This window comes from Panthera uncia, chromosome C2, assembly GCF_023721935.1.
Source record: "Panthera uncia isolate 11264 chromosome C2, Puncia_PCG_1.0, whole genome shotgun sequence".
In the NCBI taxonomy this organism is placed as follows: domain Eukaryota; kingdom Metazoa; phylum Chordata; class Mammalia; order Carnivora; family Felidae; genus Panthera; species Panthera uncia.
The window spans coordinates 145,245,559-145,317,192 of record NC_064810.1 but is presented as its reverse complement, the minus strand read 5'-3'; the positions used below and the strand labels follow the sequence as shown (position 1 = coordinate 145,317,192).

At 47.0% G+C, this 71,634-nt stretch overlaps 1 protein-coding gene and 1 long non-coding RNA gene across 2 annotated transcripts; both read right to left on the bottom strand.

The window, feature by feature from the left end:
- Window positions 1-12,793: 12,793 nt before the first annotated feature.
- Window positions 12,794-38,358, bottom strand: POMGNT2 (protein O-linked mannose N-acetylglucosaminyltransferase 2 (beta 1,4-)). Its single transcript, XM_049629900.1, has 2 exons — window positions 37,925-38,358; window positions 12,794-15,123 (listed from the first exon to the last, which is right to left on the bottom strand). Exon 2 carries the CDS (start codon window positions 15,016-15,018, stop codon window positions 13,276-13,278), a length of 1,743 nt encoding a protein of 580 aa, XP_049485857.1. The 5' UTR covers window positions 15,019-15,123; window positions 37,925-38,358; the 3' UTR covers window positions 12,794-13,275.
- Window positions 38,359-48,348: 9,990 nt separating this feature from the next.
- Window positions 48,349-64,188, bottom strand: LOC125922048 (uncharacterized). The gene is made up of 3 exons (XR_007457561.1): window positions 63,707-64,188; window positions 60,527-60,683; window positions 48,349-48,557 (listed from the first exon to the last, which is right to left on the bottom strand). It is a non-coding gene; the product is annotated as an uncharacterized LOC125922048 (long non-coding RNA).
- Between the last annotated feature and the right edge of the window lie 7,446 nt (window positions 64,189-71,634).

Genomic DNA, 71,634 nt, shown 5'->3' with positions numbered 1-71,634 from the left:
GGGTCGTTGGGTACTTCTATTTTTAGTTTTTTGAGGAACCTCCATACTGTTTTCCAGAGTGGCCGCACCAGCTTGCATTGCCACCAACAATGCAAAAGAGATCCTCTTTCTCCACATCCTCGCCTACATCTGTTGTTGCCTGAGTTGTTCATGTTAGCCATTCTGACAGGTGTGAGGTGGTATCTCATTGTGGTTTTCATTTGTATTTCCCTGATGATGAGTGATGTTGAGCATCTTTTCATGTGTCGGTTGGCCATCTGGATGTCTTCTTTGGAGAAGTTCTATTCATGTCTTTTGCCCATTTCTTCACTGGATTGTTTTTTGGGTGTTGAGTTTGATAAGTTCTTTGTAAATTTTGGATACTAACGCTTTATCTTATATGTCATTTGCAAATATCTTCTCCCATTCCATCGGTTGCCTTTTAGTTTTGCTGTTTCCTTTGCTGTGCAAAAGCTTTTTAGTTTGATGAGGTCCCAGTAGTTCATTTTTGCTTTTGTTTCCCTTGCCTCCGGAGATGTGTTGAGTAAGAAGTTGCTGCGGCCAAGGTCAAAGAGGTTTTTGCCTGCTTTCTCCTTGAGGATTTTGATGGCTTCCTGTCTTACATAGAGGTCTTTCATCCATTTTGAGTTTATTTTTGTGTATGGTGTAAGAAAGTGGTCCAGGTTCATTCCTCTGCGTGTCGCTGTCCAGTTTTCCCAGCACCCCTTGCTGAAGAGACTGTCTTTATTCCATTGGGTATTCTTTCCTGCTTTGTCAAAGATTAGTTGGCCATACGTTTGTGGGTCCATTTCTGGGTTCTCTATTCCATTCCATTGATCTGAGTGTCTGTTCTTGTGCCAGTGCCGTACTGTCTTGATGATTACAGCTTTGTAGTATAGCTTGAAGTCTGGGATTGTGATGCCTCCTGCTTTGGTTTTCTTTTTCAAGATCACTTTGGCTATTCGGGGTCTTTTCTGGTTCCATAAAAATTTTAGGATTATTTGTTCTAGCTCTGTGAAGAATGCTGGCATTATTTTGATAGGGATTGCATTGAATATGTAGATTGCTTTGGGTAGTATCGACATTTTTAACAATATTTGTTCTTCCTATGCAGGAGCATGGAATCTTTTTCCATTTTTTTGTATCTTCTTCAATTTCTTTCATAAGCTTTCTATAGTCTTCAGTGTATAGATTTTCACCTCTTTGGTTAGATTTATTCCTAGGTATTTTATGGCTTTTTGTGCAACTGTAAATAGGATCTATTCCTTGATTTCTCTTTCTGTCGCTTCATTGTTGGTGTATAGGAATGCAACCGATTTCTGTATGTTGATTTTATATCCTGCAACTTTGCTGAATTCATGAATCAATTCTAGCAGTTTTTTGGTGGAATCTTTTGGGTTTTCCATATAGAGTATTATGTCATCTGCGAAGAGTAAAAGTTTGACCTCCTCCTGGCCTTTTATTTCTTTGTGTTGTCTGATTGCAGAGGCTAAGACTTCAATACTATGTTGAATAACAGTGGCGAGAGTGGACATCCCTGTCTTGCTCCTGACCTCAGGGGGAAAGCTCTCAGTTTTTCCCAATTGAGGAATGATATCAGAGTTGGGTCATTCATATATGGCTTTTATGATCTCGAGGTATGCTCCTTCTATCCCTACTTTCTTGAGGGTTTTTATCAAGAAAGGATGCTGTATTTTGTCAAATGCTTTCTCTGCATCTATTGAGAGGATCATATGGTTCTTGTCCTTTCTTTTATTGATATGATGAATCATGTTAATTGTTTTGCAGATATTGAACCAGCCCTGCATCCCAGGTATAAATCCCACTTGGTCGTGATGAATAATTTTTTTAATGTATTGTTGGATCCGGTTGGCTAATAACTTGTTGAGGATTTTTGCATCCATGTTCATCAGGGAAATTGGTCTATAGTTCTCCTTTTTAGTGGGGTCTCTGGTTTTGGAATCAAGGTAATGCTGGCTTCATAGAAAGAGTTTGGAAGTGTTCCTTCCATTTCTATTTTTTGGAACACCTTCAAGAGAATAGGTGTTAACACTTCCTTAAATGTTTGGTAGAATTCCCATGGAAAGCCATCTGGCCCTGGACTCTTGTTTTTGGGCAGATTTTTGATTACTAATTTGATTTCCTTACTGGTTATGGGTCTGTTCAAATTTTCTATTTCTTCCTGTTTCAGTTTGGGTAGTGTATATGTTTCTAGGAATTTGTCCATTTCTTCCAGATTGCCCATTTTATTGGCATATAATTGCTCATAATATTCTCTTATTATTGTTTTTATTTCTGCTGTGTTGGTTGTGATCTCTCCTCTTTCATTCTTGATTTTATTTATTTGGGTCCTTTCCTTTTTCTTTTTTATCAAACTGGCCAGTGGTTTATCAATTTTGTTAATTCTTTCAAAGAACCAGCTTCTGGTTTCATCGATCTGTTCTACTGTTTTGTTTTGTTTTTTGGTTTCAATAGCATTAATTTCTGCTCTAATCTTTGTTATTTCCTGTCTTCTGCTGGCTTTGGGTTTTGTTTGCTGTTCTTTTTCCAGCTCCTTAAGGCATAAGGTTAGGTTGTGTATCTGAGATCTTTCTTCCTTCTTTAGGAAGGCCTGGATTGCTATATAGTTTCCTCTTATGACTGCCTTTGCTGCGTCCCAGAGGTTTTGGGTTGTGGTGTTATCACTTTCATTGACTTCCATATACTTTTTAATTTCCTCTTTAACTTCTTGGTTAGCCCATTCATTCTTTAGTAGGATGTTCTTCAGTCTCCAAGTATTTGTTACTTTTCCAAATTTTTTCTTGCGGTTGATTTTGAGTTTCATAGCATTGTGGTCTGAAAATATGTATGGTATGATCTCGTTTTTGTACTTACTTAGGGTTGATTTGTGTCCCAGTATATGGTCTATTTTGGAGAACGTTCCATGTACACTGGAGATTTATTCTGCTGCTTTAGGATGAAATGTTCTGAATATATCTGTTAAGTCCATCTGGTCCAGTGTGTCATTCAAAGCCATTGTTTCCTTGTTGATTTTTTGATTAGACGAGCTGTCCATTGCTGTGAGTGGGGTGTTGATGTCTCCTACTATTATGGTATTACTATCGATGAGTTTCTTTATGTTTGTGATTAACTGATTTATATATATATATATGGGTGCTTCCACATTTGGCACATAAATGTGTACAATTGTTGGGTCTTCTTGGTGGATAGACCCCTTGATTATGAAATAATGCCCTTCTGCATCTCTTGATACAGTCTTTATTTTAAAGTCTAGATTGTCTGATAGAAGTATGGCTACTCCGGCTTTCTTTTTTGACCATTAGCATGATAGATGGTTCTCCATCCCCTTATTTTCAATCTGAAGGTGTCTTTAGGTCTAAAGTGGGTCTCTTGTAAACAGCATATAGATGGATCTTATTTTCTTATCCATTCTGTTACCCTATGTCCTTTGATTGGAGCATTGAGTTCATTGAAGTTTAGAGTGACTACTGAAAGATATGAATTTATTGCCATTATGATGTTTGCAGAGTTGGAGTTTCTGGTGATGTTCTCTGGTCCTTTCTAATCTTTGTTGCTTTTGGTATTTATTTATTTATTTATTTCTCTCTATATATACATATTTTTTCATCTTTTCTTCTCTCAGAAAGTCCCCCTTAAAATTTCTTGCAGGGCTGGTTTAGTGGTCACAAACTCCTTTAATTTTTGTTTGTCTGGGAAACTTTTTATCTCTCCTTCTATTTTGAATGACAGCCTTTCTGGATAAGGCTGCATATTTTTCTGATCCAGCACACTGATTATATCTTGCCACTCCTTTCTGGCCTGCCAATTTCTGTGGATAGGTCTGCTGCAAACCTGATCTGTCTTCCCTTGTAGGTTAGGGACTTTTTTTTTTCCCCTTGCTGCTTTCATGATTCTCTCCTTGCCTGAGTATTTTGTGAATTTGACTATGATATGCCTTGTTGATGGTCGGTTTTTGTTGCATCTAATGGGAGTCCTCCATGCTTCCTGGATCTTGATGTCTGTGTCTTTCCCCAGGTTAGGAAAGTTTTCTGCTATGATTTGCTCATGTAACCCTTCTACCCCTGTATCTCTCTCTTCCTTTTCTGGGACCCCTATGATTCTGATGTTGTTCCTTTTTAATGAGCCACTGATTTCTCTAATTCTTAAATCGTGCTCTTTTGCCTTAATCTCTCTCTTTTTTTCTGGTTCATTATTCTCTATAAGTTTGTCCTCCACATCACTGCTTCTCTGTTCTGCCTCATCCATCCTTGCCACCGCAGCATCCTTCTGTGATTGCAGCTCAGTTATAGCATTTTTAATTTCATTCTAATTTTTACTTCTTTTATCTCTGCAGAAAGGGATTCTAATCTATTTTCGACTCCAGCTAGTATTGTTGTTATTGTGATTCTAAATTCTGGTTCAGGCATCTTGCTTGTATCTGTGTTGTTAAATCCCTGTCTGTCGTTTCTTCATGCTCTTTCTTTTGGGGTGAATTCCTTCATTTTGTCATTTTGAAGGGAGAAAAGGAATTAATGAGGTAGAAAAATTAAAATTAAAAAATATTAAAATTTTAAAAATGTTAAAATTAAAAAATTAAAAACACACACACACAAAAACCAAATAAATGATGCTATATTCTAGGTGTGTTTTGTCTGGGTGTTGAAAGTGGTTTGACAGATTAGAGGGAAAAAAAAGGGGGGGAGAAAAAGAAAAAAAGAAATCGTTTGAGAATTTGAAAAAATGAATACACTTAAGTAGACTACAATGAGATGATGGGAGTAAAATAGAATTTGAAAAAATATACACAAAAATAAAGAATGAAGTAGAAAAAGTTAAAGAAAAGTAATAAAAATTAAAAATAAATATGAATCTTTTCTTTTTCTGTATTCAAGAAAAAGAAACAAGAAAGAGAAAAAAAGATTAAAAAAGAAAGAAATAGAAAAGGAAATCGTTTGAAAATCTGAAAAAGTGAATACACTGTAGACTAAAATAAAATGATGGAAGTAAATAGAATTTGAAAAAAGTTACATAAAAGCAAAAAATATAGTAAAAAAATTAAAGCAAAATACTTTTAATAGAAATTGAAAGTAAAAATGAATTTTTTCTCTCTCATTCAAGAAAAAGAAAAGAAATGAAAAAGGGAAAAAAAGAAAAAGAAAGAAAGAAAAAGAAAGGAAATCATTTGAAAATTTGAAAAGGTGAATACACTTAAGTAGACTAAAATAAAGTGATGGAAGTAAAATAGAATTTGAAAAAATTTACAAAAAAGTAAAAAATATAGTAATAAAAATTAAAGAAAAATATTTTTAATGAAAATTGAAAATAAAAATGAGTTTTTCTCTTTCTGTATTCAAGATAAAGAAATGTAAAAGAAAAAGAAAGAAAGAAAACTGAATAGATGGACCTGCTAACAGATTGAAGTAGGACTGAAGTTGCTTCGTTTTCCCCTAGAAGTCAGTCTATGTAGCGCTTTAGAGGCCATAAATTAAGCAGGCGGTGAGACTTGTGTTCTTGAAGAGCGAGGTTGGCGCAGTTGGGCGGGGCTCAGTGTAACGGCTCCGCTCTCCACTAGATGGCGCTGCTGGCCTACTGGGGCGGAGCGCGGTGCTCGTAGGTGCGCATGTGCATCCACTGGAGCGGTTAAAATGGCGTCACCCAGCCACCCAGGCTGTTCTCCTGGGTCAGCAATCACGTACCTGTCCTCTGTCTTCAGCTTTCGTCCACTCCCCGCTCTTTCACTCTCCGTGACCAGGTCCCAGGCAGCACCTCTCCCCCGTTTTGTCTCAGATGCATCTCTTTTCCCTGGCCCCTTACTTCTGAAGGACTGCGGCTTCGACCCGTTCCGCCCCTCTGCGGGAGGGTCTCACCGAGCAGTGGCCGAACGAGTAAGGGCCGAATGTCGGCCGCAGCCAGGAACGCTTGCTGGGCCCTGCTGCTGCCGGTGCCCTGAGACTACGACCAGGTGCCGCCCGCCCCAGAAAAAGTTCACGAGACGGTGTAGCAGCAGCGTTTCAGGGATTATGGAAAATCACAACATGCATCCGGCACCAGGCTTCACCCTTAAGGACCTTGTTCCAGCACCAGCGAATGTGGCCGCCTTCCGGGGTCTGCCGGGACCAGGTGGCTTCAACGGTCTCTACCAAATGTCCTTCCAGCAGTGGAGCCGCTTTTCCCTGTGTGGCCCAAGAACCTCCCGGACCCCACTCTGCTCCTGGGGCTTCGCCCTTCCCACCAGAGCACCGCCAGGTAGGGAGCCGCGGAGTTGCAGTCTTTGCGCTCCCCTTGTTTACAGTCTTAATGGAATTAAACCCTCTGCTTTCTCCTTTCTCCCTTTTTAGTTTAGTCCCTGCGGCTGTTTCCAATTTTCCACTTTCTCTCCAGCTGCTTTTGGGGAGGGGTGCTTTTCCCGTATTCTCTCCCCCACCCCCCCGCCCCAGTCTCCGTCCTCTCTTGGCTCACAAAAGCACCTCCCTTCCTGCACCTTCTCACTCCCCAAGTTCACTTCTCCGTGCCACGTACCTGAATTCTGTGGTTCAGGTTGTGCAGATTGTTGTGTTAATCCCCCAATCAGTTTTCTAGGTGTGTAGGATGGTTTGGTGTTGGTCTGGCTGTATTTCATGGACGTGAGACACACAAAAAACTTCCATGCTGTTCCGCCATCTTGGCTCCTCCCCAAGAATATGATTTTTAAAGTTTCTTGTGTGTGTCTCCCCAGCATCATTTTCTAGAGGATCATTTATACCACAGACCCCGCATAACACCAAGGAACAAAGGCCTCACCTCCACATGTCCACGAGACCGACACAGGGCGTAACCAGGGAGGCTAGTGCATAAAGGCAAATCCAATGGTGATGCTTCTTGCACATTGGATCGCCTTATTCTAGTGAACATTTAAAACACACACACTCACACCAGGCATCTTGCTGACTTTTCTGGTGGGAAGGAATACATTCTTTCTTTTCCCTGCACACATTGAAGCTCTGTCCCCACACAAAGACACATCTAGCCCTGGGGGGTGACAGTGGTGGATGTGTAATGTGGATCAGGTCGTCCAACCCACCCTCCTAGGAAGGCTTCCTGTGCTGCCCAGGCTGCATATGCTATTACCCAGACTCCCTTGCAGCCCAGCAGGTCTCGGGATGCAGATTAGATGCCACTATTTGGACGCACTCATGGGACGGTTGGAGAGTGAGGTGGAGGATGTCTTCTTGCTCCTCTCGGCTATTTTCGGTCACCGGCTCTGTGGTGACTGAGGTGGCTGTGACAGTGGCAGCAGCTGCGACAGTGACCGTGGCATCCTGAGCCTCGGACCGGAGCTCAGCTTCTGGCTCCTGAACTCACAGCTCCAGTAGCAGCCTCCAAGGCTGTGCAGTTCCCTGAACTCTTCCTCCAGGCCCAGCCTGGATCCTGCTCCTCGTCTCCTCCCAAGGATTTGGGTTTTAACTTTTGACATAATTACAAATTCATAGTGGTTGCAAAGATAGTACGGGGAGGTCCTGTGTATCCTTCATCCAGTTTCCCCTAGTGGTTACATCTTCCGTAAGTATCGTACAATACCAAAACCACGAACTGAACACTGCCATACTGTATGTGCGTGGTTCCATGTCACTTTGTCACGTGTAGGTCCCTTAAGTCCCACGGCAATCGACATACGAAACTGTTCCAGCACTACAAACGTCTCCCTCCTGCTACCCCTAGGTAGTCACACGCACCCCTTTTATTCTCACCCACCCTAACCCCCGGCAACCACAAACCTGTTCCCCATCTCTACCATTTTCGTCATTTTGAGAATGGTATCGAAATGGAATCACACAGTATGCAAACTGTTGAGACTGGCTTTTTTCACTCAGCCCAACGCCCCTGAGATCCATGCAGATTGTTGCTCTTATCAATAGTCTGTTCCCTTTTTTTATTACTGTTCCTTTTTATTATGTAGTATCCCGTGGTGCAGAGGGACCACGGTTTGTTTACAGCTCACCCACTGAAGGACAGCTGGGTCATTTCTAGTTTGGGGCTAATACAATTAAAGCTACTCTAACATTCTCATACAGAATTTTTTCCCTGGGGTAAATGCCCACGAGTGCAGTTTCATGGTGATATGCTTAATTTCCTAAGAAACTGCCAAGCTGTTCCCAGACTACATTTTACATTCCTATCAGCAATGCACACGAGACAACCAGTTTCCCTGCATCTTTTCAGGCATTTGGCTTCGTCCCTACTTCTTACTGGAGCCGAGGCATGTGTGAGGCTTCCCTCCCACCAGTGCCTCTGGTTTCCACTCGGACAACAGGAGCAAGGGGCACAGGGATTATTAACCTTCCCCGCCTCACACTTTCCATCAGTTGGAAGAAGGTAGTGTTGCCAAATATTTGTTCCACGAAATTCAAGTTGGAGTATTTTGTATTTTGTTTGCTACACCTTAGCCATCCTAGAAAAAGGCTGACCAAACTGAACCTATGAAGTCTGATAGCACGACATCCCGGCACAGGTTCTTTATTTCCATAGGACGTAAGCTCCCAGAAGGCAACTGCACCTTTTCGTGCTTTTTATTCCCCAAGTCAGACAGAATTATCTCAAATTCTAAATTAGCTGTGTGCCTTCATGAGGTTTCCTTTGGGAGGAGAAATGAAAACTCCTTTATTTATTTCTCTTTTTTTTAATATAATTTATTGTCAAATTGGCTTCCATACAACACCCAGTGCTCATCCCAACAGGTGCCCTCCTCAGTGCCCATCACCCACTTTCCCTCCCCCCACCCCCCATCCACCCTCAGTTTGTTCTCAGAATTTAAGAGTCTCTTGTGGTTTGCCTCCTTCCCTCTCTGTACCCGCCCCCCCAGCTTCTCCTCCCCCCTGGTCTTCTGTTGAGTTTCTCAGGATCCACATATGTGTGAAAACATACGGTATCTGTCTTTCTCTGCCTGACTTATTTCACTTAACATAATACCCTCCAGTTCCATCCATGTTGCTACAAATGGCCGGATTTCGTTCTTACACCATATACAAAAGTAAACTCAAAATGGATGAAGGACCTGAACGTGAGACAGGAAAACTTTTTTTAAGGGCCCTGGAGTCCCACAGCCAGTATGGCTCCTGAAGGGAGACGTCACAGGGCCTTTCCGCATGTGGGTGCGGCCTTGGTCTCTGCCCGTGGTGCTGACCAGGAGGGCCTGGTCAGACTGTCACCATCTTCAACCCGGGGACAGGGAGAGCAGGGCCGCACCCCCCGCGGGAGGAACAGCAGCGTGTCATTGCCTCCCTTCCACCCTCTCCCACATCTGAAGAGGACTATGCGGGCCTGATGCTACCCCCCTGTCCTGGGAGGGGGAGGCCCTCACGAAGACACCCTCCATGGGGCCATAGGCGCTGTTGGGCGACGCCTGGGGCAGAGGCAGGTAAACATAGACTGCCTGACCGCACAGGGGTGGCCGAGAGGGGCGGCCAGAGACTAGACAGTCAGGGGCTGAGGAGCACCCCTCCGGTGTCTGCTTTGCATCAGGTGTCCAGGTGTGCTCCCCTCCCAGCCTCGCACTGGCCTGCTGCCACCCCCCCCCCCACAGCCAGCAAGGTGACCTCAGAGCTGGCTCACGGGGTGCAGAGGGAGCCGCTGGTCATTGTGAAGGGCTTGTCGGAGCGGCTTCCTGAGCACCCCAGATCCCAGCTCTCACGCTGCCCTTCCCTTCCCCTGATCCTTTGATAGGCCGTGTTAAGACACAAATTTAAAACAAACAGTAATGACAAAATGTTAATACCCTTAATGTTAAATGCGCTCTTATGACTCCCATATACTAACAAGCAATTCTTGCCTACTAAATCTCCAATGTTTAAAAAAACCACAAATATGGGGCACCTGGGTGGCTCAGTCGGTTAAGCATCTGACTTCGGCTCAGGTCATGATCTTGCGGTTTGTGAGTCTGGGCCCCACGTCGGGCTCTGTGCTGACAGTTTGGAGCCTGGATGGAGGCTGCTTCAGATTCTGTGTCCTCCTCTCTGCCCCTCTGCCGCTTGCACAGGTTCTCTCAATCTCTCTCTCTCTCTCTCTCTCTCTCTCTCTCTCAAAAATAAACCTTAAAAAAATTTTTTTAACTGCCAATATGGGGATGATGGAAATAATCTACATCTTGCAAGGGCGTGGGGGTACAAAGAAATATGTATGAGTGAAACTCACGGAACTCTACACTGAAGATTTTTGCACTTCAACTACGTGGCAATGGGAAAGAATGAAATCTGGCCCTTTGTAGCAACGTGGATGGAACTGGAGAGTGCGATGCTAAATGAAATAAGCCATACAGAGAAAGACAGATACCATATGGTTTCACTCTTATGTGGATCCTGAGAAACTTAACAGAAACCCATGGGGGAGGGGAAGGAAAAAAAAAAAAAAAGAGGTTAGGGTGGGAGAGAGCCAAAGCATAAGAGACTCTTAAAAACTGAGAACAAACTGAGGGCTGATGGGGGGTGGGAGGGAGGGGAGGGTGGGTGATGGGCATTGAAGAGGGCATCTTTTGGAATGAGCACTGGGTGTTGTATGGAAACCAATTTGACAATAAATTTCATATATTAAAAAAAAATCTATGCACTTCACTGTAAATCAACTAAACATCAATGAAAGAAATATGTTAAAAAGAAGAAGCAAAAGAAAACACAGTGAGTGCTGTCGAAGGGCCTGGGCTGGGCTGTTGGGCACATAGGTCCAGGTTCGTGCCAGGTAACAGATGCTGTGATCTGGGGAAAGGAGATCCATTTTTTTGTGAGTCCATCCAATGGAATGGTCTACAGCCAACCAGAATCTTGTTTTCAGAGAGTAACTTTCAGTGACATGGCGAAGTGTTCATGTTACAATGTTAAGAGAAAAGAAACCAGAGTCATAAATTTGTGAAAAGCCATTTGGACACAGGCAGAAATCCATCATTTCACTGAAACAATGAACCATTCATGGCGCCTCTTCTACATCATGATCCACGCACATAAACACCCACACAGAGCCGCTAGCCTGTGGGCAACCCCGTGCAGGAGCAGAGTTTCAGGCCACGACGGGGGCACGGCTGGGGTTTGGGGGATGCGGCAGGCCCTAATTACCAAGGAGCTGGAGGAGACACACACTGAATTTTCCAGGAGAGTTGCCCCTTGAGCCAAGGTTTTGTTTCTTTTTAATTAAGGTATAATGTACGTAAAGTATATAAAGTGCACGAATCTCAAGTACAAGCTGATGACTGCTTCCACGGATAATCGCTGCGTGACCACCACCCAGCTCGACATTCCCAACCTCCCCAGTTCCCTTGTGTCCATCTGTCTTTACCCTTCCCAGTAGCGATTCTGACTTCTACTGCCATAGATTTGTTTTCCTCTTCTGGCGCTTCATGGAAATGGAATTGTACATTTATTCTTTCACTCAACATTGTATCTGTAAGATTTACACTGCTGCGTATACCCAGATTTCTTTCCTTTTTTTTTTTTTTTTTTTTTTTTTAAATTACTGTGTCCTTGGCATGAATCTACCTGTTGATAAAACTTTGGGTTTAATTTCTGGCCGTGTAGAGCCGTGAAGATTTTATACATGTCTTTTTGATGACATAAGTACTCGTTTCTCTTGGGTATACTTAGCAGTGGAGTTGCCAAGATACAGGGTAACGATGTGTTCAGCTTTAGTGAAAACCCACTAATTGCGTCATTTTACCTCCACACTGGCGGTGTCTGAAACTTCCAAATGAACTGAATCTTTCTGTGTGGATGAACGTGGCAGTTGGAGAAGGTGGCAGATGGAGGCTACAGTTAGGGACAAAGATACTCTGGGTGAGAGGAATGTCAGGGAGGCACAGGTGGCCCTGAGAATGTGCCACTTTAGATCTCTTGCTCTGAACCCACCACCAACCGGCACCGAGGCCATGCTTCCCACAGCAGCCCTCAGCCAGTGACCAGGCTACTCATCTAATTCACAACTTTGGCTCCAGAACTGCTGATGGGCTTGGTGCGACAATCTGAGAACTGAGATACAGCCTGGGACTCTGCCTCCTGGACCCCCTTTCTGTCCCTCCCAGGAGTCAGGCTTGCAACAGGTTCTCTTCTCTCAGGACACAGTTGATCTTAGCTGTTTCCACGGAAGCCAGACAAAGGTGGAATGTCAGGTGTGCTATTTGGCAAAACTGCTCACAGTAAAACTGACGTCTGACAGATCAGCTACATCTGCACTGGAAGGGCTATGAATGAACTAAAATATCTGGTGGGACGCCAGAGCTGGGGGCTCCCCTGAGTGCAGTGGCTTTAGAATCCGGGATGTTCCTTGAGGGCCCTGGGAACTAAGACCGTTGTTTGAAAGAGAATGGCTCCTATGGGGCTTCTAAGCCAGTGGCCCCAACTACTGACATGGGTCTTGCCCCGTCACCCTCGAGCAGGGACTTGCGGAACAGGGCGAGGATGGCCCCGGGGCTGGTGTGAGGGCTCCTCCTGCAGAAGAAAAGTGCTCTACGCTCTCCTGCTGAACGTCCTGTCCTATGCCCGTCTAAGGGGACCCGATGCCAAGTGTGGTCTGTTGTGGTCTTGTGAGTCCTCTTCAGCCTAAGAAAACCCCCTGGTGGACACGGCTCTTGCTCACCACGGCCCTGTCCCTCCCGCTTCCGGCCTCGTTGCCCCACTTAGCCGGAAATGCGATATCCGTCCAGCGATCAAGAGGAAATCCAACCAGCCTGTCTCACGTCACAGTCCTCGGCGCTTTCCCATCACCACGTCGCCTTGGGTGACAGCTGGGGTTAAAGAGCATGTGGGTAACGACTAACAGCCCGCTTCCTGCTGTCCAAAAAAAAAAGACTGGACCAAGATGTTTATAATCATTTAATGAATGTTCCACACGCACCTTCACTGTGCTACAGGCGAATTTCATGATGACGGAAGCTGATGAACCACCCACCCAAGCAACCACGTGATCTACTACTACTCACAGTTTCCAAACACCTGGAGATCAACCAGAAAGATTCAGTAGGGAACGGCACGATTACTCGGCCAGAGGCTCCTTAGGGTTCTTACTTTCCTTCTTCCTTCTCCTCCTCCCGCTAAGGACCTTCTCCACGGTCTGGATGCTCAGGATGGGAGAAGGGGGCTGGGAGGGTCCCATCGTACCAGGGCAAAGAGGACTGTGGACCCCACACTCCAGATGCAGTAAGATGACATGGGGGCACAAGCCTGGGGCAGGCCTGCTCAATAAATAAACAATTCCCAGAAGCCGCCACACGGGGCTAGTGGGCCCAGGGCCACTGAGCTGGAGGAGCCACACCCCCACCCAGGCCTGGCCACGGCACGCTCGCTACGTGTTGCACACCAGCACATCTGCAAAGGGTCCCAGGAGGATCTTGTTGAAGATGCAGCGGACCCACACCAAGTAGGTAGTGAAAGGCTTGATGTTCTCGGTGAAGGTGTGGTTCTGCAGGGCCAGGATGTAAGGCACATAGGTGTTCTCGCCCTGCTCCTGGAGCCACACCTCGTACTTCACCTCCCTCACCTTCAGGTACTTGAGGTTCCACGGGATCTGCCAGGACACGGTGAGGCGCGCCTCGGAGGCGCCCTGCACTGACGCCTGGCACCGCGCATCCCGGACCTTGCCTGGGTAGAGGCCGACAGTCCACTTCTGCTTCCGCGGCCCCGGCCGGCCCTTTACCACGCGCCGTATGGTCTGGATGAGGGATGGGACGTCCACCTTGGTGTCCTGGTAGATTCGGAAGAGCCACTCAGGGTTCCGGCAACAGAGATGCCGCGGGACCTCGCGGCTCTGCAGGATACGGGCCTGCTCCGCCCGGTCTAGGTGAGCGATGCCCCCCTGGTCCCAGGGCCGTTCAGGGTGCGTGACTGTGTTCTCTGGCATCATGTTCCGCCAGGCTACGTACTGGAGGTCCATGCCAGGCAGCGTGGCCAGCGTCTTATAGGGCGTATAGTGGTCGGGATTGACAGCATACGGGAAAAGCTCGACCACAGTGGCCCCACGGGGCAGGAAGAGGGCAGTGACCAGCTGGGCCCCGTGCATGCTGACCAGCATGGAGGCGTTGCCGACCAGCCGCACGACATCTGCAAAGGCGTGGTCCTCCAGGGACACCGTCACCGTCTTCATCTGGAACTCCTGGGCCAGTGCCAGCAGCAGCTCTGCCTCGTTCAGGATGAGTCTGTTCTGGGTACGGCTGAAGACCAGAATGTAGTCTTCGCCTAGGGGAGCCCCTGCCCGGCTCACGTTCAGCTTTTCCATCATGAACCGTGCGAACCGCCGGATCTCGTTGCCCGAGACCAGGACGTTAGCCTTCGGGCCCTGGGGCTGGACGAAGCCATACTGGTACCACGTGGTGACCTTGGAGAGACCCACGAAGGCATGGGAGAAGCACAGCAGCCGGCCCAGCGTCTTGAGCTGTGCCCGCAGGAGTGGCTGCTTCGGGCTGAGGAGCTTGTAGAGCTCAAAGTGTGCGCCCTCGCTCCAGCCCTCCATGAAGAAGAGCCGGGCCTCGTGGGCCAGGCCGGGGAACTGCCTCAGGGTGTAGAAGAGAGGCAGCAGGTCGTCGTGGAAGACGTGCATGAGGTTGTCGGGGTTGAACCGGTTGGCGAGGAGCGCCACGTCGGGCACGAACACGGGCTTCGGCATGAAGCGCAGGGCGGCGGCCGGCAGCTCCACGAAGTTGAAGTACTGGGTGTTGTGGTCCTCCACGGTGGACAGGTCGAGCAGGGCCGGCTGGAAGCGCCGGGAGCCCAGGTTGGGCAGCATGACGGACGCGTTGCCGTGGAAGAAGATGAACTCCTCGGCCTCGCTGGAGTAACACAGCCACTCGAAGCGGCAGAGGCGGTCAGTGTGCGTGCGGCCCGTGCACACCATGTGTGTGCCGCCCTCCATCAGGGTCTGCAGCGCCCTGGGGTAGTCGATCCTCAGCGCGGGGCCCGGCTCTGGGGCCTGGCGGCCGAGGGCCAGCTCCTCCTCCAGAGCGGCCGCATGCTCACGCAGCCGCACGTGCTTCCACAGGACCGCTGCCAGCACGGACACCAGGAGGGCGTTGAACACCGCCGACAGGTGCATCCTAATGCCACCACGGGGCCCTAGTGACAGGACAGCCCCCGGGCAGTGCCACGGGCCTGGCGGGCTCGACCCATCTCTGCGGGCACGCGGACGATCGGCAAAAGCCTGCGGGAGACAAGGAAAAGGGAAAGGTGTCGGCACGGTCTGTCTGCGGTCACCTTAGGCTCCTGCGGCGTGTCGGGCACTGTGCCTGCCACAACGCTGGATTCTCTTTTTGTTTTGAGAGCGAGCGTGTATGCGGGCGCCGATCAGGGGAAGGGCAGAGGGGGAGAGAGAGAGTCTTAAGCAGACTCCAAGTTCAGCGTGGAGCCCCACCCGGGGCTGGATCTCACGACCCTGAGGTCATGACCCGAGCCAAAGTCAAGAGGCGGGCGCTTCACCGAACGAGCCACCCGGGCGCCCCGGCACTGGATTCTTGAACCATCTTGCGCGTTCGAAGGTGTGGTAGACTAGACGGCTGTTCCAAATATTCACTGCCTCCCTTCCCCTCTGCCTCCACAGGGGGAGTATACATCCCCGCATCTTGACTTTGGGCTTGACCACATAACTTGCTTTGGCCAATGAAGTGTTAGCAGAGAAAGCATAATCGGAGCCTTGAAAAGAGCGTGTGTGGCTGGCCTCGCCCTCTTTATACCTATGACATTGCCGTGAGGAGAACGTGTTCAGCCTAACCTCCGGTCCCGGGAGTGACACGCGTGTGGAGCAGCGCTGCTCCGGCCAAGCCCAGTGTAGCTCACCTGACCCCCAGGTTTGTGAGTGAACCCAGCCAAGACCATCAGAACCACCGGTCAACGCAGGGACGTCTGAGCTGGGTAAGTGCTTACTGTTGTCCATCACGGAATCCTGCGGCTGTTTATTATGAAGCACCACTGTGGCCACAGCTAACCAGAGGACCTGTGATGAGACGCCACAGGGAAAATCCCGGGTAGGGGCCTGGCATTGCTGGACTTTTCCTTACGTGGGACTGAAGGCCTGTGAGTGTCGCTACCAGGCTGTACCCCAGGACCCCAGTATGCCCCTTCTTAGGACACACAGCAGGTGCGCCTGCGGGATACGGGGGACCCTCTGCTCTTGTTTAAAGCTCCCGTTTGGAAATCATGCCTTTCAGAGTCCCATGAAAGGACGGGTAGGTTTGTGCCCCCTCCGTGGTCCAGTAATAGAACTGTGTCTGCACGTCACCACCGACACCCCGACAGAGAGGCCTGGCTGGGCTACACCACCTGCCCCGTTTTTCTGCGCTCCAGGGAAGGGTGACACTTGCTGTGAAGCCCAGGACGGCTCAGACTGACGGATCTCACGCTCAGGCCTCACAGGGGGAGCACGCATAACACCTGATGCCTACACGGCACTGCGCTGGGGAGGGACGGAGCTGCCCCTTGATTCCCTTGGGGCTAGCTTTGGACTCTTGAGTGTCCTGCAACTTCCCTCTCCCTGCGATCACAAAGATCAACGTGCAGTCCTGCTCAGAAAGAGACAGTGGCTTAGGCTGGGTTCCCTCAGAACTGCAATCAGAGATAAGGGTTGGAGTCAAAATAGTTTGAGAAATTATCCCAAGAAACCTGTGTAGGAGAGTAGGGAATTAAGAGGGACAAGGAGTGAAGCCAACAGAGGGCACATCAATGAGCCCGTCGCTACTCTGCGAAAGCCGGGCTACTCGTCTACCAACTCCTACCCAGCATCAGTTGACGGTCATTCCTGGGGACACTGTCTCTTCCAGCCTACCCTCACCTAAGGGTTGAGCACGCACACATTCGTACGTATGCACATTATATTCCCCACCAAAACATTTCACAAAGAATTACTCTGACTAGCATAATGTACTCCAGTGTTTCCTTTTCCAGCCCGATATTCTATTCTGTTTCAAAAGGTGGGGAAGGGGGGGGGTGTGGGTGTTCACCTTAATTGATTTTACAACCTAACAGGGTCGGCAATTTGCTGTTTAAAAAATACTGGTCTAGACCACAAATTCTCAAAGCTGGCTGGTTGTCGACATCCCCAGAGGCACTCACTAAAACTGTATATTCCCAGGCACAGATCCTGGAGGTTCTGATTCAGTAACAGGTCTGGAGTATGGCTCAGGCATCTTTTCTTTTTCCTGTCTTCTTGCAGATTATTTGAATTACATTTTTATCTATCTATACTGTTTTTGAGTGTATTTCTTGGTACAGATTCTCTAGTGGTTGTTTTAGGCATCATACTATTGACATGCAACTTCGCACAGTCTACTAGTATTGACATTTTACATCTCGACTAAGTAAAGAGACCTTATCTCTGTTGGGCTCTTTTACCCTTCGCCCTTGCAATCATCTTCCAACATTTCCTCTACAGACATTAAAATCCACATCAGACAGTATTACAAATTTGGTTTCAACTGTCAAATGTCATTTTCTCGAGAGGGAAAGGAAAGCCTATTACATTTACACATATTTTTATTCTTTCCATTCTTTCTTTGTCCCAGGTTTTCTTTGGTTATCATTTCTTTTCTTTGGAGAACCTCCCTTCATTACCATTGTAGGGAAGTTTGCTGGGAACAAATTCTTAGTTTTCCCTCAAGTGACAAAGCCTTGATTTCACCTTCATTCCTAAAGAATATTTTCACTGGGACAGAACTCTGGGGTGACAGTTCTCTCTGCACTCTGGCCTCCACATTTCTGATGAGAAATCCACTGCACCTAAACTGCCATTCCCCTGGACATAATGCATCCTTCCTCTCATGTGGCTCTGAAGAGTCTGGTTTTCAGAAGCCTGATGATTATCAGGTGTCCTGGTGTGGGTTTCTTTGGGTTTACCCTGTTAGGGCTTCATTCACTCTTGAATCTGTAGGTTTGTATCTCTCACCAAATTTGGGAAATTTTCAGCCATTGTTTCTCTGATACTTTTTCAGCCTCCAGGTACATGAATGTTAAATATTATATATATAATTGTAAATATTTATTATATATATAAATATTGTGTGTGTGTGTGTGTGTGTGTGTGTGTGTGTGTCTTTTTAGGTCTCTAAGGCTCTCTCCAATTTTTTTCCAGTCTATTTTCTCTCTGTTGTTTAAATTGGATAATTTCGTGTTCACTGATTTTTTTTCTTCTGTCACATCCATTCTCCTATTGAGCCATTCCAGTGATTTTTTACATTTTGGTTACTACTCTCTTCGGTTCTCAAATCTCCATTTTGTTCTTTATATGTTTCCTTTCTTTGCTGAGACTTAGCCTGGGCATTTGGGGTATAATGTTATGATACTCTGGAGCTTATATTAAACCTTCTATTTTAGCGGGTTTTTGCAAGAACCATGCTAGTGGGGGAAGGAAAAGCACGGAGTCTCTACCGTTGGATGAGAGGAAATCCACGCTCCCCGTGTGGCCTCCACCAACAGCACCCTGGCAGGGAGAGTGAGAGACACAGCAGCATGGAGTAGGAAATCTCAGCTCCTCAGCTGGCCTCTACTGACACCCAGGGGGTACCTCATCATCGCTGGGTGGGGGTCGAAGTCTAGGCTCCAGTGACACCTCAAGGGGACTGTTGTGGTGGGGGGGACATCTTGTCACCTCTGGGTGGTGGTAAAGGTCCAGGTTCTCATCCAGACCCATCGGGGGAGGGTAGGTTGGGGTGCTGAAGGTGGGGGTGGGTACCTGGTTGGTTACCACAAAGCAAGGATGGATGTCTAAGCTGTCCATTCAGCCTTTACTAGAACCAGGAGGGAGGGGAGAAGCAATTTTCCTTGGTGTTTTGCAGGAATAGGGTGTTACTCTCAAAAAGGTTTGTTTTGTTAGGCTGTTCCTTTTCCAGTCCTTTGATGAGAGAGTGAGCGAGCTTTCCTTGGGGCTTTTTCTGGTCGATGCTCACCGGCATTTCTGGGTTGTGGGCTTCTTTGGCACCCAGTCTGGGATACATAGGAGGCAAATAGAAAATCCAAGGAACTCAGTACTGTGTTCTTCTCTCTACCTTTCAGTCTTCTGATGTTTTATACACAATGTCCTGTATTTTTAGCTGTATTAGTGGATGGGTAGGGATAAATGTGTCTACTCTGTTTTGACCAGCACCCAAAGTCTCATTGGTATCTGCTTTTTTACTAAGCTCCCAGGTGATTCTGGGGGGTACAACCACATTTGAGAAACACCAAGTGGCTCTTAACCAAAGAACTAGGCCATGAATCCTAAGAGCCCCCAAAGTCTTAACGTATTCCAGCATCAGTTCAAAACTGTAAGTCCAAAGTCTCATCACCATGGGATATGGTGAACTAGGGCTTCCTGGAGCCTTGAGTACCTAGTGGTTTGCAGACCCTCATCCTTGGGGGCCGAGGGTGGTCGTAGGCAACGAGGACATGAGGCCAGGGTCGTGGGCCCCCACTTACCTCCACACAAAAACCAAGCACCTTTAATTTCATATATTTAGAGGTACTCTAGTGGGCTGAATAATGTCTAAATTCAGGTCTACCCAGAACCTCAGAATGTGATGTTATTTGGAAAACGGGTCTTTACACACACAATTATTTAAGCATCTTGAGATGAGATCATAATGGATTAGGTTGGGCCCTAAATCTAATGAAAGTGTCCCTAGTGACAGAAAACACAGAGGAATGGAGCAGGCAGCCACGTAAAAACAAAGACAAGAGACTGGAATCATGTAGCTATAAATCAAAGACCACCCAGGACTACCAGGAGCCACCAGAAGCCAAAAAGGGGAAGGGTTCTCTCCTTGCGCTTTTTTTTTTTTTTTTTTAATTTTTTTTTTCAACGTTTTTTATTTATTTTTGGGACAGAGAGAGACAGAGCATGAACGGGGGAGGGGCAGAGAGAGAGGGAGACACAGAATCGGAAACAGGCTCCAGGCTCCGAGCCATCAGCCCAGAGCCTGACGCGGGGCTCGAACTCACAGACCGCGAGATCGTGACCTGGCTGAAGTCGGACGCTTAACCGACTGCGCCACCCAGGTGCCCCTGCGCTTTTTTTTTTTAATGTTTATTTATTTTTGAGAAAGAGAGAGACAGAGTGCAAGCAGGGGAGGAGCAGAGAGAGAAGGAGACACAGAATCTGAAGCAGGGCCCAGGCTCTGAGCGCTTAGCACGGAGCCCCACACAGGGCTCGAACCCACAAACTGGGAGACCATGACCTGAGCCATAGCTAGACAATCGACTGAGTCACCCAAGTGCCCCTACCTCCTCGAGCTTTCAGAGGGAACACGGTCCTGTCAATACCTTCATTTTAGGCTGTTGGCCTCCAGAACTGTGGGAGAATAAATTTCTGTCATTGTAAGCCAAGTTTCTGGTAAATTTGTTACAGCAGCACTTGGAAACTCATACGAGTACCACAAAAATTTATTTAAAAAACGGAGTTCTGGGGGGCCTGGGGGATTCAGTTCGTTAACGTCCGACTCTTGATCTCCGCTCAGGTCATGACCTCATGTTCCAGGAGATCGAGCCCTGCGTTGGGCTCTGCGCTGGCAACACGGAGCCTGCTTGGGATTCTCTGTCTCCCTCTCTCTCTGCCCCTCTCCAACTCATGCACGTGCTATCTCAAAATAAATAAATACACTTAAAAAAAATAATAAAACCAGGGCTCTTTGTTCTTAGGAAGGCATTACACTGTTATTATTAATTTTTTTAAGTTTACTTTGGAAGAGACAGAGAGGCGTGAGTCGGAGAGGGCAGACGGGACAGAGACAGAATCCCAAGCAGGCTCCACACTGCCAGCACAGAGCCTGATGAGGGGCTTGAACCCACAAAGCCGTGAGATCATGCCCTGAGCTGAAACCAAGAGGTGGACGCTGAACCGACTGAGCCACCCAGGCGCCCCAGGAATTCCACCGTCGTTCAGGTGAACTACTGAGCGAGTCCTCCTCACCTTAGAGAGGTGCCCCGAATCGTCCAGCAACTCTGCGACACGGCAGGATTAAAAATGGAGGCGTCCTAAACTCCTGGCGAGTGCTGCCTCCTGAAGGCTGGGGAGAGCGGCAGGTCACGTGCAGGCCTGGCCACGCAGCTTCTGAGTTCAGGGTCCAGCGAAGGCAGGTGGCTCCCCGCACAGCCCAGTCCGTCCACTGCTCCACCCAGCTGCCACCCGCTAGGGCCAGGCCAGGTCTGATGTGGGTGAGCCGCTCTTCACCCCCTTGAGCACGGCTCTGCTAGGGAGGACAGGCCCGTTCCATCCCTTGCAGCCTCCCTCCCCCTGCCTGAGGAAAGTCCTCTGGAGTTCTCACCTTGCCAGAGCAGCCACACCTTCTGCTAACCCTCCCCGACAGGGCGGCAGGGAAGGTGCGGGGGACAGGTAGCACACCTCGGTCTCAGGGCACCGACCGCACCAAGAAGTCTGACCAATTGGTCTGCTCTGTTGGAGACCCCTGATCTCAGGAACTATCACATCACACCCTACACCAACCTGGCTCTGAGTTCCTGCCGCATTACCGGTGGTGGGTGGCTCCCAGAGGAGGATGTGTGCTGTCCAGGCAAGTTTAAGGCTAAAAAGCCAGACAGACTCGGGGTCAAACCCCAGCTCCGTGACTTTATGGCACCGCCTTTCTGAAGTCACGTTCCCCGTCAGCAAGAGCGAGAGCCCAGCACCCACCTCACAGGGTTGTGGAGAAGGTCAGAAATGGTGTATTCGTTGAACCTCATGAATACTGATAGCTGACTGCTTGTCACGTACAAAAACAGCAATTTCACGCAATTAGGGTCAACCTAATAAGTGTCTAGCAGAGGGGAAAAGGGAAAAAATTGAGGCACCAGATGGTTAATAAAGGGCCACAGGGATGCACAATGAAGTTTGGCATTTTAAAACATTTTGGACACACTTGGCTGCCTTCATCTGACTCGAAGCAAAAGATGATTGGTGCTGAGGCGGGAACTGTCACTTTTCATTACAGTCATTTGAAACAAAGGATTTTAAATCTAAGAGGATTCCTCCCACAGATGGGGACTGAGATAGGACATGCTGTCCTCTGTTGGCATCTTGGGCCAGAGTCCGTCACCAGCTCTCTACTTGGGCTTCCAAGTCTAGTGCATTAATAAAGGACAGAGGGGGCACTATTTCCACCCAGGATCCGTGCTCCTTTCCTCTTCCTACTAAAACCCCAGGTTTGTTCAGAAAGCCACCCCTCCCCCTGATACCCAGGAGGTGCAGAGCAAGCCAAGACCTACCTCCCACCTCCAGAGGGCGGGTCAGCAGAGAACAAGCCTCTGGGGCCAGTTACTGGCCCGGCATAGCATGCTACCTGAGTAGAACCAAGTAGAACGGAGGGAAGGAGTCACATCCCATGTTCCCACCCACTGGACACAAAAGAAGGTGCTGTCCCATGGCCGCTGCCTGCCATCTGCTGACCAGCCTGAGAACAAGGATGGCATGATGGAGGAGAGACAGGAAGGACCCTAGTGACATCTCAGAGCCCTATAACTTGGACTTCCTGCTGTGAACTTTCCTCATTATGGAAGCTGGTTTGGGTTGGGGTTTTGGTTCCTCTAAACTAAGAATAATTCAACTTTGTTGTTGTGCACGTTGTGTGGAGCAAACACATGGGGGTCTGACCTGTGCCTTCTGTTTCTGAGCTGTGCTCTAACCTAGTGGGGCTATTTGGTATCAGTTTCCCCATGACCCTTCTAACTTGGGAAAACAAAGCCCTCCAAGAAACTCTTGTATTAGAAATTAGAAACTATGGGGCACCTGGGTGGCTCAGTCGGTTAAACATCTGACTTTGGCTCAGGTCATGGTCCTGCAGTTTGTGAGTCTGAGCCCCACGTTAGTCTCTGTGCTGCCAGCTCAGAGCCTGGAACGTGCCTTGGATTCTGTGTCTCCCTCTCTCTCTGCCTCTCTCTCTCTCTCTCTCAAAAATGAGTAAACATTAAAAACTTTTTTCTAAAAAAGAAAAATCAGCGAAGGCCAGAATGTCAATGGCCTTGGTGCTAGGTCAAGAAATCTGAACTCTACCCTATAGGCAATGGGGAGCTACTGTAAGTCTTTGAGCAGAGTAGCCCAGAGATGGGGGAGAACAGAGGTAGAAAACCCAATGACAAGTTCCCAGCCTCAGTGTCCCTCCACTCAGTGTGGGAGAGGCAAGCCTAGGAGTTAGAATGGGGTGCCTGGAGGGGGAGCTTGGCATGAACGGAGTACAAAGAGCGTGTTCCTTATGGCAGTTCAAGTCCCGAAGTCTGCAGATGACTACCTTTAAGCAAATTCCTGTGGATTTGAACCCTGTGGATTTACAGCTACTCCCTTAACAAAGCTCCCACTCATTCAATCCCATCGGGCCTTCTTGGTCTGTAAGGAAGAAGGCAAAGTCACAGCTATCCTGAGAGCCCACAGACTTCATGTCCTTCATGCAGGCCTTCAAGGCTTTTGTGGAACAAAGGCAGAGAACTTCTGGTCCAGCCCCAGAGTGACGGAGAGGACACAAGCCGCTGCCTTCTTAGCTGGGTTTTGCCTGTGCTCCGGTCAGCCCTGCTAATCTCCAGGAGAGGATCTCTGCAAGCCCAGAACCCTGCGGCCAAGAAATCTGCTTAAACGTCAATGTTTCCCTGTCTTTTCACACTTAAGTACCCGCCAATAAAGAAGAGAAACTCTTTAATGCTCCGTACTCGACTGTAAAGTCCAGTATCCCCTTCTTCCAAGAATCCCCTATTCGTAATGATTCTCTTTACAGTGTCTACCCCCAAGATTGAAGGGTTTCATCAACCTTTACCTCCTGAAGTTGGTATTTTATATCTGCATGTGCATATATAAAATCATACTGCTGCAGGGGCGCCTGGGTGGCTCAGTCGGTTGGCCGTCCGACTTCAGCTCAGGTCACGATCTCGCGGTCCGTGAGTTCGAGCCCCGCGTCGGGCTCTGGGCTGATGGCTCGGAGCCTGGAGCCTGCTTCCGATTCTGTGTCTCCCTCTCTCTCTGCCCCTCCCCGTTCATGCTCTGTCTCTCTCTCTGTCTCAAAAATAAATAAAACGTTAAAAAAAAAATTTTTTTTTTTAAAAATCATACTGCTGCATATACTTTTTCAAAAACATGTGCCCCCTCCTGGAAATTCCCTACCCAGCCCCACCAGCTAAGAACTACTTTGCTATTAGGCTGAATCACATTAAGTTGCTGGTACTTGACCAATTCTGACCAGTGTCCCCTGGTTCTTCTGTGGGAACCAAGTATCCTAACCACATGGACAGTGTCCATACCACTGGACGGACAGTTCCGAGGCTGCTCAGAAGAGAAAACCTGTGTCCTCACATGCCCATAGCAGGAGTTCTGACATCTCTCTAGGGGGTAAGAAGAGAAAAAAAGGACACAGAAAGAGCCAGGAGGAGGGAGAGATAATTCATCCATAATGTCAGAAGAGGGAAAGAACTGAGAAAGTAAAGGAAGGGACAAAAAAGGGCTTAAGAAGGGAATGCAGAGGCCGATGAGCAGGGTGTCTCACTGGGGAGCTGGAGAGGTGGCCCTGAGGGCCTCAGCTCAGATCTGGGTCAGGGAACTGGAGAGGGACTCAGGCTGGCACAACAGGAGGGATGTGAGCCGGAGAACAGCTGCGGGTGGGGGTGGGGCGGCAGGAGTGCACTCACACACAGGCAGCTCCTAGTTCTGACCAGCGGGAGAGCCTGGGAGCAGTGACGGCACAGCTGGCACTCAGGTGGCACTCAGGTATTGATTCCTAGTATCATCCTCTACTAAGGAACCAGGGCTGTGTGAAAAATAACTGCGTCCAGGGCTGGGGCAGGGAAAGTACGAGATGAGCTTGGAATATCTCGTAGTGCCAGAATGTAAGGAAGTTCTCAAAAAATGATGAGGACATATCAAAAAGGCACAAGGAGGCCCCAGCGGCTAGATCTGGGACCATGTAACAAAAAGCAATAGGTATTGCCTGGGTGGCACCTGGGTGGCTCAGTCGGTTAAGCGTCCGACTACGGCTCAGGTCACGATCTCGCGGTCTGTGAGTCCCAGCCCTGCATCGGGCTCTGTGCTGACGGCTCAGAGCCTGGAGCCTGCTTTGGATTCTGTGTCGCCCTCTCTCTCTGCCCCTCCCCCACTCATGCTCTGTCTCTCTACATATATCAAAAATAAACATTAAAAAAAATTTTTTTAAAGCAATAGGAATGGATTAGAGCCCAGAGAACACAATAAGTGTGCAAGAGTCAATACTGATACGAATACACAATTGAGTAAATAAATAAGGACAAAGGAACAGATCTTTCTTACAGTAGAATTCCAATTAGTCAACGTAGAAGCAGTGACGGAAACAGAAAATCACCATTTGGCCAACATCACAGTAATAATGGTTCCAGGCAAGATCCACTGCCGGACTGCTAAAATTAGTGCGTGGAAATATGACGAGAACTGGATATTTGCATAGTCTCAAACTGTCTCCCTGTGAGATACATATCTATTACGAAGGCAAAAATAGAACTTTTACGGCACAGGAGCCTGGCAGACAGCCCCTGAAACAAATAATCAACGTTACCATCACCAGTAATAACTTACTGACCTCATGTACCCCTTGACAATGATGCACTGAGAAGGGCACCTCACGTCTGTCATCTTCTTACCCAAACACGCGACCTCGATCTATAGTTCTAAATAGGGAAATTTGGTCTAGCTCCACTGTTAGCTCTGAATATAGCGTATAGAGAAGTTAATAGAGAAAACATTAAACCCAAATTGAAGGACATTCTACAAAATACCTGACCAGGACTTGTCAAGAGTGAAGGTCACAAAAGACCAGGAATGACTGAGAAGCTGTCCCAGATTGAAGGAGACTAAGGAGACACGCCATTTTTTTAAATTGTTTTAAAATTATTATTTTTAAATTTAAATCCAAGTTAGTTAACATATAGTATAATGATGATTTCAGGAATAGAATTTAGTGACTCATCACTTACATATAACACCCAGTGCTCATCGACATGACAATTAAACACAAGGTAGGATCTTGCACCAGAAAAAGGACATTAGTGGGAAAACTGGCAGAATTTGAATAAGGTCTGTAGTTTAGGTAATGGTGCTATGTTAATTTCCTGGTTTTGATCATTGCACTGTGGTTATGTAAGATTTAACATCAGAGGAAGCTGAGTGAAGCATCTTCTGTAACTTTTCTGTAAGTCTAAAATTACTTAAAAAGTCATAAAAAGTTAGAAAACTTAAGAAACAAGAGAACATTAGTGTTTATAGGTAAAATGACATGTATGTGGTTTGTTCTGAAATACTCCAGCTAAAAAAGCACGGAGGCAGATGGACCAAGGCGGTAGCAAATTGATAATTGTGAAAGATGGTGATGACGGCCTTTCTGTGGTCCTCTTTTGTGTCTGACGTTTTCCGTAATAAAAAGTCAAAAAGTTAACAATAAAGAATCAAATAAATCCCTGCTGCAAATGATAGAATTCTAAGGAGTGGATAAGTAATAAGTGAATATTTAGAAAATATAAGATAAACAGAGCCCTCCCTGGAGAGATGGGAGGCAGATGCACGGGGCAGGCGCTGATGCGGGTTTTGTTCTGATCACAGACGGGAACTTGTCCAACAGCAGCTAAGGCTGCAGCGGACACACCCAGGGAACGTCAGGGAGTAAGAGCTGCAGGGACACGAGGAAAGACCAACCTCTAACCTGCACGGGCACCTCTCTAGGTGGGTGTGTGCCACCTGCCCCTCTGCTAGGCCTCCCTGTGGCGAATCGCGAGCTTGGCAGCAGGCAGGTGGGGAGTGAGGTAGGGTCACAAGAGGAAGGAGGCCGGGGCTCTCCTCTGGACCTGTGCGAGCAGTAGCCAATCCCAGGGAGGCCCTGAGCTCAGAACTGGGATCAAGCTTATGGGAACTGGAAACATGGGGTTCAGGACGTGGTGAGGCAACCAGGCAGAGGCCAGCCTTTGAGCCTGGGGAGGAGAGAGGACTATGTCTAGGTAGATGCTAAGTGACCACCCCCTTCCCTGCCGGGCCAGAAGGATGCTGACAGAAGACAGGACAAATACAGACTGGACCACGGGGCCCTTCAGGCTCGCAAGTGGCCTTCCAAGGAGGAAAATGGGAAGGAAGGTTTGCTGGGGATGGGCAGAGCATTTCGCTAGAAATCGTGCGGTGGTTAAAGCACGGGGCCCAGAGGCCAGACTGCGTGGGTTTCTAACTTGACCATGTTCAGGCCAGGCAGCCTGCACCAACATCTGATGAGAAGAGTTGCATAAATACCCCACTCCTGTGGAACTGCTGAATCACTATATTGTATACCTGAAACTAATACAACATGGTATGTGAACTATACTGGAATTAAAATACGAATGAAGAAAGGAAGGAAGGAAGGAAGGAAGGAGAGAGAGAGAGAGAGAAAGAAAGAAAGAAAGAAAGGAAGGAAGAAAGAAAGAAAAAGAAAGAGAAAGAAAGAAAAGAAAGAAAAAGAAAGAAAGAAAGAAAGAAAGAAAGGAAGAAAGAAAGGAAGGAAAGAGAAAGAAAGAAAACCCCATCCTCCCCAGGTAGGAGAGTTCGGAGGCACGTTCTACACCGGCACCAGAGTTCCCTGACAGATTATGCGTTGCCCACACCATAATCGGCCTGAGGCATGCCCTTTTCCCTTCCCGGTCTCAGTTCTTCACGCCCTTATTCATGTTTATTGGGATGCAGTTCAAATAATCTACTTCTCCTTGAATCTTTGTCTCAGGATCTGCTTCTGGGGGAACATTAACTAACCCAGTTACTACTGTATGTTGCCACTGTGAAGACAGATGACAAGCCACCCTTGCGTTTTCACCTGCTGTGAAGTAGCCAAAGTGCAGTAGGAAAAAACCAACAAGCACTTGGCCAGTCAACGGTTATTGTAAAGTATCTTTCAGACTGTTTCCCACACTCCCTCTGTGTCCCCTTTCCCCGGATCCCCCAAATGCACTGCAGCAGCCCGCATAAGCCAGGAGAACTCAAGGATCGGGCAAAATGCTCAGAAGAGTTTTCAAAAGATAACAGTGGAGGCTCAGAGCACGTCAATCAGACCCCTAGCACTAAACAACATAAAAGAGGCCTTTCTCCATCACCATTTCAAAATGTTTCTGGATGAAAAAAACTCCAGGAGGAAATTCAAAATGGTGGAGAATAACTGGGCCAAGTTTGCTTACCAGAAAACGGAGCCGGTGATGTCCCCTTTCTCCAGGCCAATTTTCAGTGCTCCTGGAGAGGGCACTCGTCTCAGTGACAATAAAGCAGTGGTAGGGAGACCGGGACGGTGAGGGAGAACTCAGGTCACCCTCCTTGGCACTGGGGACTAAGAAAGACACTCAGCCAAGCTGCTGCCTTCTGCAGGACTGCGGCTCGCCAGACGGGCGGACAGGGCGTACTGTGTCCAGTCCAGATGTATGACCCACTGTTTAGTGCCACTCTGTGCACCAAGAGCCTACTCAGAATGATGGTGATCAGGGATGAGAACTCCTTCAGACTGAAGGCCTCCATGCCCGACTCTGTCACCTGGCTCTGCTGAAATGGGTGGAGGGGCCAGAATCCCAGCATCACAAGGTACTTGCAGTGACAGGACACTCCCTCACACGCCGAAGCAGTCCATCCTCCTTTGTACTTACTCTCCTGAGACCTCAAAGCTCAAAGACAGAGCTGGAATTCACCCCTCCTTCACCTGCTGTCTCTAATCCTCTCTCTCCGAGTGAACCCGCTTCTGAGCAGGGGGCAGCCTCCACCTCGTCTGCAGTCAGATGTGGAAAGCACCACACACCTACTGGTTCCCGCTGTCCCAGTGCCGTACGGCGTCCCTTACATGCATGCACGACCCCACTGATTCTTTCCTTACCACCATGCGGCATGATGGTTCACTCTGTCCCCATTTTTTCTTTCCAGAAACAGTCTCGGTGGCAGGGCCACTGGTCAGGACCTGTCCACAGGTCAGGACTTGACTCCACACATTTCCACCTGGACCACCTCTCAGAGATGAGGGCTGCCCCGGAGGGGTCTTGTCATGAGGCTCCTTGGACAAGGAAGAGGAAAGACAGTAGCCCTCAGAGGCACGGGTCACCCAGGATAATATATTTTGTCTCCTCCTAGTGCCCCCTGAAAAATGTCCTGTCCATCTACGATCTGTGGGTGGGTATGAAGGTCCGGTGATCTGTGAAGGGCCAAGGAAACCACCCCCGTCTGAGCAGAGCCTCCAATGGGATGGGATCTGGGGAGGCCGGAGGGTCTCTGACATGGGCCATTCCACACGGAGAATAAGAAAAGAAAAATACACCCTTTTCCTGCTTGGGCAAGGCTATGACAGACGCCCTAACAGAGGCCTCCAGCCTGGCCCTTGCTCCAGGCCTGCCTTGCCTTCAGGGGTTCCCAGAGCCTCTACGTACAGCATCCCATTTGGTGCTCCCCCCAACCCTATGAAGCATCATTATTCCCAATTCTCTGGTGAGGAACCTGAGGTCAATGAGGTTCAACGACTTGCCCAAGGCCACGCAAGTGTGAAGTCTAGATATTAACCTAGCGTCCTCTGACTCTAAAGACTGTGCTCAAAACCATCGAGACACAGAAGACCTGGTTTTAACTGAAGTAGGGCAGGGGATGAAGAAGAAAAAGAAACACGCCATTCAAAGGACTCAAATCAGGGAGGGGCGAGCCCAATTAAAGGCCCACACATCCCACCCTGCTCAAAGGCCACACTCCAGCCTGGGCTGGCTGGGTGGGGTTGGTGGCTAAAGGACTCTGTCAGAGAGTACTCGCCCTCTCTGCTCTGCCTCCCCGGGATGCCGCTTCTCCCCTTGGGCAGCTTCCTCTCACGGTCATGACATGGCCACCACCCTCAAATGAAGCAACACGCTTCCCTGGTTTATATCCAGCTACAGGCAGAAAGTTCTCCCTCCCCAAGGAATAACTTGTCCACTCAGCCAGCTGATATGGTTAACTCCCACCCAGCCACCTCCTGGACCAATGACGGCTGAGGAGCTGAGAGCCCTCGGTGCCGCAGCAGAGAGGAGGCCAGGGGAACGAACGCTGGTGGGTGACGAGATGTGTTGCAACTCTTAAAGGAGACGGGCTTCACAGGGCACCCAACGACCTTGGGCCTCGTTTGCTTGTTCTTCCTTTAGAAAGAGGAGAAAATACAACTTGGAAAAACCACCTCTCCCCACTACTCATCTCACCCACACCCTAAGTGAAGATAACGCGGCTTCTCCATCACTTCGGGACCACACGCCAGATGCCCTACGGTGCACTTCCTGTCCCAACACACTAACTACCGAGGATATAACCTGCACTTAAAACCGATCCCCAGATTACTGCCAACCATCAAACATAAACCCACTCTGACCTCGAAACGTATGATCAAGTCCACGCAAAACAAAAATCCGCTGCCCGTGCAAAACGGGCACCACATCTCATCTTTTTACTTTGCAGAATTTAAAAAGTAACTCAACTTCAGCAAATTTCTCTTTAAACCCTTCTTCCTACAAGAGGAGATCTATAATATTTCTGCCCCAGATTCTCCAAGGCCTGTCTGCCGACTGAGGGGATACAACTCTTCCGCACGAGGCACAGAGTTGCCGGAAAAGGAGGGCCGAGTCCCTGCTGCTTTCCCCAGTGAAGTCCTGTCAGAGGCAGATTAAGAGCCGTCCTGGCTGGGGGAAAGCCAAACAAAAGGACCGACCCGAACCTTGATTCTACTCCTCAAAAGAATGCCCACGGTGGCACCTTCTCTGCTTGTGGGGCTGGAAGGCTGATTACAAACCTGTGTTCTTTGGAAATAAACTCATTCCATGGAAAACGCAGTCCTGATTGGACTCTTAAGGTGTTGCACCAACAGCTTGGATCAGGTTTTCAGCCTGCCTGCTCCGGGCATGAAGGCCTCAAGGAGGGGAGGGGTCTGTTAACTTGAATGGACCAGACCACACTAGTTTCAAGTTACCTGTCAATCACTTTGTCCCAGACAAAGCCTGTTCTGGTGCCGTGGACCCCAGAGGTGAGGGGCAGGAGCAGAAAGCAGGGAAGGATACACATGCTCACACAGCACAAGGCTTTGGGGCTTGCAGCACATGGAAAGAGCCCTCATCCACAGCTTCCATCTTCCAGCAAGGAGGCAAGCTGGGGACACACCCCCGAAGGGAACGCCTCCTGAAAACATCTGCAGAGGCCTGGATCTCTGGCCCATGGTGGAGAGCTGTGCCCTGGAGTCATTCCTGACAAAGGGTCTTAGAATGACCCTTCACTCTCTTAAAAATAGGCTTGGGGGGCACCTGGCTGGTAGGTCATGATCTCACAGTTCGTGGGTTTGAGCCCTGCATCGAGCTCTGTGCTGACAGCTCAGAGCCTGGAGCCTGCTTCGGATTCTGTGTCTTCCTGTCTCTCTGCCCCTTCTTCCCTCCCTCACTCTCTCTCTCAAAAATAAATAAACATTAAAAAAAAGATTTTTTTTAATAGGCTTTGGGGACACCTGGATGGCTCCGTTGGTTGAGTGTCTGACTCTTGATTTTGGCTCAGGTCATGATCTCACGGTTGTTATGACTGAGCCCCAAGTCAGGATTGGAGCCTATTTAGGATTCTCTCTCTCCCTCTTCCTCTGTCCCTCCCCGGCTCTCATGCCTGTGCTCTCGCGCGCTCTTGCTCTCTCTCTCTCAAAAAAAAAAAAAAGGCTTTGGTTAGATATAGACAGGCATGACGTGGAACTTATTTAATGACCAATATGGCACAGTCACCGACCAAGCAAAATGGACGCCCACCATGGCACCTCCCTGGTACAGGTGCCACAGCAAGCCCTTCTTAGCTTCTGGCTGACTCTACCTAAGTATCAGGAAGGTGGGTGGGAGATGACCTATGTTTATCTATTCAGTCCTTATGAATATCTATTCATGAGCCTGAGTCCAAAGACTTAAGACGACATGAAGAGCATGGGAGAGTGAGGCTTTGCATCAACCCAAAAGAGAGTAAAGAATGTGCAAGAGATACAAAAATGGAAAAAACAAAAACAAAAACACCTCTATCCTCAAGGTTCTCTCTGTGGCAGAGGGGACAAGAGGCTGTTAAAACCTGACGTGATGCAGCTGTCACAGAGGAAGGGAATGTGTGCTTTGGAACACTACTGGAGGGGGCACCTTCACCACCCGGGGAGAGGAGGGACCATCACCACAGGATGCTGTCCTCCTGTCCCAGGAATGTCAGGGAAGCGTTCTGTACACACCACAGGCTTTCCCGGTTCAGTGGGACCGACCCAACTCCTCATGTGATCACCCCCTGGGTCATCCTGATAGCGGTCAACTAGCCTTGCTTAAAAATCCCTGCCGTTCACCAGTCTTGCCCAAAGGGCTCCTGAGAGGAAGAGCACCGTCAGGTGGGTAACAAAAGAATCTGCTTAGGAAGGTGCAAAACCCTGGCAGATCTCCCACATCACGTAAGTGCATCCAATCTGGGCTAAGTGCAGGCATCGGGACACACAAGACTGCAGTGGAGATTTAAATTCCCCTCCCTAGCGGTGGTGGCCACGAATTCTTCACAGGCCACACAGCTCATACTTACCTTCCTTTAGATCCTAGGTGTGAGCTGGTTTTATGATCTTGGCAGACTAACGCCTCAAGCCTCAATTTCCTCAACTGTAAAATGGGAATAATAACCTCCTTAGGGTGCTGGGAGAACTAAACGAGCTAATGCACATAAAGTACCTACATAGGCCTCAAAACACATTAGCTGTCAGAACTGTAATTCATTAGGGTTCCTCAAATTAACAATGAATGAAACACAGGTACTAAACCAGCCATACAACCCCAAACCACTCCTAAAGGGACTGAACCCCCAATGGCTTTGGTGGCACATTCACAGTCCCTCCCAGGTTCCCCCCGTCTTCCTAATGACTTGTTTCCCTTCTCCTGTGAAGAGGGCCCCCGAGCAGCCAGGTCTCAGCATGAAATTAACAATTTCAACCATCACCACCTCCAACCTCGTATGTCGGCAGCGTACTAGAAACCGTTGTACATTTCCTCATTTCATCCTCAAGCCAACAATAAGGGGCTAGCATAGCACTATTAACATGTTCCCCATCTGCAGATCAGGACACAGAGGCTAGGAAAAGCTAAGTAAATGTGTCCCAAGCGCCTCAGCTTGTACGGAGTGAAGTCCATACAAGGAGGATTTGAACGTGGAGCCTGTCAACATGACGTATGTTAGTAACAGCCCAGGTACCATCTGGCCCTCATCTTCTCGGCCTTCCAGGGCATGGATTTCCAGGGGATGCAACTGTCATCACACTTAACTCTTCTCTGCCTTTTCTACCTCGGGCACCAGATTTGGGGACCCAACTGGTATGGGGCACAAAGCACTTAGTGATTCAGCCAGGAAAAGTGCGACAGAGCACAGTGAGGAAGCAAGCGTCTGCGAGCCAAGGACAGGGGCCTCAGGAGAAACCAAAGCCGCCAACACCTCGATCTTGGATTTCTAGCCTCCAGAAGCGTGAGAAATAAATTTCTGTTGTTCATCACCCAGTCGGTGGCACTTCGTTATGGGGGCCCAAGCTGATACACATAGGTACCACCAGGCCACTTTCCCGACACGACTTCATCAGCTTGACCTTTAAACTGGGCATTAGGTCTCCAGGTCACATGGCCCACCCCCCGGCTTCACCCTCCCCATTGGCCCCTGGCTCTAGTGAGCATGTGAGTTTGCACCTCTTGCCCCAGGCCTAGAATAACCGGAACTCTTACTCCTTACTAGACCACAAGGCCCCTGTGAGTGGCTTTTCTGTGCCTATGTCCGAAGCTGGCCAGGGCCCCCCCAGAAGTGAAGCCTGCACCCATGCCGGGTGACCAGCCCAGAAGATGAGCCGCCACAGCAGGCAGCCTCTCACCCAGCTGCCCAGCTCTGTGTCTGCAGGTGTGGTGGCATCTTTGACACCTTCCTCCAGTACTTCTTGGAACAGAGGGGATCCTGGAAAGGAGGGTGCACTAAGTCTGTGCTCTAGGAGCTGAGTGAAGCAGTTTTAGGGGGCAAATTGAAGCATCCTTCTATCTGCCTCAGTTTCTGAAGTGCTTTCTTAGGCATTTTTTTAATCTCGTTTATTTCTCGCCCTCCCCCCCCTTTTTTTTTTTTTTTTGCCTGACACGGCCTGTACTGGTAATAGTAGAAAGAGGGGCAATTTAGCAGATCAGAGTCTCCAGCACCTCCCTGCGGCTTGGTTCATGGTTGAGTACCCGGTATCCAGCCAGGAAGGGCCCCTCTGTTATGCTTTCAAAATGGAGAAAAGAGATAACTCTTAAGACTGTACCGATGATAGTCTACCAATGACGGAGTGAAAAGTCTGATTCTCTGACAGATGCCAGGGCCTGGGTATGCAGCAATGAGGACATGGGAAGCCAAAAAAAATGGAAGGATCAATCGCTGTCCTGGCTAGCTCAGGAAAAGAGGACGCTGGCTTCTGGGCAGAGGGTGGAGGTTAATTCTACCACCACCTTGCTTTACTGAGTACCTACCATGTGCCAGGCACTGTCCCTAAGCCCCTTTCCTACACCTTTTCCCTTAAGCTGCACAAAGCCCTCTAATGCAGATACTATTATCTCCACTTTCTTTTAATACGAAAAAAATCCAACTTTAGTGACATTAAGAAGCTTGCTGTAGGTCTTAACAGCTCAAACGGGGGCACCAGGATACAAACCAATGACTGACTCCAGATCTTACAGTGCTTCAGACTCGGAGGTACAATCAGTGACACAGAAGCAGGGGAGACGTCAGAGCAAGGAGTTTTTATCACTCAAGGGCAGAGCAGGTGTGAATGGCTGCAGAAATGCAGACCCACAGGCCCTCAACTGTAGCTTAGCAACCCAAGGCTCTCCTTGTAAGATTACTCTCCTCCCCCCCCCAACCCCCCACCCCATGCCCACCAACAGAGACACCCAGCAGCGGCAGGTGGCTCAAGGGAGCTGTGGTCATTCTCTTGCCCCAATGAAAGTCTGTGTTGCACATGGCGGTGACAATTATCCCACCTGCCCTGGTGCTGTGCTGAGAAGGTTAATCCACCAATTTAAAATTACAAAACCACCGCATTTTAGAACTAAAAGAGCCCTTAGAAATGATTTGCTCTAACTCTTTATAAAAGAGGTCAAGAGAGGCGGCGTGAGCTCTCACAGGCAGCCAAGATTAAAACGGCGGTTGTTCTCAGTCCAGAGCTCCTCTCCTCGCAACCCAGGGCTCTCGGGTGGCCCTCCTCCCAAAAGCAGAGATCAGGCCCAGAGAAGAGGTTGAGCTCTGGAACTCTTCCCAGCCCCTAAACAGGATCACTTCTTCTCCTCATCAAGCTCTCGAGGCCTCACCCTGATTGCACCCTTCCCCAGCCGTGTGGTCATCCGTGGATGAGAGCCACTAGGGGCCACGGGGCTGCCTCTTCCTCATCCCCCAGGCTCACCCAGTGGATGCCTCCTCCAGCCTCATCCAACATCACACATGGAGAGAAAGCACAAGCAGCCAGGCTGCGGGGTCCCACCACCTCTCCACGTGGTCGGAGAAGACCCCTGCTGTGCCCTGGGTCACAACGGGGCTTCAAGAACCGCAAGAACCACGGGCAGCAGAGAAGTAAATGGCACGGGTTCTGGAGCTGAGATGCCACAGTGAGCTCCTGTCCTGTCATTTAGCAGCTGCATGATGCTAGACCAATTCTTCTGGTTTTTTTTTTTTAACAGACAAAAAGTTGTGCATAATTAACATATATCAGTTGATATTTAGAGATAGGTACGTACTTGTGAAACCATCACCATAATCTATGCCATAAACCCATACATCACCTCCAAAAGTTTCCTCCCACCCTCTTGTGACAGACACACTTAATATAAGATCTACCTCCCTGGCAAATTTTAAAGTATATTGTTAATTATAGGCATTAAGCTGTACAGTAGAGCTCTAGGACTTGGTCATCTTGTATACCTGAAACTTGATACTCTTTGACTAATGCCTCCCCGTAACCCCTCATCCCAACCCCTGGACATCATTCCACTCTCTGCTTCTGTGAGTCTATTTTAGATTCAACCTACATGTGGTATCATGTAGTATTTGTCTTTCTGCATCTGCCTGGGCCAATTCTTAAGCCTTCATGTCCTGGTCTGAAAAACAGACACAATTACACCTACTTCACAAAGTGGTTTTCCGAATTCAAAGAGACAACAGGGGCAAAACACAATGCCTGACAATTATTTTTATAGTATTATTATTATCGCAATAATGCTTTACCTCCCATTCAGTGGCTCTGACATATGCCCGAAACAGTGCTAAGTGCTTTAGAGGAACGATCTCATTTATTCCCTCCTACAAATATAAAATAGGTGCTATCGATTTCATCCCACGTTTGAAGAAGTATGCGCAGAGTTGTTAAGTGAACTGCCCAGTGGCACACAGCTATTAAGTGGTGGGGCTGGGATTCAAACCCAAGTCTAACTCCAAAGTCTATGATGACATTTGTTGCTTACGCCTTTCATGTTCATTATTTTATCCAATTTAAAAAACCCGTCAGGTGTTAGGCAGGTCCTGGGGGAGAGTATCCACTGACAACCAACCCGAGAGTGACGCGGACCCTTGGGGAATGGCGCATTTGGTAATTTAATTTTCCAGTTAGCTCAATATTCACTAGAAGCCTCTCTTCATTGCTAAATATTTTCTAAAGCCAGGCCCAGAGCGAGAACTTACCAATCAGAAGGAAAGTTCAAAACCTGGTGTAGCTGCTCTAGCACTCTGACACACCAAGGCCACCAGGACGCTCACATGGCCACGGTGTCATGTGGGGGAACTCAGTAACCAGCACCCCATCCGCCCCTTGGCTGAGGATCTCCACTCTCTGCTTCTCCCCGCCCTCCTGAGGCCCAAGGCTCAGGAATTGATGTGCTGGCCATCCCTGGGGAAAATGGGACCTGTATTCTTTTCTGGCTCTGCCACTAACTGGGACTCCCGATTCCTCATCTGTAATGGGAAAGGATGAACTGGGTTCCAATCTCACCTCTACCATGTTTTATCTTAGCAACCACAAGTGCTAAGATTTGCTGCACATTCACTGTGTACCAATCCTGACTGAAGACTTGCACGGCATCATCTCATTTAACCTTCCCCAGCAACACTGTGATGAAGGTACTTTTATCTCCACTTTGCAGAGAAACAGAGGCTCAGAGAGGATAAATGACTTGCTCAAGGGCACACAGTTAGTAAATGAGAGCCAGGATTTGAATGCCCAGCGCATGTAACAGTAAACATTTGGTGAGTGAACATTTGGTGCTCCAAGCCTCTAAGTCCTATCAAACTCACTCCATAACCTTTCCCATTCCAGGCCTTGCTTCCTCCAAGCGTAGGCTCTGAGAGTTGGTTGGCATAAAGTAAGCAGACCCTAGCCTCCCAATACCAAGTGCAGGGCTCTGGCCTAAGGACCCCTAGATCTCAGCAGGTTTTCTCAGTGCCCAGGAGACAGGGTCCTACACACATGGAATGGGTCAGAAATTCACTGGGTCCCTCCAGAAGCTACCCGGGTACTGTGAAGCAGGCCGTGGTGGGCTCTTATCACCAGGCACACAAAAGATACCCTACCAAGCCCCAAAGAGCCAGGGGATCAGCTGCAGGCCTGCCCAGGTACTGCCTTCCAAAGGAGCCCAGGAGGCCCAGGTCCCCTCCGCGCACCTCGCTGGCTCCCCGCCAAACGCGCCTCACCGTCGCGCAAGCAAAGGGGCGTGAGGACCCGCTGCCAGCGCCAGCTGCGAGCTAAGGGCTTCAACCGGTGTGCCTGGGGGCGCCGCCCCGAGCCGGGCGGCGTCTGGACCCCAAGGGTCCATCGCCCCTCACCTCCGCCCCCATCGCGCGCCTCCTTCAGTGCGCATCACGCTCACTACTCGGTTCTGCAAACTTCTCCGGGCTTCCTTTCACCCCAGGGCCCGATGCTCTCGTCGATCCCTCCCGAGGGAAGTCCGGAGCCGATCCCTCAACTCCAAGCCCAGCCGGATCGCGAAGCCCTCGCCAGCCCCCAGAGCGCGCGTCTCACCTGCAGCCCGCAGGCGGGGCTCCGTGGCGTTGAAGCGTCCCGGTGGGCCCTCCGCGTAGTCGTAGTCGGCTTTGGCTGAATCAGCCGCCGCTGCCGCCTCCTGACCCCGCCCTGAGCCCGGGACGACCAGGCATGGAGGGCAGGTCCCGCGGCACCCACCCTACCGCCGCCGCCGCCGCCGCCGAGGCTCGTGGGTGCCCGCCTTGCGCCTGCTTGGCTGGCGAGCCCGGCGCGGCAGACAGTGCACGTGCGCAGGCTCGCGAGCTCAGCTGCTCGGACCCTAGGCCAGAACCACCCCTTGGTTAACGGAATTCTGGGAATTGTAGTTTGCCTCCGAGAACAGCCCAAGCCTTCAATCCGCGGAACCCTGGAAGTTGTAGTTTCTCCCCGGAGAGGCGCAGTTTTACTTCGTGTTAGATTTGTACGATTATGGAAGTCGTGGTAATAAATGTAAATGCAAGTTAAATCAACAATTAGATGTCACATATAAAATCAAAGTAATCAAAACTTCCGCATATTTTAAAATATATCTATTACTACAAGTACAAATAAATACAAAAGCACTATTCCTCTGGGGCGCCACTCCAATTCCCCACGCCCATTCCATTGGACCTTCCTCAAGGGCAAACATTCCCAACTCATGGCTGCTGCATCCGGCATTTACTGCCCACTCTCAAAATATACATATGCTCTATTTCTTGATTTATTAATTTTAGATCTCTTGGCTTTTTACTAGGATAGATGAGAATTTTATTCATTTAAATATGTGCACCAGGGGCGCCTGGGTGGCGCAGTCGGTTAAGCGTCCGACTTCAGCCAGGTCACGATCTCGCGGTCCGTGAGTTCGAGCCCCGCGTCGGGCTCTGGGCTGATGGCTCGGAGCCTGGAGCCTGTTTCAGATTCTGTGTCTCCCTCTCTCTCTGCCCCTCCCCCGTTCATGCTCTGTCTCTCTCTGTCGCAAAAATAAATAAAAATAAATAAATAAATAAATAAATAAATAAATATGTGCACCAACGATGACTACCTTCACTGAGTTATGAGACATTTCTTTTTTTCTTTCTCCACATTTTTATTTAAATTCCAGTTAGTTAACATACAGTGCAATATTAGTCTCAAGAGTAGAATTCAGTGATTCATCACCTACATACAACACCCCGTGCTCATCACAAATGTACTATTGATACCCATCACCTATTTAACCCATTCCTCCATCCACCTCCCCCCTGGTAACTATCAGTTTGCTCTTTATAGTTAAGTCTGTTTCTTGGTTTGCCTCTCTTTTTCCCCCATGTTCAATTGTTTTGTTTCTTAAATTCCGCATATGAATGACATCATATATTTGTCTTTCTCCAACTGACCTATTTCACTTAGCAGAATACTTTCTAGTTCCATTCACATCACTGCAAATGGCAAGATTTCATTTTTTGCTATGGCTGAGTAATATTCCATTGCGTATATATATCACATCTTCTTTATCCATTCATCAGTTGATGGACTTTTGGGCTCTTTCCATAATTTTCCTATTGTTCAAAATGCTGCTATAAATAAACATCAGGGTGCATGTATGCCTTCGAATCAGTATTTTTGTATGCTTTGGGTAAATACCTAATAGTGCATTTGCTGGATCCTGGTAGTTTTATTTTTTAACTTTTTGAGGAACCTCCACACTGTCTTCCAGAATAGCTGCACCAGTTTCCATTCCCACCAATAACGTAAGAGGGTTCCCCTTTCTCTGCATCCTCGCCAACATCTGTTGTTTCCTGTGTTGTTAATGTTAGCCATTCTGATAGGTATGAGGTGATATCTCAGTGTGGTTTTGACTTGTATTTTGCTGAGGATGTGTGATGTTGAGCATCTTTTCATGTGTCTGTTAGCCATCTGGATGCCTTCTTTGGAAAAATGTCTATTCATGTCTCCTGCCCATTTTTTAACTGGATTATTTGTTTTTTGGATATTGCATTTTATAAGTTCTTTATATATTTTGGACACTAGCCCTTTATCAGATAAGTCATTTGAAAATATCTTTTCCCTTTCCATAGGTTGCCTTTTAGGTTTGTTGATTGTTTCCTTCACTGTGCAGAAGCTTTTTTTATCTCGATGAAATCCCAACAGTTTATTTTTGCTTTTGTTTCCCTTGTCTAAGAAGACATGTCTAGTAAGAAGTTGCTACACCCAATGTCAAAGAGCTTACCATCTGTGTTCTCCTCTAGGATTTTGATGGTCTCCTCCTATCTCACAGTTAGGTCTTTCATCCATTTTGAATTTATCTTTGTGTATGTTGTAAGAAAGCGGTCCAGTTTGCGGCACCTGGGTGGCTCAGTCAGTTGAACGTCGGACTTGGGCTCAGGTCATGATCTTGCAGTTCCTGAGTTTGAGACCCTCCCTGGGTTCTGTGTGGACAGCTCAGAGCCTGGAGCCTGCTTCAGATTCTGTCTCTCCCTTTCTCTCTGCCCCTCCCCCACTCACGCTCTGTGTCTCTCTTTCTCAAAAAAAAATGAATAAACATTAAAAAAAATTTTTTTTAATTTTTTTTTTTAACGTTTATTTATTTTTGAGACAGAGAGAGACAGAGGATGAACGGGGGAGGGTCAGAAAGAGAGAGGGAGACACAGAATCTGAAACAGGCTCCGGGCTCTGAGCTGTCAGCACAGAGCCCGACGCAGGGCTCAAACTCACGGACCGTGAGATCATGACCTGAGCCGAAGTCGGCCGCCTAGCCGACTGAGCCACCCAGGCGCCCCTAAAAAAAAATTTTTTTAATGAAAGTGGTCCAGTTTCATTCTTTTACATGTTGCTGTCCAGTTTTCCCAACACCATTTTTGTTGAAAAGACTGTCTTTTTACCATTGGCTATCCTTTCCTGCTTTGTCAAAGATTAATTCTTTTTACGTTTATTTCTTTAAGAGAGAGAGAGAGAGAGAGAGAGAGAGAGAGAGCGCACATGAATGGGAGAGGCAGAGAGAGAGGGAGAGAGAAAGAATCCCAAGCAGGCCCTGCACTGCCAGTGCAGAGCCCAATGCGGGGCTTGAACTCACGAACCGTGAGATCATGACCTGAGCCAAAACCAAGAGTCAGACACTTAACTGAGCCACCCAGGCACCCCAAAGATGAACTGACCATAGAGTTGTGGGTTCATTTCTGGGTTTTCTATTCTGTTCCATTGATCTATGTGTCTGTTTTTGTGTCAGTATCATACTGTCTTGATCACTACAGCTTTGCAATACAGCTTGAAGTCTGCAATTGTGATACTTCCAGCTCTGCTTTTCATTTTCAAGATTGCTTTGCCTATTTGGGGTCTTTTGTGGTTCCATACAAATTTTAGGGTTCTGGCTCTATGAAAAATGCAGGTAGTATTTTGATAGGGATTGCATTAACTGCGTAGATTGCTTTGGGTAGTATCGACATTTTAACAATATTTTTTCTTCTATTCCATGAGCGTGGAATGTTTTTCCATTTCTTTGCATCATCATCAATTTCTTTTATCAGTGATTTATAGTTTATGAGACAGCATTTCCACCAAACTGGTTAAACCCTGTCATTTATAATTATTTTAAGTGATAATGCTTAAGTGCTGAGGCAGTAAAAGTTAATAGATTTATGCAGGGCAATTTGACACTAGAGTCAAAATCCTTTAAAAACATGCGGACTTTCAACCAAGAAATTCTCATGATTGTGGATGAGTACAAAAGCTAAAAACAGTGTTGTTTGTAATAGTAATAAACAGCTGGGCTGGCTATATTAATTTCAGATAAAGTAGCATCAAGAACAAGGAAAATTACTAGGAATAAAAAGGGATACTGTGTAATGACAAAAGAATCAACTCACCAACAAGACATGATAACCCTAAATGTGAATGCACCTAGCAACAGATCCTTAGAGTAAATGAATCAAGTACTGATGGAACGAAAAGTAGAAACAGACAAGTCTGCAATGATAGGCGGAGACCTCAGCATCCCTCTCTCAACAATTGACAGAACAATAAGACAGAAAGTCAGCAAGGATATAGAAAAAAGCTCAACCCCACCAAAACCAGAAGGAAACTAACGGACGTTTACATAACACTCCACTAAACAACAACAAAACACACATTCTTTTTAAGCACCCACAGCACATATGTTAAAATAAACGGTATCCCAGGCCATAAATTTAAAAATTAGCAAAACACATAAACAAAGATTTTACTGAAAACATATACATATAGCAAATAACCATATGAGGAGACGTTCAACATCACTAGCCATTAGGGAAGTGCAACTTAATGAGATATCACTACACTCCTATGAGAAGAACAGCTAAATTAAAACATAGTGGCAATACCATGGTGAGCATTCAAAGAACTGGGTCTCAGTTCCACACCGCTGGTGGAAATAGTTCGGTAGTTTCTCAAAAACTAAACATGCGCTTGCCATATGACTCAATTGCACTCCTGGGCATTTATTCCAGAGAAATGAAAACTCGCGTCCACACAAACCCTTGTATCAATGGTTCGCAGATGTTGTGTTTGTAATACCCCAAAACTTGAAAGATAGATAAATGGTTAAACTCAATAGATAAATGGTTAAACGAGATAAATGAATGAATAGTGTATCCATACCATAGAATACTATTCAGCAATAAAAAGGAATGATACATTCAACAACTTGTGTCGATATCAAAGGCATTCTGAGAAATGAAAAAAGTCACAAAAGATTCTATGCTATAATTCCAGTTATATAACATTCTTGAAATGACAAAACTATGGAGATGGAGAACAGATTAGCAACTATCAGGAGTTAGGGATGGGGTAGAGGGGAAAGTGGCCTATGACTGTACAGGGACAGCAAGAGACAGGTCTTTGAGAGGATGAAATAGTTCTGTATCTCTTGGTGGTGGTGGTTACGTGAACCTACATGTGTTAAAATGACATAGAACTACGTACAACTTTACACCAATGTCAAATACCGGGTTTTGCTATTGTGCTATAATCATACAAGATGTACCACAAGGGGAAACTGGATGGAGACGTTCCATGGAAAGAAACTCTCTGTACTATCTTCGCAACTTCTTGTGAATCTATAATTATTTCAAAATAAAAATGTTCGAAAGAAGAAACCAAAGCATGGAAATTGCTTAATTCCTCAGCCATACAGGATGGCTTAAATAAAGCCATGAACCATCTAAAAAGTCGTTAAAAGGATGTTGTAAAATATTTACTTAATGCTGTGAAAGATATTTCACACTGTATCATATTTAATGAAAAAAGTACCAAAGCATTCAATATAATCTCTTTTTTTTAATTTTTTTTTAACGTTTATTTATTTTTGAGACAGAGAGAGACAGAGCATGAACGGGGGAGGGTCAGAGAGAGAGGGAGACACAGAATCTGAAACAGGCTCCAGGCTCTGAGCTGTCAGCACAGAGCCCGACGCGGGGCTCGAACGCACAGACGGCGAGATCATGACCTGAGCCGAAGTCGGACGCTTAACCGACTGAGCCACCCAGGCGCCCCTATAATCTCTTTTTTAAAAGAGTGTATTTGTGCATAGAAAAGATATCAGCACAGAGAATGGTAAGATTACAGGTGATTTTTATTTTCACCATAAGTATAGTCAGTATCCGTCACCGTACAATGTTGTTACTATATTCCCTATGCTACACGTTTCATCCCCATGACTTACTTTATAACTGGAAGTTTGAACCTCTTAATCCCCTTTATTTTGCCTGCCCCCCCTCCTCTCTGGCCACACCAGTTTGTTCTCTGTATTTAAGAGTCTATTGTGAAACAATCCTAAAATTTATATGGAACCACAAAAGACCCCTAATAGCCAAAGTAATGTTGAAACAGAAAAATTTAAGTAGACTTACAGTATCCTGGGGGACCGGGCTAAGGTTGCCTTTTGCCTTTAGCAAAGTGTCATCATCCGGGCAGCTGAGCTCCTAAAGGAATGTCACTCTGCCTGTCTCAAGGACTTCTCAATGGGCTGCAGACAGTACGGAAATTTAATTTTTCATTTGCCTTTGTTTCCCACATCAAAACTGCTTGACGAGGTGGTGTTCTGGTTTGCAGTCAGTTGGTCTTTTTCCTTCAGAACCTTCTGGATCTCGGCGTGGCCAAGTTCCTTCTGTTTCTGAGCCTCCTCCATCGCCTGCTACACGATCCCCTCAAACCTGACCATGATCTTCCCCGTCTCCAGGTGTTTCACGTGGAGCGCCTCAAACCTGCTCCCCAGCAACAGGTTCTCCCTTAGTGTGGCTTCCACGGCCGCGTCCAGATCATTCTGCCTGTACTGCGGCACGTCCACGATGGGCCGCATGGGGAGCAGCAGGAACCTACGGCGTGGTGAGAACACACCGAGGCAGACCCAGCAGGGGGAAGCCCCGGGAGCGCCCAGAAACTCAAGTACCACGAACTTCCGCTCAAGTGGGCCGCTGGTGGAGGGCGCATGCGGGCCCTGTGGCCTGCTGGCCTCCGTCACCTCGTTCGTGTCCGAGGGCTGTCAGATTTGAGGTATAAGGGCCAACTCCTTAAACAAGGAAGGCCCATACTGACAGAACCCTCCTTGCCGCGTGCCTGGAACCTCTGCTGGGTCTCGGAAGCGCTCCTTCTCGGGTCTGAGGGGGGCTCTGCCCCCGCTGAGGAGGGTGCATACCGCCCGCCTTCCGCCTTCGGTGGGGCCTCCAACGGCCTGCGGCACCTGCGGTGAATTTCCGCCCGCCGCCTCCAGGGCCTATGCAGCCACGGGCACGGGCGTGACATCCCCCAGGTTGGAGGCACCTGTCGGCGTCACGTGAGTACCCTGCGGCCACGACCCCACCGGCCTGCCCCGGTGCACCCTGGGGGTCCGGCCTCTCTGCCACCTCCTATCCCCTGGGGATATACTTCTTCCCTGCAATGAACATGTCTTGTTTTGCGATTTTTAATTTAAGTTGTTATAATGTGTTTTCTACAAGAGAGCTAGCGATGGTCAGCTGATGGAGAGAAGCACCAAGTAGCCCGAGAGCAACCCGTTTACTAGACAGGGGAGGGGGGGGGGGGGGGGGGGTTCTGGTCAAAGCAGAGTCTTACGGTTAGGATCCCAAAGGACATGGCCTACGGGTCCCCTAGGACCCGGTGTTCAGACAGTGATGTCTCATTTTATGAGCCCATCCTGGTTTTAAAAACTATTCTGGCTGTGGAGCGTTAGGTAGTGTTTTATTTGCTGATACGAAGCTTTAATAGACTGGAAAAAAAGTACTTTCCTTTGCAGTAAACTCTCAAGGTGAACCGGGTAGCTGGCTTTTTGAGGTCCGGCCCAATACTTCCAATAAATCAAGCATTTATGCAGCACTAAGCTGGGTTTGCCCCCAAGGCTGAAACCTCTCCCGTTTTCTGGGGGTCACAGTCCCTTTCTTTTGCTCTAGATGACTCCCAGATCCGTATCTGTAGCCCTGAGTTCCAGACCCACATTCCAGGCATAGCTCTACCTGGCTGGAGCTTATCTTAAAATCTGTGTGATGAACATCATGATGATGGTAATGATTTTAAATATATCTGAAAATCATTTTACTGTCCTTTCAAAAGATGGAATTGGATTTCCCTTCCTTTGAAAACTTAGTAACTCAGTGGCATAACTTGACGACTCCTTTCTAATACATAGAATATATGAGAAGTGATGCTCTGTGACTTCTGAAATTAGGTCATAAATATGCAGCTTCTACATCTCTCCCCCGACCCCGTGTGTGTGTGTGTGTGTGTGTGTGTGTGTGTGTGTGTGCGCATGTGTAGTTGCCTTTGGAACATAGCCACTATGTTGTGAATGTTGTGAGGAAGCCCAGGCCACATGGAAAGGATACGCATGGGCATAATATTAGTTTTCTAGAGCCACCATAATAAAATGTTACAGACTGAGTGGCCTGAACAACAGAAATCAATTCTCTCACAGTTCTAGGGACTGGAAGTCCAAGATCAAAGTAATGGCAGGCTTCGTGTCTCTCTGAGGCTTCTCTCCTTGGCTTGCAGATGGCCACCTTCTCACCGCGTCCTCATGCGGCCATAAAACAGAGATAAGCTGTTCCTTCTGTGTCTCATTTAAATTTTTTTAAAGGGCGCCTGGGTGGCGTAGTCGGTTAAGCGTCCGACTTCAGCCAGGTCACGATCTCGTGGTCCGTGAGTTCGAGCCCCGCGTCGGGCTCTAGGCTGATGGCTCGGAGCCTGGAGCCTGTTTCGGATTCTGTGTCTCCCTCTCTCTCTGCCCCTCCCCCGTTCATGCTCTGTCTCTCTCTGTCCCAAAAGTAAATAAAAAACGTTGAAAAAAAAAATCTTTTTTTTAAAATAAATAAATTTTTTTAAAGTATGTTTTTTTATTTAAAAAAATTTTAAAGTATGTTTTTTTACTAATTGCTAAATACGTATACATAAGAGTGTATAAAACGTATACACAAAATTCAAAGAAAAACAATAAAGTAAACATTGAGTATCTACTATTCAGGTTACAAAAAAAAAAGCTTTTGTCAATACTTGGAGGCTCCTAGTGCTTTTTGCCTGAAAATATCCTTTTCCCTCTCCCCAGACGTAACCTCCATATTTACTTTTATCAATGTTCTCTTGCTTTGTTTTATAGTTTTACAACCTATATATGCATCTCTAATGACATATTGTTGATTTTTGAACTGCATGTAATGGAACCATAGTCTTGTGTATTTTGTTTTTACTTGCTTCTGTCACTCAACAATATTTTGTGAGATTCCCTCATGTTGCTAAGGGTCTATTTTCATTTCTGTAGGGTATTCAGTTGTATGACTGTATCACAATTTATTCACTCCACCGTAATGGGTCCGTTAGTCATCTCCCGCTTTCACATATCATAACTTCTTTTTCCCCTTCCCCTCAGGATCCACATGTGAGTGAAAACACATGGTATCTGTCTTTCTCTTCCTGACTTATTTCACTTAGCATAATACCCTCATTTAAATTTTTGACCTACGGAAACCACAATAAGTAATAAATGATTTTTGTTATTTTTAAGCCACTAAGTTCTAGAATGTGGTTATATAGTAGCATCAGATAATTAATAACTTTTTTAAAAATTTTTTTAATGTTTATTTATTTTTGAGACAGAGGGAGACAGAGCGTGAGTGGGGCAGGGGCAGAGAGAGAGGGAGACACAGAATCTGAAGCAGGCTCCAGGCTCTGAGCTGTCAGCACAGAGCCTGATGCAGGGCTCGAACCCACGAACCGTGAGATCATGACCTGAGCCGAAGTTGGACCCTCAACCAACTGAGCCACCCAGGCGCCCCAATTAATAACTTTTTATAATAGTTATCTACTGCTGCCTAACAAACTGCCCCGCGGTTTAAAACAACAGTAATTGTGTATTGTATCTCACAGTTTCTTTGGGTCCAGAATTTTGAAGTGACTTAGCTGTTTGGTTCTGCCTCGGGGTCTCATAAAGTTGCTGAAAGCTGACTGAGACAGGAGGATCTGCCTCCCAGGGGGCTAGCTCACATGGCTGGAAAGTTAGTTTCTCTACCTGTGGGCTTCTCTATGTAACCTCTTGAGCAGCCTCATGGTGGAGTGGTTACTCCCCCCAGAGCAAGTGATCTGAGAGACCAATGCAGAAGAATGCCTTTTGTGACCTGGCTGCAGAAGCCTCACACACTGTGTCTTCTGAAGTAGTCTGTTGTTCACATAGGTCAGAACTGAATCCGTGCGGGAGGGGACCGTGCAAGGGTGTGAATACGAACAGACAAGGCTCTTGGAAGATCTTCTTGGAGGCCGGCTACCCACCACAATAATGATGTGTCGTCTATTCAGTACCTATCATGTGCTTGGCTTTAGATGGGAATGATCTCACTTCATCCTCACTACAGCCTTATACGGTAGGTTATGTTTGTCCCTAGTTTATAGATGAGAAAATTGAGGCTGAGGGTCCTTAAATATCTTGCCCAAGGCCATGTAGGTAGCAAGTGGAGGAGGGAGATGAGACCTAGCTTGAGGTGACTCCATCCCAGCCTCTCCATTCTCTCCCAGGCCACTTTCACCCCTTCTGCTCCCTCTCCTTCCTCACCATCAAGTTGTACAAATTCCTGCAATGTTTATCCCCTCTCCCCCTACCCTCTTCTAACCTTGCTTCTGCTGTCCTCATTCCGGGTGGTCCTCCAGAAACGTGTTATAATTCTACTCCGTTTGAAAGCTATGCGTCTGTTAGCATCTTTAAAAGGAGTCTTTACACTCAAAGCAAATGGAGAAAAAGGAAGCCAGATCATCTCAATGGAATCTGTGGCCAGACCAGAAAATGAGGCAGGACCCGGGAGAGCTGAATTGAGAGAAGAGGCAGAGAACAAAAGTCCTTCCAGCCAGCCATTAATCCAGGGCTGCTTTCTCTGGATAGGCCAATAGAAAGAGGTTTTGAAGGGCTTTAAAATATGCTTTCTAAAGTTTAATAATTACTTAAAAAAAACTTAATTTCTGTAAGATTTATTATATGTTTTTAATTCTAGGTTATATATGCCCATCTCACTGTTGGCATGATGGGCAGTTATGCTAGCATTCGAGCTTACCAAGTCCGCTCGCCTCCCATGGTGAGCACTCCCAGCCAGCTGGAGCAGGAGGTGTAAATAGGGCTTTCCGAAGGCTCCCTGCTGTACATTGGCTTGTGTAGATAATTAAGTGCTACCTAGGGAAGAGCATAATTATAAAAGACACATTCATTTCCTGAAACTAAAGCTGAAATAATCGCATTGCCTTTAACAAACTTTAAGTTGTGGAGGAAGGGTGTAAAATGTGCATCATTCAAAATCACCCCGTTCCTGATCTCCTCTTCCCCAACACTGTTCTTTCTTTTTTAAAATTTTTTTAAAAATATTTTTTTTTACTATTTTACATTTTTATCATTTACTATTTTACATTTTTTTTAATTTTATTTTTTATTTTTTAAAATTTGCATCCAAATTAGTTAGCATATAGTGCAACAGTGATTCCAGGAGTAGGTTTCTTAGGGCCCCTGACCCATTTAGCCCATCCCCCCTCCCACAACCCCTCCAGTAGCCCTCAGTTTGTCCTCCATATTTAAGAGTCTCTTATGTTTTGTCCCCTCCCTGTTTTTGCATTATTTTTGCTTCCCTTCCCTTGTGTTCATCTGTTTTGTCTCTGAAAGTCCTCATATGAGTGAAGTCATAGGATTTTTGTCTTTCTCTGACTAATTTCACTTAGCATAATACCCTCCAGTTCCATCCACGTAGTTGCAAATGGCAAGATTTCATTCTTTTTGATTGCTGTAATGGAGGAATACATTGTGTATATATACCACACCTTCTTTATCCATTCATCCATCGATGGACACTTGGGCTCTTTCCATACTTTGGCTATTGTTGATAGTGCTGCTATAAACATGGGGGTGCAGGGGCGCCTGGGTGGCTCAGTCGGTTAAGCGGCCGACTTCGGCTCAGGTCACGATCTCGCGGTCCGTGAGTTCAAGCCCCGCATCAGGCTCTGTGCTGACAGCTCAGAGCCTGGAGCCTGTTTCGGATTCTGTGTCTCCCTCTCTCTGACCCTCCCCCGTTCATGCTTTGTCTCTCTCTGTCTCGAAAATAAATAAACGTTAAAAAAAAAAAATTAAAAAAAAAAAACAAAAAAAAACATGGGGGTGCATGTGCCCCTTCGAAACAGCACACACGTATCCCTTGGATAAATACCTAGTAGTGCAATTGCTGGGTCAGAGGGTACTTGTATTTTTAGTTTTTTGAGGAACCTCCATACTCTTTCCCCTCTTCCCCAACACTCTTCTATTCCATTTGCTCCTGCCAGTGACTGTTATTTGACTTATCCTGCCTCCACAGGTTTGTGGAAGAAGATTTTATTCTAAATGTGAGAAAAAAGCAAGACACATCCTTTTTGCCTTAGTGGCAAATGCTCAAGTTATATTGAAAAAATAGCCCATTTAGTCTACATACCTGGGAAATACATGACTGAGGATGCCATTAACTGGCCTCCCCACACCCTACAGGGCTGTCCTGAGTCAGTTTCCTGTCTCTCTCTGGTGGTTCACTTGCTCAAACAGACGCAGCCACCCCTTGAATACAGCCGCTTCTAAATCCCTCAACTCAGTAAGTTACTCTCTCCAGCCTCACATCTTGAATTTCTTGGAGGATAATTTCACTGGAAACTTTGATGGTCAAAAATAGAATACATTGGCTAAGTAAAATAAGCCAGAGAAAGACAAATACTGTATGAGCTTACATATATGTGGACTCTTAAAAAAAAAAAGCATAAATAAAGAGAATGGATTGGTGGTTGCCAGAGGCTGGAAGTAGGGAGTGGGCAAAATGGGTGAAGGGAGTCAAAAGGTGCAGACTTCCAGTTATAAAATAAATAAGTCACGGGGATGTAATGTACAGCATGACAGCTCCAGTTAATAATACTGTATCACATATTGGAAGTTGCTAAGAGAGCAGATCTTAAAAGTTCTCATCACAGGAAAAAAATTCTGTAGCTATGCATAGTGATGGGCATTAACTAGAATTATTGTGGTGATTATTTCACAATATATACAAACATCAAATCATGTTTGTATCACTGGTACATGAAACACATACAAATCATGTTGTACCCATGAAATGCTGTATGTCAATTATACCTCAGTGAAAAATAATTGCTAAAAAACATAGGGTACATCATAACACCTAATGCTTGTGAGGATATGAGGGAAAAGGTGCGTCATACACCTTAGGTGAGAATGTGAACCAGTGTGAATCAAGAACTGTGTGGAGGGGCGCCTGGGTGGCGCAGTCGGTTAAGCGTCCGACTTCGGCTCAGGTCACGATCTCGCGGTCCGTGAGTTCGAGCCCCGCGTCGGGCTCTGGGCTGACGGCTCGGAGCCTGGAGCCTGTTTCGGATTCTGTGTCTCCCTCTCTCTGACCCTCCCCCATTCATGCTCTGTCTCTCTCTGTCTCAAAAATAAATAAACGTTAAAAAAAATTAAAAAAAAAAAAAAAAAAAAAAGAACTGTGTGGAGCTGTTGGCGTCAGAGGGCTGCCTGAGGCAGCTTAGATCAGTTAGGACTTTGTGTGCTTGTGTCTGAGAAATAGCCCAGAGCCCTCTAAGAGGGCTTTCAAGGACCCAGACTTAGCTGGCCTTCTTGCTTCCCCCTATCTTTAGTGCATGGCTTTCATCCTCAAGATCACAAGAAGGCTGCCACAGCTCTTGCCACACAACAGAGACCCATGTAGGAAGTGGAGGAAAAGGAAATTTCAAAACTTCTGCTTGCATCTTATTGGCCATCCCTATCTGCAAGGCAGTTGCAGAAATGAAGCTTTTTTATTATTAAGGGAGGAAGGGAATCCTGAATATTGGGTACATTACTGTCACCCTCTGCCATGAAGTGCAGCCTTTTTGAAGGACAATTCAGATATAGCTATCAAAATTTAAACTGTTTTTTTTTTTTTTTTAAGTAGGCTTCACACCCAGCATGCAGCCCAAACCAGGGCTCGAACTCACAACCATGAGATCAAGACCTGAGCACAAGATCTTACAACCATGAGATCAAGATGAAGAGTCAGATGCTTAACCAACTGAGCCACCCAGGTGCCCCTCAAAGTTTAACAATTTAAATGCAATTTACCTCTTGACTCAGAAATCCCCCTGCTAGGAATTAACCCTGGAGATGTGTTCTCACATCCGTGCATATGCTTACACACTACAAGCTGTTACTTGTAGCAGGAGAGAATTCATGGAAATGCAGTGTCTGAGTGCAGTGTCTCAGTCAATGTCAGACTGTGACCCATCAGATTCCCAAGGAGTAGGTGGGTGTGGGTGGGGTCTTTAAAGCCAGAGAACAAAAGTAGGGAGAAAAGCATAGGGAGAAAAGGTGTTTCCCTGCAGTGCCCCAAAATAACCACTCAGTAGAGTGAGAGGTAGACAGATCATCTCTGAGACCAAAGAGGGTTGCTTCAGTCTCTAAATAACTATGTTCCTTTTGTACTTTCCCAGGTAGAGGTTGCAGGGGAGGCAAGGCTCAGCATATGGCTGTTAACACCCAAGACTTTGAAAGACAGCCGAATCCACTCTTCATCTTCAGAGGAAAAAGCTGAGACCCAGAGAGGTGTAGGGGCAGCAGTGATGGAAGTTTTCTGGGTCTGCCTGTTGGGAATTGGGAATTGTCTGCTTTATGATAGATTCTCAGACACTTTGAGGTCCCTTAGTGTCATGCTCCTGATTCAGAAGGGCAGCCAGTGGCAGTAAATTGGCATTTCATGAATGGGGGCTGCCCAGCCCTCCAGAAACTTGGGCTGAGTCTTGAAGGGCCCCTGCCCTACTACAAAGTCACAGAACTAATAGCTCAAAGCAAAGGGCTTCCCTGGTAGCTCCATTTACCAAAGACTCCTTCTAAGTGAAAACCTGAAGAGACTCCTGGAAAGGATTGTTGGAGATCTGTATGGGAACGGCTCCATCTATAGGGAGGAAGACGGCCTGAGTTATCATCTAACTACAGCTTTGTATCTTCTCTAAATTAATAAGGCATTTGGATAAGAGGGGCTCAAAGTGTGATATTATAGATAAAGTGGGAAGGAAGGACAGAAGGACAGGAATGGTCATTTTTATAGCCCTGCCTGTTCGAATAGCCACTTTAGGATGGAGACTTTCATTTGAGAGTCATCCTGGTGAAGATTAGGTTTATACTGTGCTATGCATTAGTGGCAGGGAACATATATACTGAAAATGATTGGCGCCTCCCTCGCCCTCCTCTCCCCCCGTGAAAACACGGAAGGCCTCAGCAGGTAGGGGGAGGGAACCATCACCTGGGACATCTTTCCACCTTTCCTTTCTATCTGACTCTCAAACAGAACCCACTCTTACTTCTCTCCCCACCTTTCCTAGATCCTGGCTCTGGGGTCTTTTTCAGCTAAGGGTCGAAGCAGGGATGCTTTGGAAATCTTTTGGCATGTGTTACGGTGAGGAATTTCAACAACTTGAAAGAAGCAGAACCGAGTGAAATTCCAACACAGATGGTTCTGTCAGACTGGAATCTGGGGCCTTTCCCCTGGCGGTCTCGGGACAACACTATGAGGTTGTTCTGGGTCCACTCCATCTACGCAAAAGAACTTGCTGCCCTCTCCACTTCCCTAGCACGTTCGTACCACAGACACTGTCCAAATGCTGTATCTGTGCCAGGCACTGTGCTGAGCACAGGGGATAAAAATGAGGCAGGACTGGGGCGCCTGGGTGGCGCAGTCGGTTGAGCGTCCGACTTCAGCTCAGGTCACGATCTCGCGGTCCGTGAGTTCGAGCCCCGCGTCGGGCTCTGGGCCGATGGCTCGGAGCCTGGAGCCTGTTTCCGATTCTGTGTCTCCCTCTCTCTCTGCCCCTCCCCCGTTCATGCTCTGTCTCTCTCTGTCCCAAAAATAAATAAAAAATGTTGAAAAAAAAATTAAAAAAAAAAAAAATGAGGCAGGACTGAGTAGGTATGGCCAGCGAGTCCCGGCTTGTCCCTAGCAGAGTCACGACCTGGAAAGTTCTGCCGAGAAAGGCTGGGAACATTTAGAAAGACTCCAACAGAATGCAGGAACAATGCCTTGAACAGAATATGGGCGAAATAGGTCAGGGATTAAGGAAGGCACTTGTGATGAGCACCAGGTGATGTATGGAATTGTCGAATCACCGTGTGTACACCTGAAGCTAATACAACACTGTATGTTAACTGAAATTAAAATAAAAACCTTAAGAAAGAAAGATTCTTAGTTGCAGACTATGAAATCCCTCCGGTTGGCTTAGGCAGAATGGGATTTATTAAGGGAGATTAGGTGACTCACAGATTCACCGGGATGATGAAGGAGCAGACTCTGAACTGGGATCCTAGGAACAATGCCCACACCGCGGTGTCTGAGAACTGAACTTCCAGGGGGACTGCTGCCTCCCCGCCTCCAGGACCATGCTGCCCCGCCGTGACACAGAAGCTACCACTGCCCCTGCCAGCCATAGAGAACCACTCCTCTGCCACCATTGCCCCATGCAGGGGTGCTACCTGACGGAGTTCTCTTCCTTCTTGCAAGGTCTATAGGGTGTACCTGCTTGGTGGAGCCCAGGTCCCACGTGGATCCCTAGCTGCAAAGAGTGTGGGATATGGAGTTTGTAGTTCTCCCATCTCCTGCAGACAACATAGGAGGAAGGGGTTAGAGTGATACTGAATGAGATGTTGGCGAGTGCGGTCCTTGGTATCTGCCACCCCCTCCCCCAAGCACCTTTCGTAGTTGTTTTTCAAAAGACAGTCCCTTTCATGAGAGGAATTCTACTGCCAGATTTTTAAGACCGTTTTTTCTATCCTATTACATGGCAGTATGAAAGTGAAGCAGAATAAGGCTGTGAAGCTATCAGCACAATATGTGTCATGGAGTAAGTGTTTAATACATGTTAACTACTAACCAGTAAGGCACCACCTTCCAGTTGACCCCTCAAGATTAGGGAGAAGTTGCAACTCAAGGCACTTAAGGAGAGCAGGTGAAAAGGCGGGGCAGGGGTAGAATCCATTAATGAAAGTGTTGACCTTTACATTTATTTTCCCCCTGTGGTCCATCCCACTCCTCCCAGAGTGTCTTCACTTAGTACAGCTATACCTGTTGAAACCTCTGAACAAGCCAGCCCTTCACAGGACGCCAGGGTTGTCTGTCATCCCTGACTTGGTTTCTGATGCGTATCTCCATGAGCCTTCACCAATGTTTAGTCTCTTGGCCAGAGGTGGCACGGCTGGAGAATGCCCCACATCCAGGTGGCCCTCTGAGAGTCAGCGAGATGGGTGATGCCCCTGCCTTGCACGATGCCTGGATGAGCTTGGAAGATACTAGTGAATGCCTAGTGGTCTAGTTGCCCAATGAGACTCTGTTTTTTTCTAACAGCCTGAACAATCTGCTGTGTACCACATGGGAAGTCTAGCAAGAGAAGAAGCTGATGGTTGGGGCATTAGTTTGCAGAGGCCCGGCTGTGGGCCCGTTGACTTTCCCCCAGATGCTGTGTAGAACAGCAGTGCCCACTGCTAGAAATCTCCCCACTCAAGTCAAGGGGAAGCTCTGGGCTTCCACTTCACACGGGAGACGCTGCTTTTCAATAGCTTCCTTGCATCAGCAGACACTGTGCAGTATATCATTGCAGGTATTTATCAGTATCTTGGGAGATCTTCAACGTATATTTTCAGACTACATAACCTCAGAGAAGGCATTTGGGCCAAATTACATCATCAAAGACAAGACTGAAAGCCCGCTGGCTTTGCTTCCTTTATTTTGGAAAAGCTCTTCCTGTCTGATTGAATCTACCTGGTTCATAGCCAAGCTGGATGGAGGCCATCATCTGACAGACATTCTAGATGATTCTAGAGGAAAGAGACATCCCCTGTTTGTCCTGCTCTCATCATATTGTCATCACCCCTTCCCTAATTCACAGGAAAAATTGCCAGCCCTTGGCCTGACTTTGAGGGGTGTGGGAGGAAGCTATGCTCTGGAACTTGCTGTGGCCTATATTTGGTTCTTTGATCCTGACTTGTGAAAGAGATATTTTGTAAAAGCAGAAATAGTAATAAGGCTGATTTGGGCGATGTGACCTAAAGAGCAGATGATGTCACTGGCACATTAAGATTCACCAGTTCAGAAGAGGAAGATTATTCCTGAAGACGAGGGAGAAGTTTCTTTTTCCAATTATTTTTATTTAATTTCTAGTTAGTTAACATACAGTGCAATATTGGTTTCTGGAGTAGAATGCAGTGATTCATCACAAGTGCCCTCCTAATACCCATCCCCCATCGAGCCCATCCCCCACCCACCTCCCTCCATCAACCCTCAGTTTGTTCTTTATCATTAAAACTCTTATATTCTCTCTCTCTCTCTCTCTCTCTCTCTCTCTCTCTCTCTCTTTCTGAGGGAGGAGATTCTTAAACCAAAAATAGCTTGTTAGAGCAGAAAAGTCATTCCTTCCCCAGGGCAGGGAAGGAAGTCCAATACAGGCTGCTCATTTTCCACATCTGCCCTATGAAGGTTTGCACGTAGAGCTTCCTCCACATTCCTTCCCCGATTCCAGGCCTCCAAAGCCTGATTAACACACTAGATGGCGCATAAACACTGTTCAGATTATCCACACCTACAGGGACCTTTCACCCATCTGTGACTTCCATTTATTGTATCATTCTCTTAAGTTGGGTTTCCCCAAAACAAGAATGTGAGAGCAAACAGATTATTTCACAGGTGGTCCCAGAAAGCTCCCACCAAGGAGTGGAAAAGTAAAACAGGGAAGGGAAGGAAGCCAATATAGGGTGAACTGGGAAACAGTGGCTCAGTCCCACTGGAGAACTCTGGGGACTATATAGAACACTCAGCAGAGTTATCTTCCACAAGTTGGGGAGGAAGGGAGGATTTCACCCTCCAGCTCTTATCCATTTTGGCAGGAGCTGTTTCTAAGAGTCTCATCTTCTGCCCCACACATGTGGGCAAGCTCTCAGATGGAGAATCTCAGGTACTTTCCCTAGGAAGCCTTCATTGTACAAAGGAATTAGGGAAGGCTAGGGGGACATGGTTAGGCATTACAGTATCTGCTGTATTTTCCCTCCTTTATCCACCATCAGTTCATCACTGTGTGGAGCCCTGTGCCAGATACTGTAACTTCAATGGAGAATAACAGATACTATTTGTGAGCTTCTGGAGCTTAAGATCTAGCAGAGAAGTCCAATGTTAATTAAAGAAGCATGCCAGTATATAATAAAAATCATTGAACAGGTGAGGTGAAGAAAAAGAACTGAGAGCTCTGGGAGATGATGGCAGGAAAACATACTCTAGTTTGAGGAATCATGGAGGGCTTTCTTTGAGGTAGATGTGAAAGTTACCTAAGTAGGGGTGGGGAAGATATGGGAAGAGGATTTCAGGCAGAAGAAACAGCGTGTGCAAATGCCCTGGGACACCAGGGACCTTAGTCGTGCAGTTGGAGATCAGAGAGCAAGAGGGTGATTTGGGGCTAAATAGGATTAAAGAGGTAAGCATGAAGCGGTGTGCAGTTCTGTGTAAGCTGTGCTCAAGGTTTTGGTTTCTAAGAGCAATGGAAGCCATTGAAGATTGTTATGCTAGGAAGTGATATAATTAAAAGTTTTAAAAGATAGATTTTTTTTTTTTTAAGAAGAAAAGATAGCTGTTAGGCAGAGAACGGGTCAGAGTGGGAAAGAGTAGAAGAAGGGTTGATGGTGGCACTTCTGCTCCAGCCAAAATAGAGTAACAGGAACCTGGTTTATTCTCCAGCCTGAAATACAGTCAGCCAGAGCATACGGAATAAGGGTTTTTTAGACATTGAACATAAGTCAGTAAAGCATAGTGATCCCTAAGAGAGAGTCAACAAACGCCACAGAGTTTACAATGATCCCAGCTTACTGCAGAGAGAAGAGTTTCTAGCCCATGGTGCAAGGAGAGGGAAATCGGGCAGAGAGCAGAGTCAAGAAGACAGGGCCAGGAGTCTTGGGAAGCCAGAGCATCTAGAGTTCCAAGGACAGAGTACTAGAAAGGAAGGATCTCAAACACACAGAGAGAGGGTTCTAGAGCTCTGCCTAGGGGCCCCCTGGAGTTTTCAGTTGAGTATTGATCCGTGTATGAGGAATCTCTCAAAGACCAAAGGAAGAACCACCTGAGAGGATTGAGGGGAGAGTGCCCAGAGCTCACACAGGGCTGAGAGATCTAAAACCTCTGTCTGAATAATTAATAAGACAAGCGGACAGAAAATCAGTAAAGATACAGAAGACTTGAATAACCCTACCAACCTGACCTAATTAATATTTATCGAATATACTACCCAACTATAGCAGCATATTCACTTTCCCAAGTGCACATGGAACATTTACCAAGACAGACAATGTTCTGGTCCACAACACAAGACTCAGTAAACTTAAGAGGATTCGAATTAAAAGTGGGTTCTCTGACCACACTGGAATTAAACCAGAAATCAGTGATGGAAACATACTTAGAAAGTCCCCAAATTTTTGGAAACTAACATACTTCCAAATAACTCCAAGGATCACAGAGGAAAACAGAAAATATGAACTGAATGAAAACAAAATCTCAATATACCAAATTTCGTAGATGCCACTACCATAATACTCAGAGGGAAATTTATAGCACTAAAGGCCTAGATTTAAAAAAAAAAAGAAAGGCTTCAAACTGATGACTTCGGATGCAGTTGGTGGAGGGGTGGGCGGTCAACAATACCTTGGACACGGGTCCCCGGGAAACCCAGTCTGCTTACGCTGGAGCTCTACTGTGACAAGTGGTGCCTGTGACACCTTCTGTCCACACGGCTTATACTCCTTGGGATGTGCAAGTCTGGAAATAAAAGTTTCTTTGAGAAACTTTTCATATTTACTGAAGCAATAACATGTTCACTGCGGGCAGACTGAAAACCGCTATAAGCTACAACAATGCAACTTAAATTACCCTTAATTTCACCAGCCAGAGGGCACCAGCGTTGGCCTTTTGCTGTATCACTTTCCAAACTGCTTTCCCGGTGTGGGTACACCAGCGTGCAAAGTGAAGTCACGCTGTACACACTGTTTTGTAACCGCCTTTTCACTCGCCAACAGTGTCACGAGTGTCTTGGTAAGAAGAGTCTTCGGGAAATGACAGCAATTCTCACAGGAATCACTGAGGTTGCTGGCTCATGAGCCTTGGCCCAAACCATTTTCCTTTAAGTGCCTTAAAGATGAATGCAGACAGTTTTAAATTGAAATGTTCTATTTTTAATAAGCCCGTGATTTTCTTTGTTTCCATGGGTACATGTTTTTACTTAATGTATTGGATTCCACTGGGGTGACTCTAATTATGCCAGTAAAGGGAGCCCATTGGTCATTCTCAGGTCATAGAGAAATTGTTTATTTTATAGAGGTTAAAGAAACTTTAGCAGTGATGTAGTCTAACCCCCTTATTTTATGGGTCAGAAAATTGAGGTTCAAGCTAGATGGAATTGGATTTGGCTAATAAGGCCTGGAAAATGACACATCTTAAGACCCCAGACATGGTTAGCACATTTTTCAAATGCTTTCGTCTTGTGGGAATGGTATAACCACAAAGATCTGAGGGCGTTGTGACATTGTGACAAGATAAGCACCCCTGATGTGAACAGCCAATTAAAGGACACCCCAGCTGTCACCTTCCCTTTGCAGGAAGCCATACAACCCCAGTGGAAACTCTGGTCATGGGAGCTGATGACAGAATGGGATCCCTGAGGTCTGGGGCAGCAGGGGTCAGCTCTTAAAGAGCCTTAAAAACCAAACAAAGAGGAGCACCTGGTGGCTCAGTCAGTAAAGTGCCCAACTCTTGATTTCGGCTCAGGTCATGATCTCATGGCTTATGAAATCGAGCCCCGTGTCCGTCTCTATGCTGACAGCATGGAGCCTGCTTGGGATTCTCTCTTTCCATCTCTTTCTGCCCCTCCTCCACCAAAATAAATAAATAAACATTCAAAAAAAATAAACAAGGGGAGCCTGGGTGGTTCAGTCAGTTAAGCATCCAACTTCAGCTCAGGCCATGATCTCACAGTTCGTGAGTCCGAGGCCCACGTCAGGTTCCGCACTGACGGCACAGAGCCTGCTTCAGAGCCTCTGTCTCCCTCTCTCTCTGCCCCTTTCCTGCTCTCTGTCTTTCTCCCTCTAAAAATAATAAATAAACATTTAAACAAAGAGTTTCAGGCTTCATTCCTCTAGCAGGAATCACCTGGGATCTTCTTAGTATGCAGATTTTGAATCAGCGGCTCTGTGAGCAGAGCCCAAGAACCTACGTTTCTAATAAACTCCCACATGATATGATGCTGGTGGTCTGAGGGGCACACTTTGAGTTGCAGTCTTAGGTCCCTGCAGTCACCAGCCACATGTGGCTACTGAGCATGTGAAACGTGTCTAGTGAGTCTGAGGAGCCAGATTTTTTATATTATTTAATTTTACTTCACTTAAATTTAAGATCTAAACATACCCAATTTGTTATTGAAAAACTTTCAAGCGTGTTTGGATTCACTTGAGCATGTGACTCAACAATCTCAACTGTAAATTTTATGACCTCTCAATACAGATCAAGTATGTCCAATAAGCATGTAGCATCTGAATTTGAAGGGCTTGAAGTACAAAGTACACACCAGAATTCAAAGATTCAGCATGAAAAAGAATGTAAAATGTCTCATTAAATTATTTTTTTAACATTTATTTATTTTTGAGACAGAGAGAGACAGAGCATGAACGGGGGAGGGGCAGAGAGAGAGGGAGACACAGAATCCGAAACAGGCTCCAGGCTCTGAGCAGTCAGCACAGGGCCCGACACGGGGCTCGAACTCACGGACCATGAGATCGTGACCTGAGCCGAAGTCGGACGCTTAACCGACAGAGCCACCCAGATGCCCCATGTCTCATTAATACTTACATTAGTTACATGTTGAAATGGTATGTTGGATATATTGTGTTTAGATATAAATTACTAAAATTAAGTTCACCTGTTTCTTTTAACCTTTTATTTTTCATTTTTTTTTCCTTTCACCCCTTTAAAATGCAGCTGCTAGAAAATGTAAAATTACATGTATGGCTCCCATTGGTGGCTTGCGTTCTATTTCTGTTGGGCAGCACTGCCAATGAAGGGAGATATTATTTCTTACCTTTCTTCTAAGGAGAATTCCTGGGAGTAGCTCTTGGTTTCTCCATTTGGAGAGTTGTAAGCACATGGTGATTCTCCCCGATTCCTCATCCCTCATTCATAGGCAGATGAAGGCATCATGGGGAAATGGTGTGATGTGTCCTGGGACACTACTCTGGCTGATGGAGGGAAACATTCATTTGAAGAGGCCCATGGCTCCACCTTTCCTTGTAGCATAGGCTACACCTTGCTAGGAAATTTCATCAATTCTCCTTGTGTTTCTCGCCAAGACAAGAAGACAAATGGATGCACCTTTAAGACATGCATCTCAGGGAACTCAGAGCCCAGGCTGTCACAGCCCACTTTCAAGTTCACCTGTAACCATGGCAACTCTATTGACGCAAGTTGCCACGAAACATAATTTAATCTGGATCCGATTTGTTTTTAAAAAAAGAAAGAATGGAAAAACACTCAGCTTTGTCTCAGGAGACTATCTGGAGATGGAATCTCTGGTGATATGCTCTTAACTACCATATTCATTTAATTACTTTGTGATTTCCTTGGGGAGGTATTTCTGTCAGGAGTAACTTCCTAAGAAGACGGGGGAGTGTTTGCCTGGAAACGGTTGGTGTTAAGGAATCTAATGGCTCACATGACCTTGAGCTGTTCTCAGGTGGAAGATTTTCACCATGTCCCCACAAGTCCATCTCATTTCCACTGTTAGTTCAAATGGGGGAAATATCAGACTCCTCATTTCAGAGCTGGAAGGTGCTTGGATGGGAAAGTAAGATGAGGGAGGTAAAGAAGAGATCGGAACCTACAAGGGGTTTAGGTCTTGGGTGTATACAACCAAAATTAGGGTGGGGGCAGACAAAACTAGGAGGGCATGAGAAGGAGATAAAATCAAAGAAATAATGGAAAAACCCTATAATCTTACATTTAAACAAATTTTTTTTAGAGGGAGCACATGCATGTGCACTTGTGTGAGTGGGGGAGGGGCAGAGAGAGAACAGGAGAGAGAGGATCTTAAGCAGGGTCACTTCTCATCGGGGAGCCCAGTGACGTGGGGCTTGATGCAGGGTTCCAAGCCATGACCCTGGGATCATGAGTTAAGCCAAAATCAAGAGTCCTACGCGCAAGCAACTGAGCCACCCAGGCAGCCCTGTAATCTTACATTTAAATAGGAAATGTCAGTAACTCATTATTTCTTTTGTTTCTTTCTAAAAAGCAGTTTTTTCAAGCTCTATTTGCTGAAAAGGTCTAGTAGCAGTGGCCTTCATGTCTGAATTTTAGTCTCTAAATGCCATTTCCCACTCAAAGGTATCAGGGCTTCTTGACAAATGGCTGATTCCACACCCGAGGCAGAAAGGGTACCAGATGACCCTGAGACTGGTAGATTTGCTAAAAAAGGAGGAAGATATCAAATGTTAATGGAATCTCATCAAACACACCCAGAGGTCAACTTGAGGGTCTCCCGCTGGCTAAAAATGGAACAGTTAGATATAAAATAGTAATGCAATGGGCTGCAACTGGAATTGACAGAATTGAAAGTCAAAGATAAACTGAGAGGGTCCCACCACAGCACCTGGGACTTGCTGCCCAGGCATTCTCTGATTGCTAGACTGTGTGTGGGCCTGTGTTGGGGGCAGGCCAGAAGTTCCAGGGAGTCTGTGACCCCAGGCAAACTTCAACTACTAAGGAGAAGGAGTTAGTGCATAAATATCTGAGCTTCCCAGACTCTTGATGGGACACTTCTGAGGTGGGTCCCCAGCAAGATAGACCTCCGTTGTGCACAGCACCAGTACCCCCTGCAAATCTGATCATCATCATATTCTCTGTAGGCTTTCCTCCTTTCTTGGACTCTCTTGCAATGCTTTTTTTAGGATCGCTTTCCAAATAAACTATTTATACCCAAATCCTAGTCTCGGGGTCTGTTTGGGAGAATCCAACATGACACAGATTCTCTGACAAATTGTGACTCAGTGAAGTAGAAGCATAACCACTCTCTAGGTTTCAGTCCCGAGATATGTACAAATGTCAGGGAAGATGTCCAGGTGCCAGTTTGTTTGCAAGACTTAATATAAATATGACGTTGCTACCTTTTCTTTCATTGCCATTCCTGGTTTCCTGTGTGCTTTGGTCACTTCTCAACCAGAGGAATGGATTATTAATCTACAGTATAAGTAGAAGCTTATTAGACTCAAAAACTAAAATTAAATATGCTTTATCAAAGTCTAGGAGCAGGGGGAATAAGAGAGGAATTTCCTCCCCTGAGGAAAATTCCTGTTCATACAGGTGTCAAAATAGCTGTCTAAAGAGGGACCAGGCCACAAAAACAATCTGAGCAAGGCCAGGGTCAAATAGGCATCAAATGAGCAAATCAGCCAGTCAATATTGCCTCCAACTGCTACATTGCTTTATGACCCACCTCAAACATAGTGACATAAAAAATGTTCATTTTCCTATGACCATGGATCAGTGTGTCAGAAAACCAGAAACAACAAACCAAAAACAGCTTCTCTCTTCATGATATCTAGCACCTGAGATGGGAAGTCTTGAAAACTGAGGGTAACAAGAAGTCCGGGTTTAGAAAACAGTTGAACTGGGTACTTCGAGTCTGATGATTGATGTCGGCTATTAAACGGGCACTGAACCAGGGCTTACAGAAATGACATGTACATGGGCATGGGCTTCCTCACACCATACTGGCTGTGATCAATATAAAGCAACTCAAGGGGCGCCTGGGTGGCTCAGTTAAGTGTGGGACTTCAGCTCAGGTCGTGTCTCATGGTTCGTGAGTTCAAGTCCCTCGTTGGACTCTGTGCTGACAGCTCAGAGCCTGGAGCCTGCTTCAGATTCTGTCTCCCTCACTCTCTACCCCTCCCCTACTTGTCTCTCTTCTCTCTCAAAAGTAAACATTAATAAATAAATAAATTAATTAATTAAATAAAGCAACTCAAAATATCAGGAAGGAGGTATATTGCCAGGTATGAACTTCACTCGACCTCACATATGCCTTTTGCATTAACGTCACAAGTTAACCCAGAATCAAAGAACCCTAAAGAAAAGGAATGCATTTATTGCCAAGGATGAGCTTGAAATATGAGGACACCAAAGCCATGAGACAACCTACCAAAGTTTGGAGAGGATAACCAGAAAACAACCAGGAAATTAAACAACTTAACTGATTACAAATACTAACCACACAAACACCCTTTCACCCTGCAGTCGACAGATGGAGGAGTATGGAATGCCTTGCCAAGATAAAAATGGGTGGATGGCAGGAGGCTTGGGTGGATGGCAGGACAAGCCTCCGTCCAGAGACGACACCTGGGCCCTGGGCGACTGGTCAGCGTGGGACCCGGTCAGACAGCCTAGGAGGATGGGGTGTGCCCGCGGCCCATGTGAAGCTGCCAGCCCCGCAAGACTTGGGGGCAGGGAGGCTGCCACGTCTCTGAAGGCGATGAGGCCGGTTGTGGACCCAGCCGAGCTCCGATGGCCCGGACGTTCCCCGCTGGCCCGAGCAGGCTGATGGGGTGAGTGCTGCCTACCGACGGGCCCGCGGGCACGGTTCAGGGGAGCCAGAGACCTGGAGCCAGAGGGCAGGAATGCGGGCAGACCCGGTCACGGGAGCGGGCTGTTGCTGGAACCAGTCACGTGCCTGAGTCCAAGCGCGACAGTTCAGCGGGGCCCACGTCGTCCCCGTCCCCAACGCCCCCCCGCCCCCAACTCGCGCCCGGAGCGGAGCCGGGAGAGCCCGGGCTCCCTTCCCGCTGGGGGCTGGGGGCTGGGGGCTGGGGGCTGGGGGCTGGGGGCGGGGCGGAAGGGGCCCTGGAATAGCACACACCTGGGATCCCAGCGGTCGGCCAAGCCAAATGGAAACTGCCTGTTGTCCATGTCATCGTGCCGCCTCGGCCGCGCAAAGCGTTGGCCGCCGTGGGCTCCCTGCACCCCGAGTGCAAGCGAGCTGGTTGGAGCCCTGCGCCCCCTGCCGCGCCACACGCGTCCTGTCTGGCCCCTTGTTCGGAGGCCTGGCGCGCCCCCTGCCGCCCGAGGCCGGCGCGCCAGGTGTGGCCGGGGCACTGCCCTGGCGCTCGGAGGCAGGTCAGGGGGGGCCAGGCAGCCCTGGACCCGGAACAGGGCCGCCGTAGGGCGAGGCCAGGGTGCCAGGAGCCAGGCCTCCGCGGGGAAGAGGGATTCTGCCCGGCTCCAAACCGTGTTTGACCCCAGGGCGCCTGTACTGCCTCTGAAGGCCAGGCTGGAGGAAAGACGACTACCTTGGGAGAGCCGGGGTTGGGGGGGTGGGGGGGGCCTGGGTGAGTGGCCCGGGCTTCCCGCAGCAGGAGCCCCCGGGGGCCTCGGTTGCTCTGGGCGCCAGGGCCCCTATGGGGGAGGGAGCCAGTTCCCATGGAGGCCGACCGGGGCCCGCTGAGAGCTGTGGCCATGGCGGTGGCAAGAACTTGAGGGGCAGCTTTTGTCTGGCAAGAGGCTATGCAGGTGCTCTGGGAGCTGCCCCGGGGGTCCAGGTGCCCGAAGGGGGCTGCCGCAGTGCGGTGCGTGCAGCACTTGCTCAGGCCAGGCAGGTTCAGGGGAGTCCGGGACCTGGACCCTGGCGGGTGTGTGGAGAAGCCCTGGGGTGGCATCTGCCCTGGGTGGGTGGCAAAAGACACCTGCCGGCTTCCAAGGGCTGAGGGACACAGCCGCCCTTCCCTCAGCAGCTAGGCAGAGGGGCACTAGTGTGGATTGCCTTGCCAGGATAGCCTGGATGCCTGGTGGGACTAGCCTCCAATAGGGGACAACATCTGGGACCCTTGGCCACTCCTCAGGGTGTGATTCAGTCATAGTGACCGACTAGGCAGATGGGGCGTCCCCATGGTAGACTTCATGCTTCCACCCCGGCCATTTTTTGGCCTAGACAATGATCGGAAGATGGCATCTTGGAGGTATGCTTTGTAGCCCTCAGTTTCCAAAATTTCTTACCAAAGTAGTATGAAAAGTTTAGCCTTTTCAGTCTTCAGTGAACATGTGGTCAGGTTGGCTTCTAGAGAACAGTGTCTGTGTTCTCCCAAGAAAGTGTGAGGTGCATCCAGTTTTAATCTGTGACTCCTGCAACACCAACACCAGCTCATGAGATAAGACTTTTCCAGCACTAATAATCACGGTTAAGAGATTATTTATCTTTTGGTCTAGGATCTTTTATGACAAATCCCTAAGAGCTGGCACGGCTGGATAGAGTGTGTTGCTTGCAACTACATGTACTTGACCCGTAGTCCGTGTACTTTCCTGGCCACCAGGGTGCACTCGAGCCAGTGTATTCTCCAGATGGTAGACCCCAGAGAGAATATTTTATTGTTTGCAAAGCCAAGCTCACAGGACATGTAAATAGATAAAAGGAAAAACCTCACATAAAGGACATGTGGTAAAATGCTATATGGAGTCCAGCCTGATGTGAACTGTGAACTTACCAGTTTGTGAGGCGAGCTCCATATTCAGGTCAGTAGGGCCTATGCCTGCGTTCTTCCCGTGTGGTTAATTCCTTTTCATGAGAAATGACACTGAAGACAATGGCAAAGAAAATGTGACCATCTCTAGGTAGAACAGTCAAGCCAAGAGTACTCTATGGAATTTACCAGTGTTGCTAAGCCCAAGGAACTGGCTCCACAGTTATTTTCTTTTACTAGTATAAATTTAGTGTGAAAACACCTCTCACCATTCTTGCTTCCATTAGACCTACAGGTAGAGAGCTGGGAGTAGACGGGGTGCTAACAGGGTGGGGATTATTACCTTCTGCCAGCTTTTGTTTGAGATTGTAAGATTTCTCAGGTGTAGCAGCATCCAGCCAGTAAAGTTTGTCCTATTGTCTATTCCAACTGCTGGGGAGAAAAAATTTACCTCTACTTAACAAGGTTCCCTTAGCTGGTTTGAGAATTTAAGTGATATGAAACAGATTAATAGAAGACAAAACCGCAAAATTTAACCATGTGTGAATGGAGGCCGAATGCTAAGTTTGAGAACAAAAGGCAAGCAGCTTTTTCACTTATCATTATTATTTTTTATTAAAAAATGTTTTTATGTTTATTTTTGAGAAAGAAAGAGAAAGAGGGGTGGGTGGAGGGGCAGAGACAGAGGGAGACCCAGAATCTGAAGCAGGCTCCAGGCTCTGAGCTGTCAGCACAGAGCCCAATGTGGGGCTCGAACTCACCGACTGGGAGCTCATGACCTGAGCCAAAGTCAGACGCCCAATCGCCCAGTTGACTAAACCACCCAGGTGCCCCAGCTTTTCCACTTTTTAGACAAAGGAACAATCTGTGAGGAATTAACATAACATAGACATAACAAAGAAAATGAATGTTTGGGAGCTTCAGTTAGTAAGGAAATCTAACAGAATTTGGGCTGGGGAAGTAAATTAGTAAAAGTAACAAGATGGGTTTCTATAGCTTTCTTGGCTCTGAATTCTGTTATCTCTGGTGACAAGGATGACTCCTTACTTCTTGGTACAGGGAGGGTGCATTTCACATGGGAGATTTATTTCCTGCTTTCTGGAGACAAAGAAGGCAGGTCAGGGAGTTGTCTTGCCTGGGCTGTTTCTTAAGTACTTTTAATTCAAAACAATCAACTTGCCAATGTGGTCCATTTACAGTCACCTACCCTTGTCCCCTCCATGTTCATTTGCGGAGATTTGGGCTTGGGAGTAGGCAGATACCTTTGGACCTACAGTAGTCCCACCCATGACCCAGCCTGTCCTGACACTTGCCCTGTTCCAGGTCTCTGGCTATCCTAACCTGTGGATTCACCCATGTACAGACTGCAATTTTTCAGCCAGCCCTTGGCTACGAGGACCCTGCAGGTCTGTGAAACTCAGGCCATTCCCAACCACCATTAATATCTCCAGGGGGTAGAAAGCCCACCCTGAATATCTTTCTGAGGGGTCAGCTTTCAACTGGCCACAGTCAGTCTCCATTTAGACTGGCTGCCTGCTGGGGCCCCAGACTTACCAGTAATGAAAGCTCCCAGGTATCTTTTGTTGGAATATACTCTGGTCAGTCGGCCTACCCAGCCCAGTCCCAGGCAACAAAATGCAGATTCCTCCAGCTTTGCCTTCAGAGGGAATAAACACATTTGTGTAGGTTAAGTGTTGGAATTAGGCAAATGCTATGGACCCCCATCATTCTGCTTCTGAGACCTAGCCTTTCCCAACTCTTGCTTATTTCATTTCCTGGCTACCCTAAACTGTGCTGCCGAGGCACGTCCAGTTCAAAACACTTGAGCCAGCCTGAGGTAACCGGGGACGACCACAGGTTTAGTGTGGAGGGGACAACCCTGAACTGGAGCTCACCAACCGTGAGATCATGACCTGAGGCAAAATCAAGAGTCAGATGCTCAACTGACCTAGCCACCCAGGCAGCCAATTCTTGAAAAGGGAGGGCACTTTTATCATAGGATTTTAAGAAAAAGGAAAGTCTCTCAGAGCCCCAGCAATAATGCACTATCCACCATTTGCAGCCAATGAAAAACTGTCGCGATCTAAGCTTCTTCAGTGAACTTGTGTTCAAGCAACCCTCCCCAGTTTCCTCCTAAAACCTAATCAAACCTGGGGCGCCTGGGTGGCTCAGTCAGTTAATCGTCTAACTCTTGATTTCAGCTCAGGTCATGATCTCATGGTTCGTGAGGCGGAGCCGAACATCAGCACATGTTTGTGCTGACAGCTCAGAGCCTGGAGCCTGCCTACGATTCTGTCTCCTCTCTCTGCCCCTGCCCCTCACACTCTGTCTCTCTCTCTCAAAAATAAAATAAACATTAAAAATAATATAAAAACGGGGCGTCTGGGTGGCTCAGTCGGTTAAGTGACCGACCTCAGCTCAGGTCATGATCTCGCAGTCCATGAGTTCGAGCCCTGCGTCAGGCTCTGTGCTGACAGCTCAGAGCCTGGAGCCTGCGTCCGGTTCTGTGTCTCCCTCTCTCTGACCCTCCCCTGTTCATGCTGTGTCTCTCCCTGTCTCAAAAATATATAAACGTTAAAAAGAAAAAAATTAAAAAATAATAATATAAAAACCTAATGAAATCTGACCTTCCCTTTGCCTCTTCAGACTTGCCTATGGCTTGCCATAATTTGCCTGTCCCGAATTACAGTGCCTCTGTTATTCCCAAATAAATTCATTTTGCTAGTAAAATAATTGCCTGTTGTATCTTTAAGGTTTATATTAAATGATGTCGGAGAAGCGGATCCAGAGAAGATCCCCAGCAACTCAAAGGCCTGTGAGCAAACAGGAGTGGGTACCTACAGAGCCCACTGGGCTAGCTCACTACTTTCTAGTCGACCTTGGAATTGGTATTGCCAAAATTAAGTTGTCAGGACCTCTATTTAATGGTCTTAAAGAAAATTAAGTGTTTATATAAGTCAAATATAGTCCCAAAAAATAGCAGTGAACCTAAATGGTTTTTTCAGTTCATAGGATCTGAATCTCTGATAAACACTAATTTAAACTTGTTGGTTTAAGAAAAATAGGCCTGTCTTTAGAGTTCAACATTAAATATAATGCAGAGAAACAGCTTTTTCTACCTGGGTTACTAATCAAATAAATCCATACTATCTTTGTAATACAAAATCTGTCAACAAGAGAAGTAAGATGATGGTTAGCTGTTTAGTGCCTAATCCCGAGTATATTTGCTGAAAGCAAATAATGTTAATAAATGTTAATAAGACCAAATTTTATACTAAGTTAAACTAAATGATGGATATTTATTGAATACCCAAACCATTTCCAAATAACATAAACATTAAATGCTAAACATAAGTGCCTATACTCTTGGCTTTTTAATTTTCACAGAGACACAAAAAATATTTGGATCTATCAATAAACATGTTTAACCTTGAAAAGACTGAAATACATTTACAAGTTTGCTAATCCTACTGCAGGGTGCTAACTTATGATAGCATATGATTGCCTGCTTCCTAGTTTTCACGGAAAAACCCCCGAGATTACAAATACTGTAAAATACTGGAAGAAGAGCTGAGAACACATAATGAACAACGACAAAAAGAACACAGAATAATTAGCATAAATTATAAACTCTGCACAAACTGCACATTTACTGCTGAATTCAGGCAATGCAGCAGGCGTCCCTTGGAAGATGAGAAACCACGTGCTCCCATGAGACCTTTCTCCTCCTCTGGAAGGGTCGACTACAACTTCCTGTTTTTCAAACAGAGCATTGATGAATTATGATTAACAGCTATGTAGAAAATACCTGTATTATGTATATCCACATAAATAATGGATAATATACTTTTGGTTTTACCTACACTTTATAAATATTGTAGATTACAGTAAAACCTTGATTTGCAAGCATAATTCATTCCAGAAACATGCTTGTAATCCAAAGTACTTGTATATCAAAGCAAATTTCCCCATAAAAAATAATCAAAACTCAGATGACTCCTTCCACAACCCAAAAATACTCATATAAAAATGGTTACTATACCGTAATATAATACAAAATAATAAAGAAAATAAAAAATATAAAGAAAAATAAATTAACCTGAACGTGCCTTTGAAAACCTTCGTGGCTGGTGTGAGGGAGACAAGAGAGAGGAGGGTTGTTATGCAGGACTTTCACTGTCACTAAGAGAATCGCTGCTCTCTGTTGGCTCAGCGGAATCCTTTTCTTTTCTTGATTTCAGCTCTTTTCTTGATGCAGCTTTAACAAGGAACCTATCCAACGATGCCTGCTTTTGCCTTTGGAGGAGTTCGCGGAAATGTGACATTGGCGTTAAACAGATTCATCGCTCGCACTGCGACAGCCTTATGCGGTGGTGCCTTTCTACAAAATTTTGCACTGTTCCCCACATTTTACACATCTCCCTAATCTCCTCTGAAGTGAGGGGTTCCTCCATCTTTTTCTCCTCTCCCTCTGCAGACGAAATGCAGACGTAGACTTATAAAATCCCGCAATTTCGGCCACGCGCATACCTCGTTCGTACTTCTCCGTGATTTCCTTCTTAACTTGCACCGTAATCATCTCCTTCTTACTGCCTTTCTTTTCAACCTTTTTCTGCATGGGGGCCATTGTATACGCTCACACGGATGTTGACTACAGTACAGCATTAATAAACTATTGTCATATACTGTATTTAATGTAAGTGGCAATAAAGCAGCAGAGGAAAGGGTCTGTGGAAAAGCAGACCCTAAGGAAAGCAAAGGACTGCCCACAGGTGCTTTGAAGTGACAAAAATACACTAGTGCCAGTGGTGGGCACCTTCCAATGTTCTGAAAAATTACTGATTTCTGCCAAACACTGTGGCCTGAGACCGAGGATCCAAGCATGGGAGATGATCACCTGCAATCCTGCAGAGAGAAAGAGAGAGTGAGAGGGAGAGAGAAGATCCATTGGCTCAGTTGTGATCATGTGACATTCAGCATCACATACTACTCGTATGGAAAGACATCGCTTGTTTATCAAATTAAAATTTATTAGAAATGTTTGCTTGTCTTGCAGAACACTCACAGAACAAGTTACTCACAACCCAAGGTTTTAATGTATCTATAAATTAAAAATAATTTCATAAAATGCAGAACAGTATATTCATGGCATATACTGAATATAGGAAATACACATCAGTTTATTAAACTTCTATTTCAGTTATTTAGATGGTTTTCTATATACAGGTACATGCTGGACCATAAAGTAGACTAGTTTCTTACTTTGGAATGATCCAACATGTTTGAAAGCCCCCACTCTTATATCACAGTTGGCTGAGGAACAAAAGTGTCTGAGCGCCAGCTGAAGAGGCCAGAGTGAACACCACCACCGACCTGTCCTGTCCGCCCACGGTGGGAACTCCTCACGGCCAGGCTGTCATCGCTCTGGGATAGGCTCAGACTTTATTGCCTGGTCTTTTCAGATTGGCAGCCAGGCAGCAATCTTTGTTTAAAGGACCTTACTTCCCCCCTTTCTTGCAGCAGTTTGCAGAGCCGGGAATTCTGTTGATAGCTTCCCGGCTACTTATAGCTCCGTCACCAGTTTAGAAGTGGTTCCATTTTTCAAATCTTTACTCTGCCCACGTGACTTAAGAGAAGCCTCTTTCACAGTAACGTGGGGATCCTGTTGCCCTGGCCTGTCCTATCACTC

Excerpts from the sequence above, each read along its gene's own strand:
- POMGNT2 (XM_049629900.1), bottom strand. The coding sequence starts at position 15,018 with ATGCACCTGTCGGCGGTGTTCAACGCCCTCCTGGTGTCCGTGCTGGCA.